General features: G+C 29.9%; 3 protein-coding genes across 3 annotated transcripts; all 3 read right to left on the bottom strand.

Annotated features, from left to right (window-relative positions):
- Positions 1-20,322: 20,322 nt before the first annotated feature.
- Positions 20,323-24,041, bottom strand: LOC113856008 (3-hydroxy-3-methylglutaryl-coenzyme A reductase 1-like). Its single transcript, XM_027487635.1, has 5 exons — positions 23,725-24,041; positions 23,032-23,589; positions 22,209-22,390; positions 20,878-21,224; positions 20,323-20,654 (listed from the first exon to the last, which is right to left on the bottom strand). The coding sequence occupies exons 1-5, from the start codon at positions 24,039-24,041 to the stop codon at positions 20,412-20,414; spliced, it is 1,647 nt and encodes a 548-aa protein (XP_027343436.1). The 3' UTR covers positions 20,323-20,411.
- Positions 24,042-52,122: 28,081 nt separating this feature from the next.
- On the bottom strand, positions 52,123-57,630 carry LOC113857277. Its single transcript, XM_027489084.1, has 5 exons — positions 57,266-57,630; positions 53,981-54,045; positions 53,841-53,901; positions 53,345-53,491; positions 52,123-52,412 (listed from the first exon to the last, which is right to left on the bottom strand). Exons 1-5 carry the CDS (start codon positions 57,546-57,548, stop codon positions 52,288-52,290), a joined length of 681 nt encoding a protein of 226 aa, XP_027344885.1. The 5' UTR covers positions 57,549-57,630; the 3' UTR covers positions 52,123-52,287.
- A 9,544-nt stretch (positions 57,631-67,174) lies between these two features.
- Positions 67,175-68,783, bottom strand: LOC113854906 (putative pectinesterase 63). The gene is given in 5 exon segments (XM_027486232.1): positions 67,175-67,340; positions 67,618-67,859; positions 67,957-68,025; positions 68,027-68,164; positions 68,289-68,783. Coding segments are annotated over 5 exon segments (1,110 nt in total).
- Positions 68,784-72,089: the final 3,306 nt, after the last annotated feature.

The following is a 72,089-nucleotide window of genomic DNA, read 5'->3' as shown; positions in this document are numbered from 1 at the left end:
CTTGTTTAAATGTAACAAATATGATAATTTATTATTAAATTGATTATTATTTAATAAGTGTAATGGTGTATAAATATTTTTGATTTTTAATAGAATATAATTTTTATTTATTATAACATAATATATTAATTTAATGATAACAGAATTAAGAATATAAAAAATATATTATTAAATAAATTTATTATTTAAATATATTTTGACAGCTCTATTTTTAAATTATATATATCTAGGTTGACCTGTCAGGTTTTGTAAACAGCTCAGGCCAAACTTATTTACTTAAATAGGCCTTAAAAAATGCCTAAGCCTAAACCGGGTCAAGCTGCAGGCCTTTGTCAGGCGGCCTGACCTATTTCCATCCCTAGCACGAGTATAGACATGTATTGAAAGAACAAGAAACAAAAGAAAAAATAAAAGCAGGGTGAACAACAAAACAAAACCAGAAAAGAAAGAAAAAAGAAAAAAATCTTCAGTTGCTTGATTATATTTAAGTAGAACATGCAGATGAAACATAGATAATAAATAGTTAAGATGCTGGACAAATTGATAAAAGAAAGGAAAGATATGGTACCTTTAAGTTTTAGACTAATGCAATTCTTTAACAATGTCAAGAATATTGGAAAATCCAATTGTCGACGAAGAAAGTCTAGTGCAATTGAGGTCTTTTTCAGAAAGAAGAAACCACTTGATTATCTTTTACCATCTTTGTCTCCAAATGTTTATAGCTTTTTGTGATGTGTGCTCTGTGAAGAAACATGCGACAGCGGAAATCAGAAATGTCTAATAAGTGGAGTCCCTAAGAGTGGGGAGAGGGAATTTGGTAGAATGTGTGCAGGGGTAGAGCCCTAAAAGCGGGTTAGTTTGAGTCCGACTTGTTTAAAAAATAAGCCAAATTTTTTAGCCGGGCCTTTAAGAATCTAGAAACTAAAAGTTAAAAAAAAAAAAAACTAAAAAATAGGAATTTAGTTTGTAATACTCTCAATTTTATTGTCCTTAAATGAAAAATAGGGATTTTGTGCATGATTTTTCGCTCAAGCGAGATAGGTCTCGCCTAAGCGAGATAAGATTTTCTAAAAGAGAGCGTTCAGGAGTATTTTTGCTCAAGTAAGATAAGATAGAGTTGCCCCAACTGTCCTCTCGTCTAGGCGAGAAGCAGTTCACCCAGGCAAGGAGTCGCAGAAAAAACATGGTGCTCTCTGGATCCATTCTCGCTCAGATGAGATGAAGCTTGCTCATGTGAGATTGCCTCTCGCCCAGGTGAGGATGTTCTCACTCAGGCAAGAATAGCAGAAAAATAAGTTGTCTCATTGTCTAGTTTTCTTGCTCAGGCGGGGAAGGGTTTGCTTAAGCGAGAGTAGGGCTCGCTTAAGTGAGAGCGCACAAATTTGGAGTGGTATTTAAGGAACCCTATTCCTAAAAACATTCATTTCTCACCAAACAGCCTTCTCTCCTCATTCTCTTTGTTCTCCCACCTTCTCTTAAAAAAAACTTTTCTGAACTCTAAATCTCTTCCAAATTTGAACTTGAACGTCTATTATAGCTAGATCCAAGTAAGTTTCTTGGAGCTTAGTTCTCCAACTTCACTTCTATTTCTCAGTTTTCTTTGATCTAAAGTCTTATGCTTTATGATACTCAAGGAAACCTTAAACCGTAAGACGATATCTTCCCTTGGAATGTTGTACCTCTCCTTTGGATCTCTAGGAAATCTGACCTGAGAGACTCATTTACAGGTAAGCGGAGTTGATCCCAAACTCTAACTTCTTTTTAGTATTTTGGTTGAAAAATACTAAGTTTTTCTATTAGAACCATAGAATACTAATGTTTTTCTTAAAATTTCAAGTGTAAGAAATAGTGATTTTTGACATGAAAACCCTTGATTATTTTCTGAACTAGCTAAAAGTAATTTGTAGCAAAATCTCTAGAAAGAACTATTTTTGAGAAATATTACAATTTTACTAATAAACAGTGTTCAGAGATAGTTAAGATTGCTCTTTAATATTTTTGGAATAATAGACATACTGTGAATATTGAATAATGTCTAACTCTAGGATAGACAACTTTATTAATGTTGAGAAGTGTGTATATTAAATTGTACGATTGATCTGAGTCCAAAGGTTTTTGACCTTTGACACATTTTATTGATATGTGTGGTGTGATGATCTCTGTACTGGATGATATAGCAAATATATAGATGTGGTATGATAGTTAAACTATGTTAAAATTGGTATATTTATATTATTGATGAAAAAAGGTTTGAATGTTCTTGGACAGAGAGAGGATTATGTATAGGAGTGAATAATGTAACATGATCAGAAAATTATGATATGCGTGATTATAGTATGTAAGTCAAAACATATTAAGAGGTGCAATTATGATACAGGTAATGTGGTACATTAAAAGGTGTATTACAATACATGTATTGTAATACATGAATTTATATAAATCATAACTCACGTATTATGACATACTAATCGATGAAAAGGATGTGAAAATTAAATGAGAAATATTGAGAAAGAGAATAATATAAGAAATGTTGTGAATGAGTATAGATAGTCACAGAGACACTGTAACATCCCTTATTTATTTGCATAATTTTCCCTTTTAAGTATAGAAATATCAATATGATGTGATTAAAATGAGTAAAAGATAAATAAATAAAATAAAAGTTTTCATGTATGTAAAATCTGAATCACTAAAAATGGACAAGATTTAAAACTGTATACATATGGAGCCGGCAAAATGGGCCGACCCGATGGATTGGGCCAAAAAAACCTGTTAAATGGGCGGGTTTGAGTATAAAAAATAAGACCCGAAATTACCTTGAGCTATTTTGGCCTGGTCCAAATAAGCCCATACCCGATAGGGCTTTAACCTGGTTGGCCCATGCGGGTTCGGGCAGCCCCGTATATATATATTGAGATTAAATTCTGAGTTTTATAGAGTTTGGAAGGGAATATATTTTTATTTCAAAACCCTAAAATATATGTTAATGGAAAAGAGACCATTACTCTTGATGATTCTAAGATTTCTCAAGAAGTTTCATGTTCTTATATTTTGATATTTAAATCTTTAATGGACTTTTTTAATTTTTGTGAACTTGTTTTATATTTTTGTGGACTTTTTATGTGTATGGACTTTTTATCGTAAGAAATTTGTTTAATTATGAACCTATTTATATTTTTGTGGACTTATTATGTGTGTAAAAATAAAAAATTGGTTGTTACAAAAGCAATAAAAAAAAAGAAACTAGTGGCTTTTCACATTTAAGAAAAAAAAACAAATAACAGGTCTAATATAAAAATTGGACAAAAAAAAAATGAGTGGTTTATTAAGCTCTTGCAAAAATAGCTTAAAATGGCCTTTTACAAACACTAAAAACAGCAATAAAAATAATGATTTGTTGTTATAAAAACAGTAAAAAAAATAACATGTTATAAAATAAGAAAAGGAAAAAAAATTATTCAAGTTGTTTGGCCAACCCATAAAAGCCCGTAACCTGCATAGGGTAAGGCTTAGGTAATAAAAATATAAGCTCATTTTTACCTTGAGCTAATTAAGCCCGACCCGTTTGAGCCCGTTATTCGTATCGAGCCGGACTGGGCCGGACTGCCCATTTTGACAGCTCTATATACATATAAATTTTGTTCGTAATAGAACTGAAAATACAATTTCAGGATTATAAATTCACAATTAAAGAAAAGCTAAAAATTTTATATTAACGATCTATCTCAAAATATTACACATGTACTTTGAATCATCATTTAAGATAGTTACGTACTGTAAATAACTGAATATAAATGTCGTCAATGATATTATTACAACTTTTCCCAAATAAACTAAATTACTAAATCATATAGAACAGTTTCATTTCTATCATTCCTTGTGAGTATGATCCTAGAATGGATCAATCCCCTTTTTTTTCTCTTCATTACTTGAAAAACTTTGTAAGGGTGAGTATCCCTAACCAACTAAAATCTTATTTTGTAAAATCATGAAAATTGTGCACACATATTTTCTAGTATAACATGTAAATAAATAGAAATATTATATTCTTAACAAATTCAACCAGGCTATATTCTTTATATACATCTTTCTTTATTTACTCATATTCTACTTCTTATTTAATCAATCCAATCAAATTCAATACCTGAACCTACACCATTGACTTATTTATACAGTTTTCAATCAAACAAAAGTTGTCCACACATATTACTTAATATTATAGCAAACATCCATTCATCTCTCAATCAAATAACGTCCATTTCTTCTTTAATCAACGTAATCGATTTCTCACTTTATCAACATGATCATTCACTTTCTCAACTCATGCCACTTTATGATAAGATCCATATTATTACGACGTGGAATATCGTTACGACGTGAAGTTTAACTTGCTGCTATAACTTAGGAGTTTCAGTTTTATTGTTTAAATATCTAAATTTCTGTTTTAGTTTAAACGTTCGTGTATCACGTTATAGCTATTTCTTAGCTTTCCGTTAAGTTGTAAAGGCTATATATTGGCCACTTTGAATTCAATAACAGCAGTCAATTTGCAAGTTATTTCATTCTCTTTAAACTGGTATTAGAGCCCCCACTGGGCCTGATACATATAACTAAGCTGCAACTTAGCTATAAGGAACATAAAGTTCAAAGATGAGCGATGAAAAGTTTTCAGCAAAAATTCCTCATTTTGATGGTCTTCATTATGATCATTGGAGTGAGTTGATGGAGAATCTCCTTCGTGCCAAGGGTCTATGGAGCTTGATTGAAGATAGTTTCGAGGAGCCTAGTGATGTGGCTGCATTGACTGATGCAGAATTGGAGCAGTTGAAAACAACCAAAACAAAGGATCACAAAGTCAAGCATTATCTTTTCAGGGCCATTGATAGATCAATCTTCGAACAAGTCTTGGATAGACGCACTTCCAAGATTGTTTGGGATTCCCTAAGCGAAAATTTGGGGGTAATGATCGTGTGAAAAGGTCGCTACTTAATTCTTTGAGAAGGGAGTTCGGGGTGCTTGAAATGAAAGAAACAGAAACCATTATTGAATACTTTGCCAGAGTGATGGCAGTGGCTAACAAAATGAGAAGCAATGGAGAGGATATACCTGACTCAAAGGTAGTGCAAAAAATTCTTCGAACATTGACGAAGAGATTCACCTATTTAGTGGTTTCAATCGAAGAGTCAAATGACACAGGAAAATTGTCCATTGATGAGCTTCAAAGCTCTTTAGTGGTTCATGAACAAAAGTTTAAAAGAGTCAGCTGAGATAGTGAACAAGCCCTCAAGGTGGAAAGCAACTGAGGACGAGGAAGAGGAGCATATCGAGGTAGAGGATGTGGAAGAGGGAGGCAGTCCTTCTCAAAGTCCACTGTGGATTGTTTTAAGTGTCATAATTTAGGGCATTTTCAGTACTAATGTCCAAAATGGAACAAAGAATCCAATTATGCAGAATTGGAAGAAGAAGAAGAGCTCCTTTTAATGGCTTTTGGAGAAGAAACTGAAGTAAAAAGGAATGACGCATGGTTCTCAGACTCAGGATGTTCTAATCATATGTGCGGAGACAAGGGACTTTTCTTACACATGGAAGAAGGATATAAGCATTCTGTTAAGTGTGGAAATAACTCTCGAATGTCTGTAGCAGGAAAAGGTAGTGTTAGATTAATGTTTAATGGCACGGCCTTTCTTGTTCAAGATGTATATTATGTGCCTGAGCTTTGAAATAATTTGTTGAGTGTGGGGCAGTTACAGGAAAAGGGTCTTGCCATTCTCACAAAAAATGGGATATGCAATATCTACCATCCATGCAAAGGCCTGATTGCTCATACAAAGATGAGTGTTAATCGTATGTTTATCCTTCTGAACGAAAGCGCCAACACCACTATTTTCGTTGAAGAATGTTTGCATACTTCCCCTGATCTCACTTACCTTTGGCATCAAAGGTATGGTCACTTAAGCTACAAAGGATTGAAGACACTACAAACAAAGAAAATGGTACGTGGACTACCTCAACTAGAAGCCTCCAATGTCCCTTGTGAACATTGTTTTACTGGTAAACAACATTGTAATCCTATCCCTAAGAAAAGTGAATGGCGTGCTAGTGAAGTCTTAGAACTCATACATGCAGACATTTGCGGACCAATAGAGCCAATCTCAAATAGCAGAAAAAAATATCTCTTATGCTTTATTGATGATTACAGTCGCAAAAGTTGGGTCTATTTGCTCTTTGAAAAATCAGAAGCTTTGGAGTGTTTCAAAACTTACAAGAAATTGGTGGAAAAGGAAGCAGATGCACCCATCAAGTGTCTGCGGACAGACAGGGGAGGAGAGTTCAACTCTCTTAATTTCAAATTATTTTGTGAAAAAGAAGGAATAAAGAGGCAACTTACCACAACATACACGCCACACCAAAACGGAGTAGCAGAACGGAAAAATAGAACAATGATGAACATGGTATGCTGCATGCTTTCTGCTAAAAAGGTTCCCAAAATTTTTTGGGTTGAAGCTGTGAATTGGACATTCTACTTACTGAATTGATGTCCAACACTTGCTGTGAAAAACATCACTCCTCAAGAACCCTGGAGTGGCGTCAAACCGTCAGTTGAACATCTTTGAGTTTGGGGTTGCATAGCACATGTGCACATACTAGAGGCAAAGTGAGGTAAACTTGATGATAAGAGCTTTCCTTGTATTTTGTTGGGCATGAGTAATGAGTCAAAGGGTTATTGTCTATTCGACCCTAAGACAAAGAGGATTGTAATTAGTAAGGATGTAATATTTGAAGAAGAAAAAAGTTGGGAGTGAGGACCTAATTATAAAGAACAAATAAAAGCAGATCTAGTGTGGGATGATGATGGCTTCAGTAGTAGTGATGAGGAACATAGAGGTGAGATAAATAGTGATGGATTAGAGGAAGAAATGGAGTTCAATAATGGCGTTAAGGATAATGGGAACAGTGTAAGGGGTAGTGCAGCTAGGAATGAAGTAGAGAGTTCACAAGAAAATTTGATTGAAACGAGAGAGACAAGGACACCATTTTGGATGGAAGGTTTTGTGAGTGGTGAGGGGCTGAGTGAAGAAGAAGCGGAGTCCTACATGTTACAAGACAATATAAGTAATGATCCAACCCTGTTTGAGGAAGCTGTCAAGCATGAGAAATGGAGAAAGGCTATGGACAGCGAAATAAACTCAATTGAAAAAAAACCAAACCTGGGAGCTCATGAACTTGCCAACTGGAGTAAAAACAATTGGAGTGAAATGGATTTTTAAGACAAATTGAATGAGCTGGGTGAAGTTGATAAATATAAAGCACGACTAGTGGCTAAGGAGTATTCTTAAAAACACGGAGTTGATTTTTATGAGGTATTTGCCCCAGTTGCGCGAATGGATATAGTAAGGATGATTGTGGCACTTGCAACATGCAGAGAATGGAAAATTTTTCAACTGGATGTCAAATCTGCGTTCCTTCATGGAGAATTGAGCGAAGACGTGTACATTGAGCAACCAAGAAGATATGTAAAGAAAGGAAAGGAGCACAAGGTTTACAAACTGCACAAAGCCTTGTACGGCCTAAGGCAAGCACCAAGGGTGTGGTTTAGCCGCATAGAGTCCCATTTCATGAAAGAAGGATTCCAAAAATGTCCAAATGAACAAACCTTATTCATCAAGAGAAGCATTAGAGGCAACATATTAATTGTTAACATTTATGTTGACGATTTGATTTATACTAGTGATGATATGGGCATGATGATTGAGTTCAAGAAGTCTATGATGCAAGCTTTTGACATGACTGACTTAGGGAAGATGAGATTCTTTCTTGGCATAGAAGTGCTGCAAAAACCAGAAGGGATTTTCATGTGTCAAAGAAAATATGCCACTGATATCTTGAAGAAGTTTGACATGTCTGAGAGCAAACCTGTGAGAAGTCAAATTGTTCCAGGTTTTAAGATTAACAAAGATGTTAATGGTATAGCTGTGGATGATACTTATTTTAAGCAAATTATTGGAAGTTTAATGTACCTTACTGCTACAAGGCCTGATATAATGTTTAGTGTAAGCTTAATTAGTAGGTATATGTCAAAACCAACTCAATTACACTTACAAGCTGCCAAAAGAATATTAAGTTACTTAAATGGAACTGCTGGCTTTGGAATTTTCTATAAGAAGGGAGGGAAAAAAGACTTGCTTGCTTTCACAGATTCTGATTATGCAGGAGATGAAGAAGATTCTAAAAGTACATCCAGTTATGTTTTTTTATTGAGTTTGGGAGCAGTGTCGTGGATGTCTAAGAAACAACCAATTGTTGCTCTCTCAACCACTGAAGCAGAGTTTATTGCTGCTGCTACTTGTGCATGTCAAGCTGTGTGGATGAAAAGGATATTAAAAAACTTAAATCATGTTCAAGAAACCAGCACTGTTATCATGTGTGATAATAGCTCAACAATCAAACTTTCAAAAAATCCAGTAATGCACGAAAGGAGCAAGCTATTAGAGTACGTTTTCATTTTTTAAGAGATCTTGCAAAAGATGGAGAAGTCAAATTGGTGTATTGTGGAACTAAGGAGCAGATTGCAGATTTGATGACTAAGGCTTTGAAACTTGAGGCATTCGAGAAGCTGAGGAAGATGATGAGAATGTTTGACCTCAACGAAGTAAACTAACTGCATAGTGCATACTGCAGTTAGTTTAAGGGAGGGAATGATAAGATCCATATTATTACGACATGAAGTTCAACTTGCTGCTATTGCTGCTATAACTTAGGAGTTTCAGTTTTATTGTTTAAATATCTAAATTTCTGTTTTAGTTTAAACGTTCGTGTATCACGTTATAGCTATTTCTTAGCTTTCTGTTAAGTTGTAAAGGCTATATATTGGCCACTTTGAATTCAATAACAGTAGTCAATTTGCAAGTTATTTCATTCTCTTCACTTTAATCATTTCAATTCCAAACTATTCATTAAATAAGAGTACTTCTTGGTAATCATGGGCCTCCAAATCGCTATTAACGCACTCTCCCTAGCTATGAAGAACTTACACAACATGGATAGTCAATGGTCAGCTAAATCACACACAGATACAACGTGTGCGTTTACAGACTTCCAAGCAAAGGTATAGTTAAGAGTTCGGTTAAGAAATGAGTGTGACGCCTGTAAATACATCCCACTTTTACATCGTGTGCACATCAGTGAACTACATTTACTAATCTTATTTCCCCCAGATCTCCACAATCAACTACAAACCCTATACCCCCGTGTATCCCTGAACTATCCATACCATGTTTCAACTATGGAACATTAAATCACACTCTTCTAATACATATGTTACAATCACACTAATCAATGTAATATAACATATGTGTTATAATTTCACCCGTCAGTGTATTACAATGCATATATCATAATCGCACTAATTGGTATTTTTGTGACACATATATTAGTTATCCCCTTTTTATTTATATTTTCTCAACACTTTCACATAATTCCATCAATTTCATTCATTTCTATTAACTATCATATTTTCCAACCTCTTTCTCATCATTTTATTAAGAAAAACATATATAATGTTTCATATATTTGTACTTAGTCCAATTCACATATTTATAACGGAGCACATTTCTTCATTCAAAATAGCTAAATGATTTTAGTCAATCTCATACAAAATCAAGTTTTTCACTTCAGCACACAGTCATAAAACAAAACATATTATCATACAAATCAACATAATACGCCGAGGGTTGGACACCCTCAAACTCAGCCCAAATTGCGCAATCTAGAATATATTGCTAGAAATCACATTCTCTTCTAACCTAAAGTTTAGCATATTCCACTTTTTCACCATTCAGCACATATATTGTTTAAAATGATAGTAATTTATTCATAAAACTACTTAATTCATTCTTACTCGTGACTGTATATGGTAAACTTTGTCTCAAGTGACTTTAAACGAATCAAAACCTCTTTTATACCAAAAATCCATTTTAAACTTACATAGTTTTAAGAAAACTTTATGGATTTGTTATTTAGAATAAGATAGTCCCCTCCTCTCAAGATTAATAAACATATTTAGGTAGAACCTAGGATTCAGGAGTAACTCCCCTTATCTGAAAATGGATCTCAAGAACTAAGTTCTTCGTGGGTTCTAGAGAGATACTCCACATCTTGACCAAAAATACTACCCAAGGGCTAGAGTTCTTCCTAATATCACAGGGTAGATTATTATTATGAAAAAAAAGAACAGAGAACTAAGAACGAGATTCAAGGGATGAGCTCTAGCAACTTACTTAGATTCGAGCAAAATGGACTTATGAGCTCAAATCCGAAGGAGATCCTGTAACAACTTAATTTGATTTTCTAAATAAATAAACTTTGCAAAATTGAGAATAATAAAATTTCATTCAAATAATTTCTTAGTGCATAAGTTTAGTAAAGTCTTTCAAAATAAGAATGGATTACAATTTATATCAAATCAATGCTACAGGACCAATCGAAATACATCAAAGTTTTCAAAATAAATTCTTAAGTTCTATAGCAATTTCATCTATCTCTTCAATGAGCCCGGTACTGATCGTCTTGGTCACCTGAAAAATAAATGTAAGGGTGAGTACTCTACACTATAAATACATACACAAGCATAGAGACTCACCTAACATACTTCTACACACTTCCAACATAACTCAATTCACGCATCAAACAATCACAACATGACACATTTCAGCATTTCATTCCAACTCACATATTGGTGCGTTCATTGCACGCTAGCCACGCTCACTGTGGCACTGTGATCACAATTTTCTGATGCCCTCAACCTCAAGGACTTACTCAGTCCATACCATGGATGGTAACCGGATAGTCCCCGCCTCACAGATACAACGTGTGCGATTACGAGCCCTTTGGCAAAAGTGTTAGTCAAAGGCCGAGTTAGGAGGAGAGTGTGTGGCATGTGGTGCACTCACGCTCACTGTTGGTGTCACCACCACCCTCTCTTTCCCAAGGTATTTCCACCACCCCCATCTTCCATACTCTCAATGTATCGCTGAACCATTCATAGCATTCCACATATTCAAACACAATTACAATCAATACCAATATGCTATTTCTACACACGTTTGACCATTTCATACCATTCATTATCACAATGACATTTCCATACCTATTTGGTCATATTACACTCAACCACACCATATGTTCATCACAACTCCATTGTAATCAAGTCATTCCATCATATATAATATTTACTATTCATCACACACATTTCTCAGTATCAAGCACATTATGTTATACATCAAATTTCCATCAAAATCCAGTCACAACTAAACCATTCTCATCGAATACACATCACCCCACATTTTATTCTAATCATATCACAATACCCAACACAATAAACGAATTTTAAGTAAAACGAGATAGTGTAGAGTTCCCCTTTAACTCGGATAAAAGACCAAAACATGAAATCTACAATAGAATAGCCCCCCACACGAATTTTCATCCCTAAAACATGTAAATTCTCATGAGAAACTGAGAATACAAGGAAGAGAGACAAAAAACTGAAAACTCTAACTCATAAACATACCTCCAAGCGCCCCAAACTCGATTTCAACCTTTAATCTAACTTCCAAACGGCTTTGGAGGCAATTTAATCAGTGAAATAGGACTAGGGATCGAGAGAATAAAAAAAGATATGAAGAGAGAAAAGTGAGAATGCATTTCTCGAATTCTAAGCCCTTCAAATACCCTTCTGATCGCGACACTCTCGCTATAATGAGATATTCTCGCTGCAGCGAGACCCCTTCTCGCTACAGCAAAAATCTCAAACAATTATGCACTCTAGTTTTTGCAGAATCTCACACTCTTGCTCTAGTGAGACTGTAACCCAGAATGTACCCTCTTCTATTGCCTTTTCGCTACAGCAATGACCCTTTTGCTACAGCAAGAACGCAATAGTTGCGCTCCTTACTCCTAGGACACTCTCGTTACAGCGAGAATGCCTCTGCAATTTACACTCAGCCTGTTTTCAATCCAAATCCAATCATATTCATACAAGTCCACGTCATCACATATATATTCACATCATCATCATATAAATCAACACACCAACATATAGTAATCCACATACATTAATATATATATATATATATATATATATCATTACAATATTTGGAGCGTTATAGATCCAGAGTTATTGGAGGCTTTCTTTGGGAAGGGAAAGGGAGAGAACGACGAGAATGGAGAGGTAAAGATGATTTGGTTAAAATGAAGTTTTTAAAATGAAAGTTCTTTAAATATTTCTCAAACTCGCGACTTTCTCGATACAGTGAGCAACTCTCGTTACAATGAAAAAATTAGATAGAATTCTTTCTTTGCTGTCGAACATTCTAGCTATAGTGAGAAATCTTCGCTACAACGAGAATGTTGTTAGGTCATCCTTATCTACTTCTCGCTACAACGTGACTCTCTTGCTACAACGAGATATCATGTAGTTCACATCAATTAAACACTTATAATTTCAAACAACATGCACAAATAACTAACATAAATTGCAATAATGATAAATAACAAAATGAAGGTGTTATAGATATACTGGGAGTGTGAAAGACAAGGGTGATTGTGAAAATCTGAGAAAAATAAAGGTGATGGATGCTTTTTTATGAAATACACATAATTAATGAAAATAGAGAGAAAAGACACCACAGGCCTTACACTCATTTCCTAACCTAAACTCCTGACCACACTTTTGCTAAGAGGGGCTGGTTGGTACACATTGTATCTGTATCCTATGGCTATCCAACAACTATCTATGCTATGAAATCCTCAAGGGTTTTCAGGGGCAATGATTATGAAAGTGTAACATCCTAAAATTTTTATTCAAAAATATTTTTTCATTTTGAATAAATTGAGATAAAATATCATTTATTGTATATTTTAAATTTTATTATTACAATTTAAATAAAGTCCCTTTTTAATAGGTTTGTTTATATGAAATTTTCAAACTTTACAATGGTAATGAAACAACAATACATTTAAAAATACAATAAACCAGAAATTAATTCTTCTCAGTACTAAATTTGAATATACATTATATAAGTCAAATATGAGAATTTACAAGCTGTTTGTCAAAATATATGAGATTTAAAATAATATTTACATAACCAAAATAATTACATCACATAAGCAAATTTAAGTCCTAGAGCAGTCCCCAAAATATATTTCCAACACTGAGAACCCGGTACTAGTCAATTCCATGCCAGCTTTCTATTTATACCAGATCTTCAGAATTAAGGTCATCATTTAATTTAAGGTAACAATCACCTGAATCAGTTATGACCTCTGTGCTAGTAATTGGCTCAAAGGTCCATCTGGACGGTCTTTCGAGATGGTCATGGTCATGATATGTAAATAAATAGGTGAGCGCTGCTGGAGTTCTACCACTATAGATATAGATACATAGAGTCTAATGTATGCTACTCCTAGGAGAATAAAAAAGAATACTATAAAAGAAATTCATCACTAATATAATAAAGGTCCTAGGTACATCTTCAACAAGAACAACAAACTTAAAATAACATAATCTTTTATATTCATTAAATACATAATTAAGCCTATTATGTACTGAGCTATCTATTAACCTAACTCTTTTCTGAGGCTCTGTCATCCTATTTCCCTGAAAATATTAGTGAGTCCTTCATATCAATATCACACTTTATCATAGCATTTCATCAAGACATATTCCATGAAATAACTTCATAATCACTTAGCAAATTTAATAATATTCCACATTGAATACTCATCATATAATGCATATAAAGAGAGAAAAACAGATAATAGTGGGGTTAGTGTGAAAGGAAATTCAAGTGATGGTGACTGTGATTGGTATGAAAAACTTAATGAAATAGTTGAGCTTGAATATGCTGGTGAAACCATAAAAAAGATTGTCTTATTCAAGTGTGAATGGTTTGATCCAACATGTCCAACAGGGACACGTAAACATTACTATTACAATATAATTGAGATTAAATATACCAAAAGATACAAAGGCTTTGACCCCTTCATCATTGCACAAAATGCAGGACAAGTATATTTCTTATCTTACCCTGGAAAATGTAATCAAAGTTGGAGGATTGTAATAAAAACCAAGGGGTCGAATTGAAAGTGATGAAGTAGATGATGAAGATGCATATCAAATTGATGAGTTAATCCCTTCACGTGTTGTAATAGACATTGTTGTCCCTCCAACTTTATCTTCTTCTTTGATTGAAATTGAAATAATTGACCCTTCTACCCAAGTTTTATGAAATAATGAAATGGATGACATGCCTAAAAATGAGGAGGAAGGATTTATGGATGATATTTCATCGAGTGATAATGAAGGTAGTCTTGAACTATAAGAGTAATTGAGGTAAATTAAGTAGGTTTGTCAATTTACTATGTTTCTATGATTATTTAATTTGAGTTATCACCATTACTATCCCAGCTGTAAGTGGGCAGCAGTCAACACAGACCCAAACATCATCAAGATCGTTAGAAACTTTGAGATGGGATGGGTCCACTTGGTAAGTTTCCTTCAAAGTATGCCTAACATTGTGTACTTTATGTGAATGTTATAATAATTGTTTTATTTTATTGTGTTATCAGTTAGATACCACCACAGAAAGGTCTCCACAAGGTCATAGATACCATTAAGAAGAAGTTTGATGCGCCTTACACAAGTTTTGCAAAAGTGCCAAAGGATACAAAGATGGAATGGTTTAAAGATTGGAAGGTAATAATAATGTATTAATTTTAACTAAGTATAATTACATATGACTGTTTGTACCTCTTCTAATTAAATTGTGTTTATGTAGAGCAACTTCTCCATTCCCCTCTAGGACAAAAAGATGATTTTCAAGGCTTGGAAGAGTTGCACTACTAAGCGACTAAGACAAATGTACACAGAGGCTCATCAAGACCCTTCTAGTTCTGATTGGATAGCACCCAACTTTCTTCATACCTTGCAGGAGTATTGGGGTACGGATGAGTTTAAAAATCTCTCCGTAAAAAACAAGACAAATAGGGTATCTAATAAAGGGGGATCACTGCATACTGGTGGCTCAACGACTTTGGCTGGCACTAAGGCGAACTTGGTATGTGATTTTAAAATTCATTTTACTTTATCTATAATTTTATATTTGAGATGTGATTTAATTGGAATTACAGGAGAAGTCGTTGAATAGGCCACCTACGCATGGAGAGTTGTTCAAGGAGACACACACTCGCAGGGGAGACAAAAACTTGTGGCTTGATACACGATCTCAGGCCACATATGTAAGTCATTCTTATTGATACTATATGTTATTATTAGTGATTTATTAAATAGTTCTCCAAACTAATATCTAATTATCTGGACTAAACTGTAGGATGACTATGTTCAAAGGCTTGAGGAGGCATCTTCTCAGGATCCAGAGTTAGTTGATGAGGATGCTATGTGGTCACAGACAGTGGGTGACCTTTATAAAGGTCAGATTCATGGCATGGGGGGAGCTTTGCAGACTCCATGTCCCCTGCATCTGTCACCGGAGATGCTCCTTTTCTTGCACCTGAAGAAGTGAAGGACATGGTTCGCACTCAAGTCCATGCCCTTAATGAAGAACTCCACAAGCAGAATGAGGAGATGTGGAAGAGCAAGAAAAGTGCATGGAAGAAGAAGTGAGCAAAGAAAATGGAGAAAAAGATAGAGAAGAAGGTAGCATCGAGGATGCAAAGGGAGGTCCAGTAGCAGATAGAGCAACAGCATATGCATATGCAGCAGATGCATGCATATTTTGAGCTCATGAGAGCAAGCAGCTCTACACCTCTTCCTCCTCCACCAGCTCCAGCACCACTAGTTTTCAGCTTCATGCATCATTCCTCTTCTGACTCCTCAACCACTGATATGATGTTCCTTCAGATGATGATCATACAAATTATTCGTGGTTAACACTTATATTTTATTTTTAACATTATTTATTTGGATGTTTTTGTCTTCATTTGTAATGACATTTAAATTTTACATTTTATAAATTATTTTTGAATTTTTAAATTTAATTTTGTAATTTTTATTATATTTATAAATTGTGATAATCAGGAACAAGCAGGAATAATTATGTATATAAACAAAAAATAACAAAAATAGTAAAATATATCATAGACGAATTACAGATAGATTTTTCTGTCTAGAAATTACAGACGGATTTTTTCGTCTGTAACTTACAGACAGATAAATCCGTTTGTAATTTTTTATCGACGAGAATATTATAGACGGTTTATGTCCGTCTGTAAATCCGTCTATAATTTCAAAATCCATCTGTAATGGTTCAAAAATCCGTCTATATATGCAGATTTTGTAATAGTGAACATAGAATGAGATAAATTATCCAATCATATCGTCTTATCCTAATTATTAAACGAGACTTTTAGGTGGTGCATCTTTGTCTTATATGTTGCTCAATTTCTCTATTTCTATTTAATATGAGACTTCTTCACTCATATTTCTGATCTCAATAATGTCCTTGCACAAAATCTTCTTTAAAAGTCTCATAAAAAACTTCAAAAAAAAAAATTTAGTATGATTTAATTTGATTTTTTAAACAAGTAATTAAAAATAATAAATGATAGCCATATAAAAACAACGTTTATCTTAAACGAAGAGACAACGAAAAAGGAAGTATCATAGAGATGCAATACCAATTGAAATTGACTTATTACAGTTTCATCTAAGTTATAAATCATAATCCTTTTAAGCTACAAATACTGTGAAAGTTTGACAGTGTGTTTTGATTTTTAATATATTGAGAGCTAAAACAAATTTAATAGTGCCTGTATTAATTTGATACTTACCTGGATCGACACCTCAGGCAACTACAACCTCAACAGTAGCACCATGCATTGTTAATTCTTTGTTAATTTTGTTTCTATATTTATAATGAATGTATGCCAATAATCATGTTTCCACTATTATTTTTATGGCTGTTGCAAGTGGCATCTCAACCTATTAGTAGTAGTGTTCAGCCCACTCATTTGGTCCTAATCATTTAAGAATTTTGCATAAGACTTCTTAAATAAATGTATGTCACTCTTTCTTAAATGCAAATTATATATTTTCCTTTATTGATCATTCAATTAATTATTCACCTTTGGAGGCCAACCCTTTGAGAGGTATTATTCAATTTAGTGCATTGCCATTTAGATGATTAGGCTACTGTGTTGAGGGCTCCATCATAGAGCTGCAAAAGTCCAATTCCACTGCAAATGTCAATTTCATTGTTACCATATCAAGACTCAAGTTCTGCGGAGGTTCATATACTCAACCAAAGAAGATCTGAAGACTCATTTTCTATTCTTTATCAGTATCTAGTTTTTCTATAAAATCTAAATTTTTCACAAATTTGGTGTTGTTTTCTTTCTGAAAAACAATATATGATACATATAGTGTTCAATAAATGGTCTTGATAGAGATGTGCTACATACTTCTGAGACTAACAAATGGTTACTTTTCTTTAGAAATAGTAGATTATGTATGCAGTATTTATGAGAGTTCAGTTACGTTCCATTTATTAGTTCCCATTATACGAATGTTGTTTTTTGTTACTATGCGCAATAAGTCTGTACTTTGTTCACGGATTTTGTCTAGAGTATTTGTGTTATCTTACAAGTTCATTGTGTGTTCATTCCTTTTGGTTTTGGTGTAGTCTAGTGCTGTTGTGTAGAATCTTTTTTTTTTTTTCGTCATCCATGTGTTTTTTATGCATAAATGTTAAACTAATGAAACTTAAATGGCTTTGATTTATTACAATAATAGATAACAAAATATAAAAAGAAGATGAGGATTATGTGATGAAAATTAAAATTAGAAATGACATCATGTACTTGGGATCGATTTTATATGGAGAAATCAATAAAAATGTTACCTATAGAAGGTGATTAAAGTAGAATAAGACAATGATGTTTATGTGAATGTAACTTACTTATTTAAATGAGGGAAAAATTTTATGGTATTACAATATAATTAATTATCTTACATAATAGTGAATGTTAGACTTTAAAAGAACAGTATGAGAAAAAAATAAAAATGACAAAAAATAAAATATTAAAACAAAAGAGTAGTCACATGAAAAAATATATGATAAAAATGATTATATATGCGAAAATATTATAATACTACCTATAATGAAAAGAATGATAGAAAATTGTTTAAAGTGTTTTAGTCACGTACAAACAATATAGGATATTGTTAAGGATAGTAGATGATAACTTTTAATCTGATAAAAAAACTATAGAGAGAAACTCAAAAAAATTTAAAAAATATCTAATAATAAATAATATTTTTAAAAATTTATTTTTTAACTAATTTCATCAGTGTTTAATGATTCATATACCTCATTTGACATTTGACACTTAAAGATTTAGTAGTTGTTGTAATATCATTTCAAAAGGTATAAGAACGATGACCAAATCCATTACAAAAGCAATTACCATCCCAAACACCTTCAAAGTTCTTTGACAAATGTCTTGGAGGTTCACACAATAACTTTATATTTCACAATAACATAACCTACGCCCACTTCCTTCATTATTAGCATAACGAAGACGTTATTTTTATGTTGCCAACAATGAAGATCTTTAAAACTACCACCATTACCTACATTAATTATTTCCCAACCCTTTTTCTTCTTACTTTTACAAGTAATTTTGTCCTAATAATAATAAAATGATAGGGGAAATGGACAAGGGAAATGAAAATTATTTTTTCCTATCAATAATTTATTTGTTATGAAAAGTTTCAATAGAATTTAGACATTCATTCCCTTCCTTAGATTAAATTTTAGAGTTTTTATGGGAGCATTTCCCCAAATTTTTTCGTTTTGTAGAAATATGGAAGGGATATAACTCATGAGAGAGACATTTCATTTGTTGAAGAAAGGACATAACTCCATCGTGACTTTCAAAGGACAAATCCATGCATCGCATGTTTTTGGTACATAATATGCCATATAAGCATTTTTGTTAGTGATAAAACAATGCTATGTAAGTATTATATGACTTATGAATTGAAGATTTAAAGATCTTAAGAGTAATTTTATTGTTAAGAAAACTAAAAGCATGTTTGATTTCTTTTTTAAAAAATAATTTTCTGTTTTTAAAAGTACTTTTAGATACAGGAAACTGTTTTTTAAAAAGAAAATTAAACATGCTCTTATATTAACACTTATATGAGCTAAAACTATTCACTCTATGGTTAAGTCATTTTTTAAAACGTTAGTGTCCAATGACATAGAAGTTTCAAAAATGATTTTAATATTATGAAGATGATTACGTATGATAGAGTCAACCACCATAGCTGTTGGCTATGGATTGCAAGAGTATCCTTGAATTTTATTTCTTTGAATAAATATTTATAGGAATGAGATGAAAGCCGCGATTCTATCTAGGGACACTATTGACACACTAGGACCAACGAAACCAGAGGCAAGAAATTACTAGCAAGCCTAATTAGTGTTGGGGGATCTCTCTAGAAAGAGATGACTCTCAAGTAAATTTATTTTGGATGGCTTTCAAAAGATCTTTATCAATTTAGTAACGGAAAGAAAAATAAGAATATAAATTTTACTTTAATTAAATTTCCATATCCATTTATGATCGTTGTTTGAAGCAAATATAGATACCAGTGGCTGCAAAAACCCATATCAACTGTTGACATTACTTAGAAGCATTTGCTTGGAAGGGTTACTATAGATTATATTCTTATTTTCTTTCTGCTGATAAATGGAAAGAGAGATGTCAACCAGCAATTATATTATTACCGTAAGCAGATGATTCCAAGGATAAAAGTAAAACTAATGAAACATGTTATAAAAACCATTAACCCTTCTGCGAACTTCAGAATAGCATCGAAGTAACATCAACAGCAATCAGAGAATACAAAATCTGTAACATCAACCAAGAAAAATGGTTTCATGTGAAAGAAATGGTCCAATTCGATTCATATGTTCTACTGAACAATAAGACAGGAGAAAAATCACCAAACAACAGGGCTATCTGGTCCCAACTACAAAGAAACGAACATATATGTCAGGGAACATAATACACATGTTGAACATGTTTGGGATTATAATTACAAAATATAAAAATAAAAAATCTAAGTTTATGGAGAATGTCAAGATTCATCCAACGGGTTGCCAACTAAGCTATCAAACTTGTACAGTGAATGGTCCAGAGGGGTCACCAAAAGAGGAATACCTCAGCTTTCAACAGTACAAAAGACAGCGATACAAGCCACGAAACCTCACATGGGTGCCAACAACCTATTGTCTTCCTTTTTCCTCTAAAATTTACTGTCACATCGCAACCCTTTATCTACTCTGGCATCATTAGAAGAGGCTGGAAGTCCTAACACCACAAACTCCTCAGGATGACACCTTGGACATATCTTTGGTTGATCTGTTGTATTTCATGTGACTCTTGACTAACTGCCCTGCAGCAATAGCAGACATCAGAGACAGCTCCCCTGCCAGAACAGATCCTGCAACAATGGTGGCCAAAAGTCTTGAGTTTGATCCTGGTGAATCCTTGCTTGCACCCTTCACACCAAGCAGATTCAAGCAAGCAGACTGAGAAGCTAATTGAGTTCCACCCCCAACTGTGCCCACCTGAGGGGACCACCACAAGTCATATACAATCTTAGCACATGCATTGGAAAACAAAAATGTTGCTCCAAGATCACAATTTTTTAGTACAACCTTCACACCTTTCCCTTTATGATAAAATCTTTTAACCATAAAAGGGTGGGTGTGAAGGTAGTGGTCAAAATTGCAATGTGAAAAATCAAAGTTGATTGGAAAATTAACTAACTAGAGACAGGTGCTAAATCACCTCAATGGAAGGCATGGTCACTGAGATATGAAGGTCTCTTCCATCATTCACAGCTTCCATCATGGTTATGCAATGGGAACTCTCAACATTCTGGGCTGGATCTTGACCAGTGGCTATAAAAATGGCAGAAACAATGTTGCCAGCATGGGCATTGTATCCACCTAGGGCACCAGCAACAGCAGAACCAGTAAGGTTTTTGAGCATGTTCAGCTCAACCAAGGCAGCCACATTGGTCTTCAACACCTTCTTCACCACATCCTCTTTGATAGTTGCTTCACAAACTACCGACTTCCCACGTCCCTCAATCCAATTTACTGCGGCAGGTTTCTTATCCGAACAATAATTTCCTATAGAATTGAGTCAATAAATTACCATCACATTTCAAGTTTAAATTCCCAGAAAAAAGTAATTCCAGCATCCAAGATAATTATTATAGGCATCAAAATAACCAAACAAAGAAAAATCCATGGGGCCCACTTAAATATTCCATTTATAAAAACGAATTGATGTACTAACTTCAAAATTAGAATAGAGTAAAATATAAAAAAAGAAAAATTATAATAGAGTAATGAAACTTACTTTTATACTCAGTTAATATTACTTAGCATGTCACATTTAACATGAAAGTGTAATGTCTGAAAAGATTATACAGTACTTCTTTTGAAGGGAGATCCCGCAATTAAGTGAAACACTAATTGCATGCAAGCAAACTGAGAAACCCAATACCTGAGTTTGAATTGATGAACGAAAATAATAGTAGAACACAGGAGGAATCCAACGTGATATAAAGGCAGGTGATGAATCTGAGAGTGCGTCACGGTTCCCATTTTTTACATCAAATTCACAGCTCAGGAACATATAAAATGAAAGAATTAACCAATTCTTTTCTTATTGAAAACCAGCTAATGAGAAAGTTAATGGAGACTGGTCAGATTAGCATAAGTAGATGGAACAGACAAATCAAGCTCAAATAAGTATCCAAACAATTTCTACATGCATAAGTACTATGACAACCTTCCATGATACAGGCCATCGGTTAAAATAATTGAAGAAAACACCCATAATGACATAATGATAAGAACTAAAGATACGTATCATATAATTTCAAAGAAATTACCTAAATAAATGACATAAAATTGGAGTATAGAGGACCACTTTCATATAAGAAAAGCGCATAATTGAAGGGACACTAAAAATAAGATCCTTTATAAATACACAATTATTTATCAGCATTGAACAGTATCACTTGGCATCAAAGCAAATTTGCAAAATAATATTAGGGGGTTGGGGGGGTTCAAACCCAATAAAGCTAAAAAGGGCATAAGAATTACCAGAGATGCCGATAACATCCATGTCAGGGAAATCATTTTGTAGGAAATCAAGGACATTCTGGACCCCTTTGGAAATCATATTCATCCCCATGGCATCACCTGTGCTACAGGTAAATCTAGCATAAACATTCTTCCCAGCAATAGAGCATTTAATATTTTGAAGCCTGGCAAATCTGCTTGACCTGTAGCACCAGAAACCAACCTCAATTTTCAATATAAATTGAAATCTCCCACTAATAAAAATTAAAAAACTGCAAAAAATTGTTCCTTATTCTCACCCATCCACTCAAAAAAGGTTTCCCAGCCCAGAAAATCATTCAACTACAGTATGGAAACTTGACAAAGAAAATAACATAAATCCAAATTTCAAACAACTACAAGTATTGAAACTCACCGAAAACAACAAAGGAAAAAAAATGAAATATAGGACCTTGTCTCCATGGAGGATAAATCCAGCAACATAAAAAATAGCATGGCATGAATAAATACAAATAAGAAAAAAAAATTAAAAAATGAATGAAATTCTGAGACACTAAATTTCTCAACCCATCCATCAGAAGAAGAACGAAAGCAACCTTCCCTCTCAAAAATACATCATGAAGCAAGACTTTTGTCACTTATCATTTGAAAATCACTTTAAATTCCGATTAGTTCAAATCAAGCTAAATGATTCCATGTTCAGAAACTCCCTATACTTTCCATTTAGACCGACTTTACCAACAAACTCTAATAAGGCATAAACCAAAATCATAATCAGGGAAAAATTAGAAACAACAATTCCCTTTTCGCCACCAACAACATTAATTGAAAACAAGTGACCAACCTATTGAAAACGACAGCCAAGGTATCAAAATTGAGAGGATCTTCAAGGAAGAGCTTCAATTCTGCAGCTCTAGTCGCCGTTGCAAACCTCACAACAGGTGCTCTGCTCATCCCATCCCTCAACACCACACTACTGGCCCCACCAGACACATAGATCGCCTTGCACCCTCTATTGGTGCTGGCCACCAGGCACCCCTCCGTAGTGGCCATTGGCACCGTGTACTCCACCCCGTCCAGCAGCAGCGGCCCGGCCACGCCCACCGGCAGCTGGACGTACCCCACAGGCATTTCGCAGCACTGCCCCAGAATAGCCTCATAGTCGAAGCCATCCAGCGGCAGGCCAGCAAGAGAATGTCCCGTCATCCTTTGCAGCGCTTCACGCCGGATAGCCGCCGCACGACGGCAGTCCCCAAGACGCGCTTCAAGGGAGTATGACGCGACAGTTCCGTCAATGACAGAGTCGACAATGCGGTTATCATCATCCACTCCATCTACCGAGGAAACCAACAACAACTTTTGTTTCTTATCAGTGACAGAGTGGACAATGTCAGCATTGTCAGTTTTTAAAGACACCAATGGAGTCACTGGTTTTAGGTAACAGTCCCCGAGACATGACTCTGGCACCGTGCCTTTAATGACGGATTCTACGATGTCAGTATTCTCGGTTCCGTCAATCGAGGTTGGTTCGGTGAATTTGGAGGGGTCCTCGTCGGAGGGACGGGCGACGAAGGACTGAACGAAGTGGATACCAAAAAATCCAAGGAGGTAAATGAAGGAGGCGATGAGGGCGAAAATGGCGGCGATGTCGGAGAGAGTGAGGAGGTGGAGAGGGGAAGAGGTGCGGATCTTGTCGCGCCAGCGGTTGAGGAGGTAGTAGGCGAGGGAGAAGAAGAGGGTGAAGAAGACGGCGTTGGTGAGGTGAAGGGGGAGAGGGAGGGCGTCGGAGGCTTTGGCGGCGGCGGTGGTGGTGGTGGTGGCTGTGGCAGCGGAGGAACGGCGACGGAGGTCCATGGTGGAGAGGGAGGGAATGACACAAGAAGGGAAGAAAGTGTGTTGTGTGGTGTATTTATAGGAGAAATAGAGGGGTGGGGTGAATGGTGTGAATGGGGAATGATGCAGATGATGATGGATCCAGACACTGAGTGCAAAGCGCGGGACGACTCTCCTCTCCCCCCACACAGGCTTTTCGTTTCCCCCACGTGCTCCCTCGTCCCTACCCTCTCTTTTTCATCTTCCCTTCTTTTATCCCTCTCTTTTTTAACTTTTTTAAATTATAATACCATAACTTCTTAATTCATAAATGTAATAAAAATTATAAAATATTAATTCCAATATTTAAGATTAAATTACTTATAATTAAATTTCATTAAAGATGCTTATTTATTATGCTTTTATCATTTAAAGATGAGTTTAATGAAAACTCAGAAAGAGTTACTACTTGTGCGTATATTTAAGAATGCATGCTAAGAGTAATTAAATATACTTTGTAAACTGTTTCAAAATATAATAAAAATTACATATTAATTAATTATAGTGACGTTATTTATTTTTTATTTAATATACATTAAATATAAGATAAGTATTTATTATTCTTTCATTATATTATATTTTCATTTAATTTTTATATCCTATTATTTTTTATCATATTATGTGTACTAAATAAGTTTAAAGATTATAATGTATTTAAAATTTAATTAAAAGAGATTAAAAAGATTAATACTTTTTTTTGCTAATATTAATAATTATTTTTTTAAAATTTAATAAAATAAAAATTAGTAGGCAACAAACTAAAAAATATTCTATTTTACCTTATAATTTTTTAACTTTAACATCTCATAAATAAAATCTATATTAAATAAATAGATAAAATAAATGTATAAAATAGACACCAATTTAAAAGAGTTTTATTAATTTACATATTGTATTATAAAAGTATTAATTTTAATACAAAATGTATCTTTCTTTTCCTTACAAAATTTTTCTTTTTCACATAAAAAATTATAATTTATTAAAATATACATTATTTTTAACTTATAGGAATAAAATTATAATTATAATATATAGTATAATAAAAACTTGTTAAAGAAGTAATTTGATTAACTGGAACTGAAAAACATCTGAATTCCGTAATCATTACAGAGAGGAATATTGGTTTTCACTCTTTTACATGCAGTCACGCTTAGAACGTGTGAGACAGAAACGTTATATTCTTTGAAGGGAGTGAACTTTGTTTTAACTCCACTGATTATAATTTATTGTGGGTGCGTTAAACTCAACAGAAAAGATTCCTTCTTCTACATGCACTCACGCTTAGTGCGTGCAAGACTCAACAATAATGCTTTAAACTTTAACGCTTGTGAACCCAGCTCGTTTCAACTTCAATAAAATACATAGAACCCAGATCATCTCACGTTCAAATATTTATATTATTTAATATTTTTTAGAAAAGATATAATTAATTAATTTAACTGTTGATTTCAATGTTCTTATTAAATATATTAATTTTATAAAATTTCATAAAAATAAAATTAATAATTGTTTTTTCGTGTTATTTTATTTTAATTAGTAATATATTTTTAAAATATAAATAAATATTAAATTTTAAATATTTTACTTACATATGTCAAAATCATGTAAAGTTCCATATACATTATTATAAGAATAATATTATAATAATTTAATAGTTAGATTAATTAATATTATATTTTATAAAAATTAAAAAATGATGTAAAGAGTGAACGGATTGAATTTAAAATATATATTAAAAATTATTTTAAGTTTTTTATTTTTTATTTAATAGAATATATGTTTATATTAGTAATCATAACATTTACTCATTTTTAAAGTTATTAAATTGAGAAACTTCTTTGTTTAATTTGTGAATATTAACGCTTATTTGATTATAAAATTACTGTACAGTTCAATTTTTATTGGTTTAAAAAAAGTTAAATTCAATCCAATTCAGTTTAAAAAGGCTTGCATTGAATTCAACAATTCAATTTTTATAATTTTATTTTTAATTTGAAAGAAATAAATAAATTATTTTATCTTTTTTACACCATTTTAAAATAAATTTATATTAAAATATGATATACAAGAATAATTTTAAACTATTCTGAAAAATATATTTATATAATCAATCATAAAGAATAATAAAATTTTTTCCTAAAAAATAATAATGTGGTATAAATTTAAAATAAAATTATGAAAAATAGTTAAGTAACATAATTTTATTTATAATCTTAAAAGTATGAGTGAAATGTTATTTTTATATAAATAAAAATATACACATAAATTTGGTTTCAACTGGATTGAATTTTCAAAGTGGTACCTGAAATCCAATTTAAACAACAACAAAAAATTAGGGCTTGTTTGTTTCTATTTTAGTTTTAAATTTTTAAAAATTATATCTTAAAAAAAAATAATTATTTTTAAGAAGAAAAAAATAATAAAACTTATGTTATTTTAAAAGAAAAAATATTTTAAAAATGGAAAATAAATGAACTCTTTTTACAATTTTTAATTAATTTGATTTTTTAGTTTTTGTTCAATATTTATGGTTTACATTTGATTGGATCGGTTGATGAGATTCTTTCGAGTGCTAGATCTCGTTTTCATCATGGAAGTGTTTGTTTTATTACATTAAGTGTTTATTTTTTAAATTCAATGTTAATTTAAAATTTATAATTTTTACTTTTAAAAAATTAAAAATGAATGTCTTTATTTATTTTATTTAAAATAATAAAATTTTTATTACTAATAATTATAATGTTTACTCTTTTTTAAATTTATAAAATTAATATTGAGTACTAATTCTTGAATAAGGGCATTTTAATAGTTTTCTCAAGTAGGAACACTTTTAAAATTTGTTTTCCTTTCATTCTGTCATGCCCTTTGTCTAGATTGAGCATCTATTATTTTAAACTAATATTAATTTAAATTTTTATATTTTATTTTTTATTTTTATTTTTATTTAAATTTGTTGAATTTAGAAATACTTAATTAGATCATGTATTTTTATTTAATTCTTTAAAAATTTAATTATACACATATAATGGACAAGAAAATTACTAGTATATCTATGTTCATATAGAAACATGTTTCACTCTTATATTGGACCAATTATAAACCAATAGCCCAATAAATATTATATATGCACATATAACATTTTGTATATATAAAGGATTATAGCCATGAGAAATGCAATCAATTGTGAAAGGCAATAGAATTCTCAATAATTATAGAACAATATACTGCAAATCATGCAACTATCAACCTCACTATCATATCATATAATGACTATTAGAAAAGTGACCAGTGCAATGCACGGATAAATTATTATGTTATAGTATAATATTATAATTAATAATTATAAAATAAAAATAATTGTATAAAATATTTATAATAATATTTAAATTATTTTAAAATTTAAAATTAATTAGTATATATTAATATTATTCCTAATAAAATGATTTCATATGTTATATAAAGATTTATAATATATTTTTAAATATTTATAAATTAACTTTAAAAGTAAAAACTTTAAACTCAAATATAATTTAAATTTATAAATTATAAATTATAAATTTAATTCTATAAAATTTAAAAATATTCTTATAATTAATTTGTAATAATTTAACATGTATATATACATACCACAACATAAGGATTTTTAATAAAAAAAATAAATTTTAATATATTTAAAATATTTTAAGGCAAAAATTATTGAAGAAATAAAATTATATATTTTATTTTATCTTATAAAATTATATAGCACATAATTTAAGGATAAAAATAAATAATTTTTTTTTATTAAATAAGCCTATTTTATGTTTCTAAAATCATTGTTATGTATTAAATATCATAATTTAATCTCTTATTATTAAATCATATATTTATTAATTATATATATATATAATTTAGTTTTAAAAAAATTATAATTTAAATATTAAATTAATTATTTTTAATATAATAGAGAGATAAAAATTATTAAATGAAAATTTTGATTATTTTTAAAATAAATTATCTATAAAAAATAAATATAACAGTTAAAAATAATTTATATGTGACTTTAAATATTATAAATATTATTATAAAAAATTTAATTATAGATTAGTAAATATATTTATATGTCACAGAAATTTGTTTATATTGTAATTAGTATATATTAATATTATAAAATTATAATTTAAATATAAAAAATATAATAATAAAACTATATTATATTAAATAATATCAAATATAAATAGATTGAAAAATAAGATAAATAAATTTTCATATGTAAATTTTAGATACTTTATATATTTTAAAAATTTAATTAAGATTTATAGGTGATCCGTGCAATGCACGGATAAATTATTATGTTATAGTATAATATTATAATTAATAATTATAAAATAAAAAATAATTCTATAAAATATTTATGATAATATTTAATTTATTTTGAAATTTAAAATTAATTAGTATATATTAATATTATTAATAATAAAATGATTTCATATATTATATAAAGATTTATAATATACTTTTAAATATTTTTAAATTAATTTTAAAAGTAAAAGGATTAACCTCAAATAAAATTTAAATTTATAAGATTATAGATTTAATTCTATAAAGTTTAAAAATAATTTTAAATTATTTTAAATTTTAAAATTAATTAATATATATTAATATTATTACTAATAAAATGATTTCATATGTTATATAAAGATTTATAATATACTTTTAAATATTTATAAATTAAATTTAAAAGTAAAAGATTTAAACTCAAATATAATTTGAATTTATAAATTATAAATTTAATTCTATAAAATTTAAAAATACTCTTATAATTAATTTGTAATAATTTAACATGTATATACATATCACAACATAAGGATTCTTAATAAAAAATAAATAAATTTTAATATATTTAAAATATTTTAAGGCAAAAATTATTGAAGGAGTAAAATTATATATTTTATTTTATCTTATAAAATTATATAGCACACAATTTAAGGATAAAAATAAATAATTTTTTTTATTAAATAAGTCTATTTTGTGTTTTTGAAACTATTGTTATGTATCAAGTATCATAGAATCGTATATTTATTAATTAAATATATATAATTTAATTTTAAAATAATTATACTTTAAATATTAAATTAATTATTTTTAATACAATAGAAAGATAAAAAATATTAAATGAAAATTTTGATTATTTTTAAAATAAATTATCTATAAAAAATAAATATAACAGTTAAAAATAATTCATATGTGACTTTAAATATTATAAAGATTATTATAAAAAATTTAATTATATATTAATAAATATATTTATATGTCACAGAAATTTGTTTATATTGTAATTAGTATATATTAATATAAAATTATAATTTAAATATAAAAAATATAATAATAAAATTATATTATATTGAATAATATCAAATATAAATAGATTAAAAAATAAGATAAATAAATTTTCATATCCAAATTTTATATACTTTATATATTTTAAAATTTTTAATTAAGATTTAAATAGAAAGTAAAAGAGAAGAATAATTTTATTGAAAAAAAATGAATCTTTATATTAATTAAAATTACACATGTTGATATAATATAAAATTTATGAGTCACATATAAAATATAGACAAATATTATGATAAGAAAACTTTATAATAATATTTAAACTATTTGAAAGTTTAAAATTAATTAGTATATGTTAATATTATTATTAATAAAAATATTAGTTATTTGAAAGAAAGAAAAATAATATAGAATTTTATAAAGTATTTTTCTTTTTTATTGACATTAATTAAAAAGGAAAGTTATAATTTTTATAATAAATCTAATTTATATTTTGACAGATTTTCTTGTATACCAACTTTTTAACAATTTTTGTACTTTTTTCATATAATATTTAAATTAAAAATACTAAATTAATATTAATTCTTATTATTCTGTTGTTGTATGACCTTTTAAATATATAAATTAATTAATTATAATTTATTCATTTTACTATTTTTCATGAATGATCATATATGTTAATATTAAGGTTAAAAAGAAAGTACAAATATATTAATATATATACATACTAAATAAAATATAATTTTTTTATCTTTATTAAATATTTTATGTTTGTCCATATAGCTCTCATTTGATTATTTATAACAGATTCAAATGTAACATAAATGACATTTAGAATATATATATATATATATATATATATATATATATATACTCATCAATTCTTATTTATTTATTCCATTATTTTTCATTAATTATATACAAATTATCAGTTTTCAAGAATAAAATTTAAAGTAAATCATTTATATTAAAATTTAAAATTGTATTTAACTGCTAATTATATGCATTTTACTTCATTATTTCAATACAAAACATACATAATTTGTCTCAATTATTTCATGTATATATGGTCATGGTTTGAGTTTTGAGCAAATCATCTTCCATTGAAATAGGAGAGTACTCATTAGACTTAATACTTGACTTATACCTGCATCATTCATATTCATTCTATACCACAAATTGGATAGCTTATAAGTTAACAAAAACATAAAACATTATGCAAAACATAATGATGTCTTTATAAATAAAAAATAATTAAAATACTTACTTATTCTTGTAATCAATAGTCTTTTTTATGTTAAGATTGATATACAATTTTGTCTCATTATAAGCATTTGATATGTCTAAAGTTCATGGAACAACTATAAAATATAATTTGTTAATAATAATAACTATCACACAATTAAAAAGAGTTCAATATAGATAAAAAATCATACCACCAAGTGTTTTCACTTTACATAATTGAATAATCATAATAGATAAAGTATTAGAATTTTCATTCTTTAAAAAATAATCATTTGATCATCAAACTCCTCCCATAAAGTGCAAACAATTCTCTGATTCTTACGAAACAAATTCAATATAATATAATCTTAATTAGTATAAAGTAATGAAAGAGAAAAAATATTAAACAAATATTTTAGCCATTAAAATATGTTATAAAATAATACTCACTCTAAGTCATTGAGAATCAAATCAATATATTTAATTTTCTTTTCACTTTTTTCTATGTCTTTTTTTTACTTATTTTTTTGATTTTATAATAAACTTAATTTAAAGTTCAAGAGTTTTATTTAATTTTATCAATTATTAATTTCTAATAATAAAATTTAAAATAAACATTAATATTAAGGTTCAAATCTGCGACAAAGGATGCACATTTTGAATATATAAAGACTACTAATTAGAAATAAATACATTTAACTGATTTAAATTAAATCATTCAAGACGGCAAAGATATATCAAAACTGCTAATTAAAAATGAATGGATTTAATTGATTTGAATTAAAGCATTTAAGATGGCCTTAAATAGTAATTATTAATTATTATATAAAGATTATTGTATTAAAAAGTGAAGGCAAATTCCCCTCCAAAACTCATTGCAACTTTCCTTCTAAAACTCATATACTTTTATATATATAAAGATACCTAGTTATATTCAAATATTATACAATTAGATACATATTTTATTTCAAGGTATATGATCTACTATTAATTATTGTTATTCTATTTGTGCAAACACTTATTTGAACGTTGGAGTATCTATTGCATGTAAACCTCTTTGTTCCATCATTGACCACATGTACTAGTTTTTTAATGACTTTCTTTGCATTATTTAGGCTTGTTTCTATCAATTTATTCAAAGATTTATCATGTGATCATGAATTTGATTTATCATGAATCAGTTGACTTAGACGATTCGGCTTCATCACTACATTCTCTAAAGTGAGTCTCTACTTCTTCATTTATCCCACTCGGTCTTGAAGAAAATTCCACCCCCTTCGGTTCCCTCAGCATTCTGACCATCGATACTAGTCAGCCTAGATGAGTCTGACAACGAGTCCTCCCATTCCAAGGATTCGGCCATGGTAAAATAAGGAAGGGAAAGAAAAGAAAACTAAACGTATCTTACTGATAGTCGGTTCAGAAGAAAGAGAGAAAATTTGAATACCCTTCAGTTTGAAGCAACAGTGTGTACTTCTCGGCTCAGAGAAAAAGTGGAGAACAAAAGACCTAGACCACCATGTATTTATAGGGTTTAGGGCCCTCAGACATATGAAGGGTCGCATCCCTTCCAAACCGACAGATCTCTTCTAGATCAAACGCTTGAGATCGAACACCCTTTCATTTCGTACACACACATCGAGGAAATCCTAAAAATTCCTAAAACTCTAAAAAACTGAAGTTCTAGAATGATCTTTTTTATTATTTATTTTATTTTTTATGGTTTTATATTTTTACCTCCTCGGTATACACCACTTTTTTGATAAACTGAATACCCCTTCAGTGCATACACCCTCTTGTTTTACTATAATTGAACCGAATACCCTATTCAGCTTACTTATGTTGCTTAAACCGAACACCCCCCTCGGTATTTCCATCCATCCTACCAAACCGAGTACCCCCTCGTCTATATGTTCTTCCACCTGTATATTATTAAGCCATTGCCTTGTACCTCTTCGAGCTTGGGGGACTAGTATACTGGATAGGGAACTGCTCGGTCCTACATATAGAAAAAGGAAACTAAGTACCTATTCGACCCAGTTTGACCGAATACCTTTTGTCAGGATTATAAGGTAATTAACCCAATTAAGGGTAATAATTAAGGCATTATCTACTTTAAATTAAAGGGCCAAAACTCAAGGCTGACTCAACAGGCCCATTAGTCCATAACAATACCTATAAAAGGAAGGTAGGAAGTATAAGTAAAGAGTTGACTTTTCATTATTAAATAGCATTTATTGCTCAGAACCGAATCTTGACTTTAGCATCAAAGTGTCTTTTGCAGGTACCCTCCTCACATCAGGGACAGTCAGAAGGACGTCACTGTTTCAGAGCAGAGACTTGAAAGCTAGTGTTTTTCTAACAGGAACAAATCTCATTATAGAGACTAATCAAATTATTCCAGTTACTAGTGCATGTCCTAAGTATTAGTGGTTCGACAAATCACTAATATGCAAAAAATATTTTCACACTCATAAATGCCAATTTAAATTAGAATTTAGATTAAAAACCTATGACTCTAATTCCTTAGCATTCTAAAATTTTAATTTTTTTTTTCCAAGAATAGAACCCAAGTAACCGCACACGTGAATCTCACTCCCCTGCCATGCAAGATTTCATGTGGCTACATCCGAAAACATCACGAACAATAAACATAAAAATCTTGCACCTTACTCATTTTCCACTTGCCAATTGGATCCAAGACAAGGTGATCTTTCTTTTCTTCGGATGATGCATGCAAGACATGGCAAAGCCAAATATTGCATGGCTTCAAGAACACACTCATTTGCCGAGATCCAAGGGACAAGAACCTGCAGCCCCACCTACCAAAATGCATCTCCATTCTCGGTGCAGCCATCATAACTTAAGAGACCCAAAAGCTTCCTCCAATTCACGTGAAATTTGCAACTGCACATCCCTTCCACATATGTCAAGACCGAGGTTCAAGCTGCATAAGACAAAATTTGCATTCCACTTTCTTAGTACAGCCGAAATCAGAGGGAGATATGGAAACTTCATAGCGTGATAAAGCCAAGCTTTAGTGCACTTTATGTCCACTAATTGCCGATAGTTTACACCTGCATGCATGAAAGACAAATTTCATGTCAACCTTCCCTCGCTGCAATATGTGATAAAATACCAATGAGACAGAATTGCACTCAAGTATTGTCGCAGCCAGCCGTGACGCGGAAAACATTAAAAATGGTGAGTTTGACGTGAAAAAGAAGAAACCATAGATTATAGGAGTCGCTAACAGGGTTTTTCAAAAACTAAAAATAAAAGGTCTGTTGAACTAGATCTGAATGAATTTGAGAGTTTAATTATACATTAAGGAGATATTTGGATCGTAAAATTAGTGACCCTAAATTATATGAAAATTAATGTCTTATTTTATTTTTAAATTTAATATTTTATTTGTTAAAAAATAAAAGGAAGAGAGTAAATTTTTAAATAATTGAGTCTCATGGATTTTTATTTTATTTTTTTTCTTATGTATGTCTCTGTACAATGAAAAAATTAAAGCTATATAGTTTTAAAAGAAAATTATTGAAATGTTTATGAAAATAAAACATAAGAGTGTTAAAAAGACTAAGATGTATATATATGTATATAGGGACAAGATTTTCTTATATCAGTATAAATCTAAAATTTCTTAAATTTTATAATATTTTAAATTTTATCTAAATAAAGGATAAAAAAATTAATTTTATGATTGTATAATTTATGACTAATAACGTAATATATGCATTACTATTTTAATTGTTATGTGAATTTAAAAATATATTTTTAAGAAAAAATAAAAAGCAACTAATAAAAAAAATAAAATTTAAAATAATTCACATATATAGAGATACTAGATAGTATAACTAAACTAATATCTATATTATTTTATAATATAAGAATGGTAGAGTAATTTATATATCACTATTATAAATTATTATGTAAATTAAAAATAAAAATTTATTTATTTATTTTATTTCAAGACAACAAAATATTAAAGAATTTATAATTGAGGATTTTATTTGAACTTTACTTTTAAAATAAATTTATTTATTTTATGATAAAACTGAGAAAATTTTTTATATATATGATTTCTTAACATAAGAAAGATAAAGTAATCTATATATTACTATTATAAGTTTTTTCTGAAAAAAAATTGATTTTAAAATATGAAAATTCAAAAAATATTTATTTATTTTAAATAAAATGAAAGATAATTCACATTATACTAAGTAGTAGATAATATAGCTAAATTGGTATGATTATTATAAATCATTCCATAAATTAAAACAAATTAATTAAATAAAATAATAATAAAAAGAAATTTAAAGAATTTTATTTAATACTTGATTTTAACAATCAACTTTTTATTTCATTTTATTATTAAAAAATATGATAAAAGTATACATGTCCAAGTTTATAACAAGTAAATGATAAAATAATTTATATATTACTGTTTTAATTTGTTACACATGTATTTTTTTAATTTATTTCTTTTTAATAAAATTTAAGAAAGTAACTTTTTATTCTTAATGAATTATTCTTTAGAGTGGATAATTTCATACTTGTATAATACCTAAAAATTTAAAATAATAATAATTATCTAAAGTAAACTAAGCACATTTAATATGCCACATTCATTAATCCTACTATTATTATTATTATTTGCTACGTACTACAATTATTACTGAAATGATGAACTAAGAAAATACAAAAATATATCTAAATATCCAAAAGTAATTATATAGATTTTATCTTAGCTTTTAAAATTTTAATTTTAATTTCTTCATGTTTTGAAAAAAGTTACCAACCTATAAATTTTTAGTTATATCATGACTTAATTTCAAAACACAAAAAGTTAATATTTAATTTATTTAATTTACAATTTTTGTAATTAAAATTACAATTTTTGTGATCCTATCTTACCCAACTCAGCTGGCATGAAAGGGAACCTAATTTGTCAATAATTAAGCAAGGGATCAGCTGAAGTGAAGTAGACCAATAAGAAAGGAAGCTTGATATACTAAAATTTATTTAAAATGACCTTGAGTCAATGATCTAATCCCTAATCAAGAGGCTTAACTAAAAGTCAACCAAACCAAATCAAACTCAGTCAAAAAATAGTGTTTTGTGAGGAGAAAATTCTGGAGTGAATAAACAATAATTAAAGGCAAAATTTAATTAATTCCTTTTGCTAGCCAAATATAATACGTGAAATTATAAAATATTTCATTTATTTTGCTCAAACTTATAAAAATTTAAATGACAAAGTAGTAGGAATCAAAACTAATTAAAAAGAAAATGTGAAATAACATTAATATACATTGTTTTAATGAGTTTACAAGAGATTGATATTAGCAAAATAAGCATCAAAATACATTAAGACTCATTTATATCATTTATAAAATATTTTTTTATATTACATTAATGTTATAGTGTAGCTAATTTTACGTTTATTTGTTAATTTAAAACAACAAATTAATGAAACAAATAAAATTAAATATTTTGTAATTATTTTTTTTAATTTAATAGTTATTATTGTTGTCATTATATATATATATATATATATATATTACATTAAGTTTAAATTTTTATATTAAGTTTTATCAAATATTTTTTAATTAAGATAAAAATTTAGAAATATAAGTTATTTTAATTTAAATATAAATTTTAGTAATTCTTCCTATGCTCATATGTTATTTTTCTGCATCTATGAATTTTATAATATAAATATTTTTTATCTACAATTTTTATAATGATAATATTTATTTACTTTTTAAAATATAATAATTTTTTTAGCTGATTCAATAAATTTTGTAAGTGTTATTTTTTGTTATCAATTTTATGTGTTTACTGTGATTTTATTTATTGAATATAAGATGTCTTTATACAAATAAAATATAATTATCGTAAAAAATTATTAAAGTATTTAATAATTTAATAATTTTATAAAATTAAATTGAGAAAAATAAAAATATAAAAATTTTATAATATGAAAATATTTATAATTAATGCTTAAATAATATTTTAAAAATTATTTATAAAATTGTATAAAAATTATTACAATTATTTAATAATTATCAATAACACAAATAAAAATTTGAATATATGTAAACTAATTTGATAATAAATCTTTTCTTAAGCAATTTTATTGGTATAAAATTTATAATAAAAAATTTCATTGATTGTATTCACTACATTACAAACCTAGCACAACTAGGGATGGCAATGGGTAAAGTACCCGATGGGCACCCGCAAAATTTATTCACAATGGATAGGGTATTTACCCGTTATACGGGTACGGGTATGGATGTGGGTAAAAACCTGCAAATTTTAATGGGGATGGGTGCGGGTATGGGTATCTAAGTACCCAGCCCGCCCCATACCTGCATATATATATATATATATATATATATATATATATATATAATATAACAGTTATATTTATATCCGCAAATATAAATATCATTAGAATTAAAACTTTGAATAAAATCTTGTTTTTCTTCTAAAATAAGATCAGGAGCAGTAGCTCTATTATAATAAAGCTTGGAGGAATTTTTCCAATTATTGATTGGATTAATGGCTAAGACAGAGTCTGTTTCAGAACAATGTTCTGAATCAGCCTTAGAAATGGCATTGATAGTTTTGGCAAGAGACCTAGTCCTGGGTTTAGCACTAGATTCTTCAGAGGGCTGAGGAGTGTCAGGAATGGTAGTGAGGAGGCTAGTAATTTTACTAAGCAACTCGTTTTGGTTTTCCTCATTTATTTTGGTTTTCTCTTTTTGCCTGAGTTCTAAGATTTTCTGCTTAGCTTTGGCGCTGATCTTAAAAGGTTTAAATAGAGGTTTTTCTAATTGTGGTTGGGAGGATGAAGAAGCAGTTTCTTCAATTTTCGGTTTGACAGGATTAACAGAGATTTTCTCACCTAAAACCTGAAGGTATTTATTGGTATAATTGGCCTGTTCCATAAGGCCTTGGATATCATGAGGAGTGATAGACTCATCAGGATTTTTAGACTTAAAAGGAGTAGCAGTAACAGGGTTACCGCCTTTGTCTTTCAAATTGGGTAATTGGTATGGAGATGTGGGTGGTAAATCACTTTGGACAATTTGTCCGTCTTTGATTTGCCAGGATATAACATTAGCAGAAGAGGTACTAATAACATCCTCTTGCCAAGGATAATCAATATTATTACGAATGGTATAAGCATGATACCAATCAAAGAATGGAATATTTTGTTTGACTTTTTCGAGAAATTGATAGAATTTCTCTTGGATGGCAGACCTATCTTTTCCCCTATAATTTTGAAAGAACCACTCTCTTTGAGGTTTCCATTCCTCAGAGTAGAAATCTTTCCTAAGGGTTTCCTTATCTATAATGAATTTATGAGATAACATCATAAGACTCATTAAGGGAAGAGTAGGTTGGAGATTGGATACTCTGATTTTCGTCTTCTTTTTCAGAAGTCTGATAAACATTTCTAGGAATCCTAGAAGAAGTGTCTAAACCTTGAAGATTTAGAGAGGGGTCATGATTAACAGACCTAGGAATGTCAGGTCTAATATAAGATCTAGAAGAGAAAGATCTTCTAGCAGAGACAAAATCAGATCGATTGCTATAAGCATCGATCCTTGAGGAGAAAGAGTTTCTCCTATCAAAGGTTATTTCAACCTTTTCGGAATTGTCCTGTGAGATGTCCTGTATTTGAGGAGCAGGACGAGGAACACTGGGTGAGGCTTTATCCATCACCCATTTTTCTGGGAGAGTAACCTCATCCCATTTAATAATTCTAGGTAGAGAAACATTAGCCTTTGTCATATCAGTGATAAACAAAGTAGTTTCTCCCTTTTGAGGTTTGAGAAGGACTCTAGAAGCACAAGAATTCATGACCTTATACTGAATCCTATAAATCAAGGCTGCGGGAATAGATCCCTCTTTCATGTCTAACCCATGAAAGCAAATATTGAGAAACAAGGAGTCTAGGATGTGTTCATCCATAAGACTCACAGTTTTGTTGGGAAAACAGTTAAAATAAATCGGACCTTGACCGAGACTAGTTTCAACTGTTCCTATAAGAGAATCATCAAACTTATTATGACGAATATCTCTTAAACAGATTAAGACAGCAGCATCTATGCCTATGTCTATTAATGGTTTGATTGCTACCTGAACACATCCTATGTGAAGGTACTTGTACTTTCTTTTATGGTCATTAAGAGAGGATTTGGACAGGAGATGAAATTCTTCCCCTATACCTTTCCCTAAAGGAATATTATTTTCAACAGTCTTGATAATATAATCAGAACTGTTTTTCTTAGGTTGGTCTTCAGGAACATATAATGTGTCCTGAGGAATGACTGGGATGGTCCAGTCATCCATACTTTGATTGATCTCTTCAAAATGAACTTCTTCGTCGAAGAGGTTGTGTTTGGGTGTGATTTCAGGAGAATGTTTCTCCTGGTCATCAAAGAGATTGGTTTTAGTTGGAGAGGAGGAGGAGGAACTGGAGCCAGAACGAAAGGAAATGCGAGAGAAAGAGCGTAAGAGTCTAGACATTATATAAAAACATCTGGCTCATCACCTTCATTTGATTCCGTAACAATACATCTGTTAATTATTTATAACTTATTCAACTGGATCTGGTTATTTGTGGACTTTTTTTTTTTTACTTTTACTTACAAAATTCTGAAAATTCTTTTACTATAGCCACCAGCTTCTTATGTTCTTTGTTTCTTTTGAATACAGCATCGTCAAATTAGCCTTTCTGCCCTTTCAACCATACGGGACTTACTGCTACAGCCCTATTCAAAAGAACGAAGAACTGCTGTACTTCCAGTAAAGGATTTTCTTAAAATCAAAGAACTATACAAAAGCAATATTTCAGCACCATTAGTTCGTGGCGTTGTTACAGACAGGGACGACCATTACTGGTCTCACCCGAAGGGCCTGTCAGCTGTCCAGCCGATAAACCATGGTTACAGAAATTTCATAAAGGAATTTAAAGTCCAGATCCAGAAGAACATAGTTACAGACAATTAACAGTTATATTCCTACTTCCCCATCAGGCTCTGATACCAGATATCGCCCGAAGTGGATCAAGGAAACAAAAACAAGTAGATTAAAAGACTGAAAGGAAAGTAGGCAGTAGCAGGACTACTAAATGATATGCAGAAATTAAAAGTGCAGTATGTAAAACAGTTAGCACATAAAGAAACTAGATCGGTGGTATAACCAACACAGATCTAGTGAAGGGAGAAGAGAAGAAAGCCGGAGCGACGGTAGTTCGAACAGGACCGGCTAAGAGGGAGAAGAGAGGAAAATAATTTGAAACAGCAAATTTTATTGAAAGATCTCAAAGAAGAAGAAGGCTTACAAGAAGGTTTTCTCTCAGAGCTTCTCTCTCTTAGATCTCTCTTATGTTGCTAAATGAAAGGGTACCTCACAATATGGTCGAGGCCTCCTTATAAAGAAAATTTTAAAGTACTATTACTACAGTTCCGGTTCATGACTGGAACTATTCACTATAGTACTGGTTTCTAAAGATCATGGATGTCAATACCGAAACAATCATCTTCATTTTGATTTTCTTCAATATTGGCATCTTGGTTAGAAGATTCTCCTTCTTCTTGGTTTTGCAATAGCAGGAGAACATCTTGAAGATTTTTCTTCATTTTTTCTTTGGTATCGCACCCTGATAAGAATGCTGCAATTTTGGATTTCTGATTAAGAAATTGAAATGTTGCTGGGTCTGCTAGATTTAATAGTTTGGGATTTTTCCCAAAATATTCAGCAACTCCTTCTGGTCCGGCATGTTCCGCATTGAATTGGTTCCACCATTTTACAAAGGAATACCTGTGCAACAGAGGGAGAATGTCTTCATTTTCTGTCTTGCCATATCTGTATTGCCATGAGAATACCCATGCTAGGGCAAAGTCAGAGAAGTATTTAAGATCTGCTGGAATTCTTGATTCTCGCAGATACCTGCCTTTGTAAATTTTGTATCCTTCTTTGACAGGTGTGGGAAGGATTTCTTCAATTGGCCTAAAATAATCCCACCATTGTAGGAACCAATTTGGAAAGTCATAATTCTGGTTCTTTTTAAAATATATTAACCAAAAATGTCGGTTAAGTTTATTTTGAAACCAGAAAGTTCTTGTCCATGCGTCAATGTAATCCCAATAATTATTTGTAACTGACGGATCTTTGTGGTCTTTGTAGTGTTTAATGGAAACAGAATCTGAATCCACTAAGATAAACTCATAAAACTGCCTGGTTTTATTAGCCTGATATGGTCTGAAATGAAATCCTGGTGGGAAAACTTTGGTAATTGCCTTGTATGGGTTTTTGTCCCAAAATTCAGGTTCCATTTGTATGACTGAGGAGAATTTTCCTTTGGCTACATAATGGCTTGGATTTGAAGTTTTTTGTTTTCCCTTTTGAAGGTCAAGGGTCCCTTCTGTTTTATTGGTTATTGTTTTTTGGGTTTGGTTGAAGGACTGGAGTATAGTGTTTAGGCTAGCTAAATCTAATTCCATATCTTCTTCAGAGGCAATGTCTGCCCAAGATTTATTTGGTAGGCTACTCAAGCTTCCTTGTTGGACAGCTAAAAGCGTACTAATTGGGAGAGCATAGTCTGCTTTGGTTTGTTTGGTGGTTTTGACAACAGAATCAGTCTTTTTGGAGGATTCTTTTGGAGTTCCAGATTGCTGAGTTGATGACTCAACAATTTGGATTGCCTTTTGAGTCGATGACTCAATGGGGGTAGATGACCCAGAAGAAGAGGTTTTTGAATCTGCTGAAGCAGATTGTGGTTTTGATTTGTTTAGAGTCAGAGCTAATCTGACTTTGCCGCCTCTGGTGGTTCCTCCCCTAGAAGGGGTAACTGCCTTTCTAGGCATCTTACTTATCTTGTAAATATTCACGGGTAAGATAATCAGGAAGGGAGTTTGAAGTGCCTTTGAGATATTCTATGTCAAAATCAAAAAACACTTAAAATTGCTTGCCATCTCGCAAAAATTTGTTTTGAGGCAAGATTTTTAACATCCTTTTGTAAAATTTCTTTGGCAGACTTGCAGTCTACCCTAATTAAAAATTTTTGGTTTAATAAATCAGATTGAAATTTTGAAACGCATAAAACAATTGCCAAAACTTCCTTTTTAACAGTAGAATAATTCTGTTGTGCAGAATTCCAATGTTTTGAAGTGTATGCAATGATATGCTCATGAGACTCGATTTTTTGTTTAAGAATACCTCCATAACCTATGTCTGAGGCATCAGTTTCAACGATTTTGAAGGCTTGGGGGATGGGAAGATATAGGCAATTTATCTTCCTGACTTTGTTTTTGATTTCTTTAACGACATTAGTGTGGACATCAGTCCAAGGGGGAGGATTCTTCCTAAGCCTATCATGTAAAGGCTTGATGATGTTATTAAGGTGGGGGATGAAATCCCCTACGTAATTGAGACATCCCAAAAATCTCTGTAATTGGGTTTTATCAAGAATCCTGTCAGGAAATTTATCAGCAAATTCAATGGACCTATTGATAGGGATAATGGTACTTTGGTGGATATTATGTCCAAGGAATCTAATATTGGTTTGAAAGAGACTAATTTTTGATTTTGAAACGGCAAGACCGTTTTGTTTAATAACATTGATAAAAACATTTATATGTTTAAAATGTTGATCAATGGATTGGGAAAAAATTAAAACATCGTCAATGTAGACAATGACAAATTTTGAATAAGGATTGAAAATGTCATTCATGATTTTTTGAAATTCAGAAGGAGCATTTTTTAGACCAAAGGGCATAACATTCCATTCGTAATGCCCAAAGGGAACAGTAAAGGCAGTTTTGTACCTATCATTTTCGCAAATTTGGATTTGCCAAAATCCAGATTTCATATCGAATTTTGAAAAGATCTTAGCAGAATTAAGTCTGTTAAGAAGATCTTTTTTATTGGGGATAGGATGCCTAATCCATTGAAGGGCTTGATTGAGGGGTTTGTAATTGATGACAAGTCTGGGAGTACCTCTCTCAATCTCAGCAGGTTTATTAACATAAAAGGCAGAGCAAGACCAAGGACTCTTGCTTTTCCTAATAAGATTTTTGTCTAAGAGATCTGTAATCTCTTTCTGACAATAATGAAGGAGTTCTTCATTCATCTGAATTGGTCTGGCCTTAGTGGGAATCTGGGTATCTTTGAACCCTAATTCATAAGGGAGACTGACAATATGTTTTTTCCTATTCCAGAAAGCGCTGGGTTTTTTGGGAATATTGGTGGGGATGACATTATCCCCTTGTTTCTTAGGACTGGGTTTTCTATTGTACCTGCGCTTATAGGGCTTTTTGTAAGGTTCTACAGCCTCTTTCTTAGGGGCATATTTCTTCTTTTTGGGAGAGCAGGATGGAAGACCAAACTGTTCGCAGAATGAACCTAATTCTTTCTTGCTCAAAGCTTTTTCTTTAGCAAGTTGTTTTTGGAGTTTATCTTTCTGGCAGGCTTTAATACCGCTATGGATAATGATAGCAGTAAGCTGACCATAATCATAATTATCATAATTGATTTCTCCAGTGGGAGAACGACTTCGGAGTTTACTTCTAATAAGATCTCCGAATGCTTTAGGAAGACCATCAAGATATTTTTCTTTCCAATAGGCTTGGTTGCAATCTTCCCTAGTAAGGACCCTAGACATAAAGGTATCTTTATACCACTTGAAATGTTCTAAGGAATCACATTTGAGTTTTGAAAGTAACTCACCAGATCTCTCCCTCCAAAGAGAAGGATCACCTAGGAAATGTTGGGATATTGTGTATAATAACGTATACACAGCATCAGGGAGATGCTCATTGTCACTGACAAGGGGATAATGTCATCCCCACCAATATTCCCAAAAAACCCAGAACAGGCATAACCTGTTACAATTGTGGTAAACCTAGCCATATTAGTAAGTATTGCAGGCTAAAGAAAAAGATTAGTAGCCTCAATCTAGAGCCTTCTTTAGAGGACCAAATCAGAAGAACATAGTTACAGACAATTAACAGTTATATTCCTACTTCCTCATCAGGCTCTGATACCAGATATCGCCCGAAGTGGATCAAGGAAACAAAAACAAGTAGATTAAAAGACTGAAAGGAAAGTAGGCAGTAGCAGGACTAGAAGGAGTTGCTGAATATTTTGGGAAAAATCCCAAACTATTAAATCTAGCAGACCCAGCAACATTTCAATTTCTTAATCAGAAATCCAAAATTGCAGCATTCTTATCAGGGTGCGATACCAAAGAAAAAATGAAGAAAAATCTTCAAGATGTTCTCCTGCTATTGCAAAACCAAGAAGAAGGAGAATCTTCTAACCAAGATGCCAATATTGAAGAAAATCAAAATGAAGATGATTGTTTCGGTATTGACATCCATGATCTTTAGAAACCAGTACTATAGTGAATAGTTCCAGTCATGAACCGGAACTGTAGTAATAGTACTTTAAAATTTTCTTTATAAGGAGGCCTCGACCATATTGTGAGGTACCCTTTCATTTAGCAACATAAGAGAGATCTAAGAGAGAGAAGCTCTGAGAGAAAACCTTCTTGTAAGCCTTCTTCTTCTTTGAGATCTTTCAATAAAATTTGCTGTTTCAAATTATTTTCCTCTCTTCTCCCTCTTAGCCGGTCCTGTTCGAACTACCGTCGCTCCGGCTTTCTTCTCTTCTCCCTTCACTAGATCTGTGTTGGTTATACCACCGATCTTGTTTCTTTATGTGCTAACTGTTTTACATACTGCACTTTTAATTTCTGCATATCATTTAGTAGTCCTGCTACTGCCTACTTTCCTTTCAGTCTTTTAATCTACTTGTTTTTGTTTCCTTGATCCACTTCGGGCGATATATATATATATATATATATATGCTTAAACTTTATTCTACAATTATGAATTGAATTTTTGTATTATTATATTACTTATGCGAAGTTATATAAGATTAATATAAAAATATATTTAATAATAAAGTAAACCAAAAAATTTATTTTGGTTTATATTTTTAATAGAAAAATTTATTTACTATTTTATATCATTTAATTAGGCTAACACAATTTAATTATTACATAATTAATATGAGATTGACTTTTTTTTAAAATATTATTTATATATTACACACATAAAATATTTTTTACACAAATATTTTTGTTAATAAAATCATATTGATGTTTAAATCATAAAGTGAATGATAAATAATAAATATATTATAAATATTTTATAAATTTTACAATCACCTACTATTATCGTAAACTTATTATTTATTAATAATATTTAAATTTTATTTTTATATTTTAATTTAAAATAATATTTTTCTATACAACATATGTATTACAAGCACAACTATAATCTATTGAATCTAAATAATATTATTCTTACTATTTATTCACATTCAAAGAAGTTTTTGAAAAGATATAAATATAAAAAATTATTGTTAATTTTTATTTGTTAATTTTTTTAAGATAAAAAAGTATAATTTTTTTAATATACACGTATATTTCTTTATTATAAAATTTTATTGTAACTATTTATCTTTTATTCAATTTTTTTAAATTTATATACATTATAAATATTTAATTCACTAAAATAATTTTTTAAAAATTTATATTTTTGATAAAATACTTTCATATAGTATATGAGTTAAAAAAATACTAGTATTAATATATATATATATATATATATTAATTATATTATATTATTTTAATTAAATCTATTATTTTTCTTACAATTTCAAATTCAAAAGTTAAAAAAAATATTTTATGTATCAACTTTCTATCGTTAGTATTGAACTTTTCTACTCTAACTCTATTCTCATTCTCAATGTCTGTCTTACTAAAACTTAATAACTATAAAATGTTACTCATTAGAGTTAGTTGTTAATGGCGTCACAAGAGGTTACTAAGTGATCTCACACGAAGGGACAACCATTGTACAGATCTATTTCGTTGTCGTTCTGACATTACCAATCAATCAAATCTCACACAAGATAGGATTATCACTGACAAATAACTTGTGTGTTTAGTTTTGCTTATTATTTCTAAGAATTTTAGTCTAGAAAATTATTATATTAAGATACATTTAACATTTATGATCTTTAAATATTTGTTTTTTATCTATATTTGTACCTTGTTCGACAATTACATATTGAATTTTTGTATTATTATACTACTTATGTGAAATTATATAAACATATTTTTCTTTATAAATATTTTTTTTTCAAACAGAAATTCCATATCAGAGAGATTGATTGCGCCCAAACCAAAGGGCTTCTTCTTTCTTTCCCAAGGCCATGAAAAAAGCTGCATCCGCTTCGGTCGCATTAGAATAGATTGAAGAGTAGGTCCCATTGGCTCTCGCCTAGGAGTAGTACCTCCCTTCCCTTTCCCTCGCCCACGCCCCATTTCATCTTTTCTTTTGAAACTCGCTACCCATCGCTAGGAAGTCAAATTCTTTTTTAATTAGTTCGCCGGAGTAGCCTCTCTCGAGGGAGTTTGTCCCTAGATTTCCTGATTCAGAAAGGTGAGCACAGCACATGGCCTTCTTTATAGATTCGTTTGTCCCATGCATCGCTAAAGCGTGGGTAATGGGTACAAGACGAGTATGCGGGTACCCAAAGGGTACGGGTACGGGGATTAATGTTCATACCCACGCGGGTATGGGGATGGGTACTGTAGTACCCTACCCATTGTCATCCCTAAGCACAATCACATACTTCTGAGTCAAACTTTTTTTTTTATTCTTATTTTATTATTATCTATAGTTACTTTGAATATAAATATAAGATAAATTATTATATTTGTTTGAACAAGTTAAACAGTAGTAAAGTCTTCGAATAACATTAGAATGCAATCAAAATTAAAAAAATTAATATTTAAAAAAAATCATATATTAATATATTTTTTATCTTCTTAATTTTATTATTATTAATATTTAATTATTATATTAATATATTATGTTATAATTTTTTATTTATAATAAATAATAATTATATTATATTCGAAACTAAAAATATTTATACACGATTACACTTGTTTAAAAAATAAATTTATTTAATTATAAATTATTATATTTGTTATATTTAAACAAGCTGAAGAAGAATAAGACACGATTAAAACTAAACGAATTAAAATTTAAAAATAAAATATTAATATTCTTTGAATAAATTTTTCATATTTTTAATTTTATTATTATTAATATTTAATTATTATATTAATATCTGATGTTATAATTTTTTATATTTATAATAAATAGAAATTACTTGAATTTAAATTATATTTTATTTGAAAGAAAAAATTTATAAAAAATGATAAGAAAATAAATTTTTTTATTATAATATATATTAATATATATATATATATATATATATATAATTAGACCATGTAGCAGATAATATAAATAATATAATTATAAATAAATTATATAATAGTATATATTTTTGTAACTTGCACGTGTTTTAATTAAATTATTAGTTAATTTATCAATTTATATGTAATATATAAGTATATGTTTTAATGTATTGTATCAGTAATATTTTCTATATTATATTAATGTTATAATATAGTTAATTTTATGTTTATTTATTAATTTAAAATAACAAATTAATGAAACAAATAAAATTAAATATTTTGTAATTATTTTTTAATTTAATATTTATTATTATTGTCATTATATATATATATTGCATTAAGTTTAAATTTATTTAATTTTTTAAACATAATAATTTTCTTTTAATTGATTCAACAAATTGTGTGAATGTTATTTTTTTTAATCAATTTTACGTGTTTACTATAACTTTCTTTGTTGAATATAAGATGTCTTTAAACAAACAAAATATGTTTCTAAAATAAAACAAAAATATTTACTATTTATATAATTTTTAAAAAATAAATCAAGAAAAATATAAATATAAATTTTATTAATATAAAATATTTATAATTAGTACTTAAATAATATTTTAAAAATTATTTATAAAATTATATAAATATTATTATAATTATTTAATAATTATTAATAATATAGATAGAAATTAGAAAAATATTTAAACTAATTTGATAATAAAATATTTATATTTTTATTAATATTTTTTTTGTAATAAACTTTGTTAACAGGCTTTAAGCCAGGTCAGACCACTTAAACAGATCAGACCGGGCCTAAAATAAAGCCTTTAACAGGTCTTGTTTCTATTTCTAACTGTAGTGTAGATGTCAGCTCTCATATTATTTTGTAAAAAATAATTAAAGAGTGGCAACTGTGAATACCCAATTTTATCCGGGTCCTTGTCAAAAATAAATTTTAAAATAAAAAAATAAATATAATAATTTCTTTTTTATGAGATTAAGAAAATAGATAAAAAAAACTAATTTAAAATTTAAATTTAAAATTTTAATTTTTAAATGTAAAATCAGATTTAGAAATAGTCAAAGTAGTTAGTGGATTTTTAGGAAAATGGATAAAAAAGAAAAAAAACTGATTACTGGTCATCGGAAAATAAGAGAGCCTTTATTAAAATCTAGGGTTTTATAAAATGTCTATAAATAGGAAGCTTAGGTCTTCAGAGGAAGAGACTTTGAAGTGGATACATTTTATTTTGTTTACGGAGATACTTTGAGAGCATAGAGAGAATTCAAGAGAGAAAGCTCAAGAAACGAAGAGAAAGAGAAGATTCAAGAGAGAGCTCGAGAAACAGAGAGAAAAATGAAAGAGTTAAAAAGAAATCAACTGAGAGTTAAAACATAGTCCTAGAGATCAATTGAAAAGAATATATCTAGAAGGTTGAAGGAAAAGTCGACTCAAAAACTCTGAGTCATAACAAATGAGTCAACAAAAATATAATTTACTTCTCTTTATTATTCAGTAAGAACTACTATTTCCTTGTTCTTTTGTTGTTCCTTTTTTCTTTTACTCATCATATCTTCATGTGTTTTTTTTTTGTCTGTATTAAAAGTTTTTTCTCTTACAAATTCTAGTGTATCTAACCTAAAAACTTTTTCTTTTCTTATAAACCTACAAAATTTTTAATTTTCCTTTTACCTCCAAAATTTTTCTTTCTGCAAATCCCAATTTTTTTTAACATGAAATATTTGTTCATTTTGTAAAAAAAAATTTTTTTTTTTCTACCCCAAAAATTATTCTTTTTGCAAAATCCTAAAGAATCTAATTTTTCTCTAACAACCTTTTTTTAATGATAAATCCTCTTTTTTTTTTTTCATAAACCTAAAAACCCTAATGTTCTTTTAACCCTAAAAATAAAATCCAAATCCATAAAATTAATTATTTTTTTTCTAACTCCGAGTATTACTTTTTTTTTGCAAACCCTAAAAACAAACTATTTTTTTTCTAACACTAAATTATTCTTTTTTGCAAACTCTAAAAATAATATTTGTTTTTATAACCCAAAATCATTCAATTTTATTGCAAGGTCTAAACAAACTATTTTTTCAACCCTAACAATTTTGTAAATTAGAAAAATTTAATTTTTTCAAATCTTAAAAATTCTTTCTTTTCATAAATTCTAAAACTCCTAATTTCTTTGCATATCCTAACCTAAAAAAAAACTTATTTCCTAAATTGAATAAGAGTTATTTACTTATCATTTTTGTTTGTTCTTGTATTTGTTTATTTGTTCTGTGTGTCTCTCGTTTGTTTTTTTTTTTTTTTGCGTGCAAAAATCTCATATTAAAAGGTATATCAATTTTACATTATTATAAAAACATGAGTCTTTTGAATCCACGCAACGGCCAAGTAATTTTGATAGAGTGGAGGATCCACCTTCAACGTTGCTTGGATCGTAAGGGTTTATTGAATATCCGTGTACTAACTTGAACCCTCTGCAAGAGTGAATTTACTTAAAAATGATAATAATAAAGAAAAATCAAGTTTTTTTTGAAAAAGAACTACGTGGTAGCTTTGATTTCTACGTTACACACGGAGGATATGTAGGAGCGGGAACCTGACTTGTCAAGTCCAATTTTTTTTTAAATGTTTTTCCAGGTTCAAAATATTATAAAAATTGTTTTAAACTAAGATTAATTTCTAGCACATTTTTTTATAAAGATTAAAAAATGAATATTTTATTTTATTTTAAAATATCGAAAATAGAAAATAAAAAATAAAGTGTTAAGATATGTTGTTTTACTATAATATTTCTTTAATACAAAAAATGAAAAAAAAGAATAATATTTTTACAAATAACTCATTCCTTTAATTCAAATAATTTTTATTGTGTTTCCTTATTTTAAAAAAATAAAATTAAAATCTCTTAAAAAATTGGTAAAAATTAGAAATAAATCTAAAAATAATAATAATAACAAATTTAAAAATAGTAAAAAATATATTAATTAGTTTCTCTTAGAGTGAAATAAATATTTTTTAAAGTTAAAGTAAAATTTTGCACAATTAATTAGAAGGTAACCGTTTTAACCAACGGACGTCGTAAGGTGCTAATACCTTCCTTACACGTAAACGACTCCCGAGCCAAAATTTGGTTTCAAAGATTTTTTTTTAATTAAAAGTTTTTCCAATGTTTTCTTTAATAAGCTTTGGTGGCGACTCCTTGTCATCGCCGTCCCGTCGTGACCCCAGTTGCGACAATTAATAATATAGATAGAAATTTAAAAAATATATAAACTAATTTGATAATAAAATATTTATATTTTTATTAATATTTTTTTTTGTAACAAGCTTTGTTAACAGGCTTCAGGACAGGTCAGGCCAGGCCTAAAATAAAGTCTTTAACAAGTAACAGGTCAGGTTCTGGCCTAATAATTATGTTACAGGTCCGGCCTGTTTAGAGTAAAACCTGGTCTGACCTGACCTGTTTCCATCTCTAACTGCAGTGCAGATGTCAGCTCTCAGCCTATTTTCAAATTGGACACACAGATCCTCCTTGCCTCCTTCATGTTGAAAGTGGGGCCAATATTTCATTAATTCATAAAATTTGGTCGCATACTCCCTTACTAATTGATATACCAGTTCATCTTAGTAGAATCTTCATTTGGAAAGTCTTAATAGATTTGATGACCTTATTTCTTTCTTTTTTTTTGTTATATTTTCGAATTGTTAAGGAGTTTGATTTTATTTTTGTTATGTAATATATTTTTTAGTATTGATAATATAAAAGTCTTGAATTCCATTGATATATGTTAAATCTCAAACCTATTTGATCCATGGTAGGAATATAACTTTTGTTGATTAATTGATAACTGATGTTTGAAAATTTGTTGATTCTAAATTAGTTATAATTTATCTCAATTTTTTTAATAATATAGCTTTTGCATTTTATGTTAAAGAATATTTTTAATAAAAAAAAGAGATGATAGGAATACAATAAAAAATGATATTGAATTTAACACTAAAGTTTTTTTACACTACTATTCAATTATAGAATGTCATAAAATACGAAAATTATACTTTTTTTAAAGATTTTTTTTAATGAAAATACATATTTGATCTGTGTTGACATTTATTTACAAAACTGTGACATTTAGACGTTGACGAGGGCAAAGAGTGATCGCCAGGGTAATATGGCACTGACAAAGAGCGACTCCTGACAAGCTTCTAGCAGTAAAGGACACATGCATAAATCAAACATATACTGGAATGAGAAGGATCCAGAGACTGTGTACATATGAGACTATACAGTAGAGGATAATTTAAAGGAATTGATTAGAACTATCTATACTAACAAAATGCATTTACTTTTTGATAACCTATTACTTAGAACTCAACAGTTAAGCATGCTTAATTTGGAGCAATTATATGATGGGTTTGTGAGTGAAGATAAAGCATACTAAAAAGTCTTGTGTTGATTTGTAAGAACAATCATCAATGTCGAACAAGTTTTTTTACAAAAACTCTTTCACTTAAGAAAAAATATTTTAATTTCCATATAAGTATGTTTTAGTCTTTACACTTATAATACTATTTAAAAAAAATATATACTAAATTCATAAATTTCTACTAACTTCTACCAACAAAACAAAACAGAAAAAAAACTCATAAAAATAAAAATATAAATTTTTGGTATATAAGTCGTAAATTAGAGTTATTTATAAGAATTAAATGTGCCTCTTGACCTAATTCTTAAAAGCTATATTTAGGATAATTTATAAGTGATTTACATTATAAAACTTTTTACATTCATCGTCTATTAAAATCAAACTCTAGGATAGGTTTTAATTAAAAATTCATATGTTAACATTTGTTATAGATTTTAAAATTTATTAAATGCTTCCAAAAGTAATAGAACAAAAGCAAAAACAACTGACTTTGTTTTGTATAAGATTGTTGATATATGAACGTGGTACTTTAAAACGTATTAGCAAAATAAACAAATAAAATCGAATTATCCAAATCAAACATCTTTTTCATGAACTATTCAAACAACTTTTCGTTAGATAGAATTGGATTGGATTGTCTTCAAATCGATCCAAGCTAAACTACATTTTATTTTTATATTTGAATTGAATGACTTCTTATCTTAAAATCAATTTAAATTGAACTACGAACATTCCTCCTAATGAGTAGGGATTATGTTTACATAGTATCTGCATTTTATGAAAAATATTGAATTATACGTTAATGGTTTTAATTAATCAAAGCCGAAAATTTCGTTTGTTTATTTTTAGCTATACAAAACATAGCATACAACTACAACTAGAAGCTCAACTTGTTTCAGCATCATCACGTTTGTTGTCAGTGTCTAGTTCACCTTCGGTTTCTTCGACTATATCTGCTGGCTCCACATCTTTGACCTTTGATACACGAAAAATAGCCAAATGGGTGTCTCCTGGCAATGATAATGTCAGAAATTAAGGACCTAAATTCATATATATCAAAACTTTAAAGATTCATCATAAAATGATCACCAAAATCAATTGATCGTATTAAAAAATAAGTAAAGTTTAGCAGGTGGCTCCAACATTCAAATTCGACAGACTTTGATTAACATATTAAAAAATTAGACCTATCTCACTCCCGAAAGCTAAATCATAGAGGTTTGTTCAAGCTTTATAAGGAGGATTCTCACTCTATCACTGAGAGACATCTTAACATTTTTTTATGATGTTAAGATGCATTTGGAGATGCATTTTTATAATACCCGCATATTTTTCTTTCAAACTAAGATATTCCATAATCTCTATCACTGTCATCACTATCATACAATAACATTGGAATTTTCAATGATACATAGATATTGGTTCCAGAAGATAATAAGCATCATGGACTTAAATGGTCTACACTGTATGACAGGAAAAGGGCAGGAATTACGATATTCGTATAGGTAAAACTCTGGCTAAACTACCCTGAAATTTCTTCCCAAGGGATTCTTTACATTTAAATCAATATCTAACAAGTCTATTAAATAATACTAGAGAAATGTGTATTTAGACAATTCTTGACTTCTGACCTACTAGCTTAAACTTTTGTCTTGAAAACTTAAAAGGGTGTCAACATTACCAAATTTAATAATCAAAATTTCAGCATATAGTTGTGTCTAGTTTCAGTGCTAGCAAGTTGAGAGTTTGTATATTGTCGACATTTCAAACTGTGCTTGAGTTTCAGTATAATTTTCTTGGGGTTTTCAAAGTAGCTTATAAGATCCTAGTATAGTTGAGAGTATTTCTAGTTGGGTACATAATGAGAAAATAAAAAGTAGCATAATTTATTCAACAAAAAAGGAAAACAACCAAAGACATAAAACTGTGATAGAGTAGGTACCAAACGTAATAAGACTCCCAGATGATACAGTGGCAATGACTCCAGGTCTCAGCCGTTTGTCATCAATGAATGTCCCATTGGTGCTATCCAAATCTGTGACAAGGAGATTCCCTTGTTTCTTCTGAATACGTGCATGCATGCCAGACACTACAAATACATGAGATGAAGTTTAAAAGTGAAAATATGGTTCCTGTTCTGGAGAAAGTCAAGAGAACCAAATAGGTTAAAATTGATAATAATTCAATTTGAAGGCTGATTCAGAGATTCTTCTAAAGAGAAACAAATTACAACTAGGAATAATGAGCTTATCTAGAATAAGAATACAGAACCAATCATAAGACAAATGTGTAATTGTAATCTTTATTTTAAGAAAACAATGGTTGTGATGGTCTTTAGACTTATGTGATTCTGCCATATTAAATTTGATGTATTTTTAATTGTAGAAAAAATAAAGTGTCAAACTACATAACAAAACGTATCAACTGGAGCAATATACCTGTTGCAACTGGGATTACCAGATCAGCTTTCTCAGGAACGCGTCCAACAGTCACCTCACTCTATATAATTCAAAATCAAGCCAACCATTCTAAAGCATACTCAGTCACACAAAATATTATTGATGCTAAAATTACTTACAGAGGCAATTTCATATGCACCTGGCAGTGCAACCTTGAAGCCTATATGCCTTGTATCACCATCTCCTATCCAATAAGAGTGATTATATTTCCAATGTTATATAGCACCTCATCAATCTCAGGACTAAAAAGAAAATCAAATTAAAACAAATAATTAAAGTGCATAACAGAAGATGTCCAATTTATAATATCAAGAAGGATTGAGCTCAGTAAGCTAGTCAGTCAAGATAAGAAAATTGGAAAAGTTTGGCGTCATGTTGAATTTTTGTATCAAGTTATCTTGCAACACAGTGAAGCATATAACGCCAGCAAAAATAGTATAGAAGAGGACAATAAAAAGGATTTCCAACATCTCCAAATTTAAGCCCCTGAACTTGAAGAAGCATGTTACATGTAATTAAAAACAGCTATACAAATAAAATGCAGAATTACTTTTCACCTATATTGTAAACCAGTCAGCATAACATGTTAACAGTTTATTCAAATGTGTAAATACTGTACTTTAGCTATTTCTTGTATAGACAGTAAGAAGCATGATCAAAGTATCATTTTATGTTCTTTATTATATGGTGGCATAATGGTGGCATCAAGTTGTTAAAATCATAAAGCTTCCAATAGCGTAGTTGTTTATTGATCAAGATTGCCTAAACTTCTGAAGGATTATATTTAAGTCATCAGTATATTTCAATCCTTATTCAGCGGAAGGGTACAAGGTTTGAAAGCCTTACAGCATAAGATTTAAAGCTCAAGGTTTACTCCAAAAAACATAAAATACTCCACAATGTTGATTAAGGACTCCATATTTGGCAGGAAGGAAGAACAAAGAACTTGAACTGAAAAATAATTGTGAAATAAGAAAGGTTCCTAACATCACAAGAGAAAATAATGCATCCACCAACACTGCCAGAGGAACTCGTAGTAAAAATTCAGTAGGATACCAGAAACAATATGCTGGTATGTTTAGTATGTTTGAATAGGGAAAGGTGTTCCACAGAGCATCTAAAATGGAAGTATACCAGACTGTGCTCTCCCGTAAAAAATCTCTGCCTAAAGCAATAGCAGAAGATTCCCTTCCAAAAGCCATAACATCCCTCTCCCATCCACATACCAGCCTAAAACCCCTCATCCATGTCAATCTCTCTAACACTTCACACCTCATAAAACTACCTCATTGCCTGTTACCATCATTCTTCCTTCTATAATATCATATTTAGGGCCCATAACTTATCTGATCCAGCATTGAACCTTTGGACCTCTTAGCTTCAACCTCACACCCTCTTTTGTATTACTGACCATATGAAAATGTTATGTTAAACCATTTCTTTCTTATTTAATGCTTGATTACATTCACTATAGATTTAATGTTTGACTTAAAAGAAGAAGCAAAGACTTCTATATTCCTAATAAGACAATCGAAGTAGAATTTACAACACTCAAGCGGAAGCCAAGGTTGCATCTCAAGATGTGTATGCAGGTTTTCTGTTGCATAAGATTGGTGAACTATATCTTAACATTCAACCAGCCCAAGAAAGCTAAAAATTTAGGGAGATTTAACATACCTGTACCAAACTAACCACTGAGTATAAGGAAGGAAAGCTAAACAAGACATATGCTAGCACTGACTAGAAGAAAAAAATTGCAAATCATATCATGCTACAACTCACTCATTTTAGGTATCTTGGACCTACCATACAAAGTGATGGTGTAATAGAGGGAGCTGTATATAATAAGATTTAAGTCAGGTGGATGATGTTGAGGAATGTTTTGGGTGTAATTTGTGATGGAACATTTTCTCTTAAGCTAAATGGAAAATTTTGCTGCACAAGTGAATACTTTATGGTAATGTTGAGCAATAAAGGGCTGGCAAGAGCATAATATAAGGATTGTAAGATGAGAATGATGAGTTGTCAAACAAGAAAAGATAAAATTCAAGATAAGTGGATGAAAGAATTCATAGGTTATTATTTATGATATAAAGGAGTCTCTTAAGCTAAAAGAAAAATTTTACTGCACAGCCACGGGACTAATGATGCCATATGGTACTTATTATTGGGAGATAAAGGGACAACAAGAGCCTAAGATAAAGTCTGCAAAGAAAAATGTTTGCTTTGAATGAGTAGCCTAACAGGAAAAGATAAGATTATGAATGAATTTATTAAAGAGAAAGTTTGAGTGGTATCTAACCAGGACAAGATTGTTGGGACGTGAGAAAAAGACCCATATAACTCATTTAGAAGAATTGATCAACAGAAGATAGCCCAATAAATTATAGGTAGAGGTCTGCGAAAAAGGACTCGGAGTGATACAATTAAAGAGGCTCTACAATTAAATTGGTTCTTTGAAGAATTAGTTTAGGACAGAACACAGTGACATCGTTTGACTTATTTAGCAAATTCCCCCAAGGGGGAAAAAGTTTTGGACTTTGGTGGTTGTTGTAACGTACATTTTCAAACTAATATCCGTTGACACGGAAGAAAAAGCATGCATAACTGTGATGGAAATACCATTTTCAAACAGTTAATTTTTGTTTAAACAAATCTCCAGTGACAGCATTACTATCCCATGAATTAAATAAATCAAAGCAAATAGAAAGCCCTCAAAAAGAAATAAAAATATGGCCAGAATGTCCTTTAGTTAATATAATGTATTCCAAAAATCAAATGTTTGCCTCATACCAAATGCTCCAGATAACTAATTCCAGTGCAAATCTAAAAGTTGTTCTGTCAAAGAATTCCTAATTCTCCACTAGCAATCTAAATCACCGTACAAATGGTGCCACCTTTACAATTTTCCAAATTCTGTTTGTCGTCTTTGACTAAATTGCATGAATTTATTGGTTTGAAACCTTTTTACATGAATTGATTGGTTCCATGTTGAAACCTTGAAGATAGTTTCTGGAATTAGTAGGAAGTGATGATTTCATCATGTTAGGTTGGTGTATGCTGCAATCTGCATCCTACATTGGATTATGTATTAAAATATGCTATATTATAGGAAGGATTTTAGATCCTTAAATAGGCTAGTACAGTTGCCACACCCCAACCTCAAAAAACAGAGAGAAAAAATGGAACAATATTTTCATATTTATATACATTCCTATCTGCATTGCATCTAAAGGGACACCTTGCATGTAAAGTTTAAGTCAGTAAAGATCCTAACTAAAGATAGGCATAACAGACATTAACAATTTTTCAAATGTTATTCAAGGCTCTAGCTATTCTTCAAATGTTATTACAAGGCTCTAGCTTCTAGAGATGATTATATTGAGTAAGATCATGTAACTAACCAACTGGTTCAAGAAGCCACCTTTCTTCATCATTGGTTGTTGGGTTTGCAGCATCTGAGGCAAGCACAACTCCCAGGTTCTGGTTCTGTCTTGCTTTGGGTCTAACACCACCAGGTAGCTGAAATAGAAAGCACTTGGGCAAATGATGATGGGATACTGAACTGAAAGCTACTGAAGTAGGATTGGAGTTGAGCAAGAGTGGTGAATTCAACAGAGAAAAAGAGCAAGTTTGAGACTTCGGAATTTTTGCAAAGGAGAGAGACTGTACAAAAATGCCCTCCATTTCAGCAAGAATTGTTAAACACTGTGACTGAAAACTAGTTGTTGTTTGCTCATATGGGTTAGCTTGGTGGGACTGGTGATCAAAGATAGTGAATATATGGGACATGGAGTGGAGTATGTGGCAGTCATTTAATGCTTGACAAGAGATTGGATAACTATATCCTGGTTGAATGTTGAATAGTGGATAAATACCACATGATGTAGTTTAACAAAATTTTACACACGGTAAGAGTATTTTCACTATTTTGTTTTGTTTCCTATCAATATTCATAGTTAAGCTCCTCTCTGGGTACTAGGTAGTTTTAAAGACCCCTAAATTTTGGTGTGTATATGATGTTATTTGAGGGAAATGATTGTCCTAAACACTAAGTCAGCGTTTAAAAAGTAAAAGTATATAAAATAAAATGTTCTTAATCAAAGAGCCAAATAAATGCATTTCGGATTATATTAATATCATCTGGGGTTTTTAAAATGTCCTTCATTTTAAAAGGAAGCAGTCTTTTTTTCTTAAATATATTTTAAGTTTAATAACAATATAATATTTTTAATTATTTATATTTATAGAAAGTGAAAATAAATAAAATTTAAATAGTAACTGAAAATTAAAACTGACAGAAATTAACTGAAAATTATTTTCTTTTCAAGAAGCAAGAATAATATATATACTGAGAAGTTGCTTCCATGTGTTAAACTACAAACTTTGAATTAACATCTAACAAATCACTCCTTTAAATTATGTTTGAGAGTTAGATTAAAAAAAATAGAACAAAAATTTTATTTTTAAATTAAAATAATTATATTATTATTATTAGATATGTATTATTTCTTTTATATAAAAATAATTATAAAATGAAATAATATTTATCAAAAAGTAAAAATTCATCTCTCTTTCTTTTCAAACTCAACTTAGAGTTTTTTATTTTTTCAAAGTAACGGTTAAAACTAAATGTGTTCTATTATGTAAAAATTAGAAGTTAAGAACTATCATAATTTATGGTATCTTTGAGAGGCATATTTTTTTAATTTTAAATTAAGAGAAATATATATTATTTATAATAATTAATATATAATTAATATATTAAGTTTAAGTTAATATATTAATTTTTTATTTTAAAAATATTAATTTTAAATATATTTATTTAAAATAAATATTTATTCCCCTTTCCCTTCTCTTTAAAATTCCTTTTTTTTTTTTACCAAACAACTCCATAAACAATAAAATTTAAAGCATTTTTATTATCTAATAAATATTGGATTAATTACCTTATTTATAAAGATGAGTAAACTTAAAGATATTATAAAAAAAAATAGCTCGTATTTGTATTGAGTTGTAAGAATGTATTTTTTTTATATTGATTACAATGATATAATTGATAATTATATAAAATATAATAAGAATAACTAACATTTAAGAGAAGTACAGCTTATTGTGCAATCTATTATATAGAAAATAACTAACTAAGAAGAAAGTAACTAATTTTGATTTTATTTAACTTGAACAATTAGTATCTAATACTCCTGCAAGTTGGAGAAAAAATGTTAATGACTTCCAAGTTGGATAAAAAGTATGAAAAAGGAGATGGATTAAGAGGTTTAGTCATGATATCAACATGCTGATTTTGTGTTGAGATAGGAACTAAAAGGAAGAGTTTGTTTTAAAGTTTTTATAAAGCAAATGATAATTAATATTCATATGTTTAGTTCTTTTATAGAACATACTATTAGAAGTAATATGTGAGCTAATTGACTATCACAGAACAAGAGTGTAGAAAAGATCACAATTGAGCGTGCAAAAAAAAGTTAGAAGAATAAAAAAGTTCCTAACTAAGAGAGTCCTTAATGTATCTCAACACACGTATTGTGGTTTATGATGAGCTTGAGTGTGGTGAGCCATAGCAAATGTCAAGTTGTGTTGTGGTTAGATAAAGTAATTTTCCAACAAGCCTGCTATAGCCAACAACATTAGTAAGTGGAGTATCATCATTTTGTTGAAACTCGATGGTTTTAACCATAGAAGTAGGAAATAGTTTGACAAAAAGATAACTAGTTTAAGATAAATCCAAATTATATTTTTGTTGATAAAGTGTATTCCTAACTATCTCTAATATAAGAAAACATTTTAAAGTTTCCTGTACTTCAATTTTGAATTGATTGTTTAAATGTGCTTGATTGAAGCAATTTTTAAAGCATTCGTACAAAAAAAATAAGATCATTCACATAAACTAAAATAATAGTGAAAAATCCATTGAAATGTTTGGTAAACTAGGAATTATCATTTAATGATTGTTTGTAATTGAGTGAAATAAAATAGTGAAATAGCTTGACAAATCAATGTTGACTAAATTGTTTCAAACCATATATAGATTTATGAAGTTTATATACTAAGTTGAGAGTAGGAGAATTAACTCCTTGTGAATTTTCATGAAAATCTCCTCATCCAAATCACTGTGTAAAAAGGCATTCTTATTGTCTATGTCAAGCAAAAACTAGTTTTGTGATGTAAACTTCAATATGATTATAACCTTTCGCAATTAAACCTAGCATTGTATCTAGCTATTGTACAATATGAATTATACTTCATTTTATAAACCCACTTGGAACCAATAAGGTGTTTATTAAGGAAACTTAAAATATAAGATTGAGGGTTTATAAACTTTCTCTCTCTATCTTGTTCAAAAACTTTTAAGTATGACTAAATATTACATAAGTCTTCTCCTTCCCTTCTCTGCCCTCCAAAAATTAACTTCCAGAATAAAGGCTAAAACAACCATCTCCTCATGCATGACTTTGTTCCAACAATCATACTGTGCTACTTGATTATAATACTTAGGCTCAATTGTATTAGAAATAAACATAACAAATTTTAAATGTGATGAAGATAAGGAATTATAAGATAGAACATGTTGGAGGAGATTGGAGAATTTTATCATATTAGAAGAATTGAAATCATGAATAAAAAATTGAATGGATCTGTGATGTTTTTCATTCATAGTACTCAATTCAAAATTGTTAGAACAAAAGGAAAATGAGTGCTAGTAAAATAAAACATTGCTAGAGACAAAGACTTCTCTATTTGATAGATCTAGAGAATATAACCTTTCATTCTATGTTTAAATTCTATAAAAAAAACATTTCTTAACCTTCGGATCTAATTTTGTTCTATTATGTAATAAAGTGGAGTCAAAGCACAAGCTACCTAAGACTTTTAAGTTAGAGAAACTTGGTAGTATGTTATGTAATTATCAAATGGTGACTTTCCTCCTAATATTGGTGTATGTAGTTTATTTTAAAGGAAAACAACATAGCTAATAGCATAAGACCAAAATAAATTTAGGCATGTGAGAATGAAAGAGTAGTGATCTAGCTACATTCAAAATGTGTTTATGTTTTCCTTTAACCATTGAATTTTATTTGAGGGAGAAGGGGAGTTTCTATACATAACAATTGATGTAAGATTCCACGTTGTGTAACAGCCCAACAACTTATTCGGGATTAACGACTGTCCCCACAAACCAACACAAGATTTTTTAGTGTGTTTTGTCCTTACTCACACTTCTTGAGAACTTCCCATAAGGTCACCCTTCTTAGAAGGTCACCCATCTCATAATTTCTCCAAGTTAAGCACACTTAACTTTGAAATTCTTAAGTGATAGGCCACCGAAAAGTAAATGCATTTTGTTGGTATAGGTAGTCCTAATCAATTTCTTTAAGCTATCCTCAACTATATACTCAGTCTCTAAATCCCTCTTTCATTCTAATGTAAATTCAATTCATTTATGTGTCTCTTACCGCTAGAAGTCTGCTAGGAGCCGCTCCTTGTCCGTGTCACACTGCACCAGCGATCACTCCCTGCCCTCGCCTAGCGCCTGAGTATCACATGTTGTAACACCCCAAATTTTATAATCATATTTTAATTACTATGTATGTGTATATATATATATTGAAATTTTCATGTGTTTGTATGATTGAATTATTGATGATGATGTGTATTGGATGGTGGTGTAAATACGTGAGATGATTACAGATGCATACATGAGTATTTGAATATGTTTGGGACTGGATTGAAGTGTATGGTACAGGGTATTCTTACTGCAGCGAGAGATATCTTGTTGTAGCGAGAGGGCCCTGGGAGGAAGGCGTGAAACTGTCACCTTCTCGCTGCAGCAAGAGGTCCTCGCTGTAGCGACAAAGCGACAGTTTAGGGTACATTTCTGGATGCAATCTCGCTGTAACAAGATTCTGCAGAAACCAAGGTGCAGTTTTCTTTGAGATTTTTGCTATAGTGACAAGGAGTGTCACTGCAGCGAGAGATGCCTCGTTGTAGCGAGCGTGTTGGGATCAGAGGGGTATTTGAAGGGTTTAGGGTTCGAGAAACCCATTTCTCCTCTCTCCCTTTGAAATCCTTTTGATTCTCTCTCCTCCCAATCCGTTTCTACCGATTAAATTACCTCCAAAGTAATTTAAGAGCTAGATTAAAGGTTGAAATCAAGTTTGAGACGCTTAGAGGTAAGTTTATAAGTTAGGGTTTTGGTTTCTCACCCTATCTTCTTGTATTCTCAGTTTCTCATGAGGATTTCCACGGTTTAGGGACGAAGGATCCATGTGGGGAGCTATTCTAACGTTGATTTCGTGGTGGGTTTCTATTCTAAGGTAAGGGGGAGTAAATCCCAAACCCTAACCCCTCTAGGGTAGCTAAAATGAGGGATTCGTAACTATTTTGTTTACTATCTAAATGTAATTTGTAATAAAGACCGTGAATAAATTTGTTCTTCAAGGAATATTACACTTTTAATCAGAAAACATCATTTGGGAGTAGTTAGAATAATGCCCAGCCTTAGGATAGATGACTCTATTATTGAGAAATGTGAGTGAGGGATTGTACGACTGGGCTGAGTCCGGAAGTGTCCAACCTTCGACTCCTTGTATTGGTTGTGTGACGTGTGAACTTGTGTGATGAATATTTAATGATGATTGAGGTATGTTGAGATTGGTTGATGATGCTTGCATGATGAATGACATGATTATTGTATATGTGTTGTTTAATAGTTGAAGTATGCCGAATGAGTGAACCGGTGACATAAATGCAAGTGTGTGTGAGCATGTCAATGATTGAATGAAGCGAATGGGTGTAGATGACATATTGAATGTTGTTGAAAATGAATATAGGCTGTGTACCGTGTGCTGTGACTGAATGTGGGCACTGTGTGTCGTATACGAATATGAATATGAATGAAATACTGGAAAGAGTAATTGTAATACGAAAGTCAGAATAGATGAATAGATGTAATTGCAATACAGGTATTGTGGTACAATCCAAAGGACATACTCATAATATATGTATTGTAATTCACCAAATTATTTGGTTAAGGCTTACGTATTATGACTCGTTGTTCTATAAAAGAGTGTGGAAAGAATGAGAAATGTGGTAGTAATTTTAGATAGCTAAAGTGATACAACTGGGGGTATAGAATTCGGAAAAGATTTGGAAAATCTTGGAAAAATGAGGGTGGTGAATGCTTGTGTGGATAGTGCACAACGATTTGCTGAAAATAAAAGCATTCACAGGCCACACACTCATTTTCTGATGAGACTCTTGACTATACCTTTGCTAGAAGGGGCTGGGTTGGCACACGTGTATCCGTGTTGCTGCGGCTAACCGGCGGCTATCTAAGCTGTGAAGTTCTTAAGGGATCCCAGGGGCATTGAATGTAAATGTGAAAAGAATGTGAAAGGGTGATGTGCAGGAGATAGTATAGAAATGGTGCAGTTGGAATATTTGCATTGTGTCATGTTGGTTGATGTTGTCGCGATACATGTGTTGTAATACATCGACGGATGTGATTGGGACACATGTGTGGTGGCATATCGATTGACGTGGTGTAAAACATGTATTGTGACGTGCATGATAGTAAGCAGATGCATGTTATGAAAGTTAGCAAATGTGATTGGTTATTTATCTTGCGTGTATTATTTTGTGATAGTAAAACGTATGATTTGAGTGTTATTGTGAATTAATCCCTGTTGATTGGTGTTATTAAGTACTGTCTATGCATGTGAGTATTTATTTATACTAAACCAGAGATTTAGTGGGGTGGGAGATACTCACCCTTACTAATATTTTCAAGTGATGGATGTCAAGAGAGAAAGGTGTCTGCCCGCCCTAGAATCATAGTCTAAGGGTATTGAAGGGAAGACTACTCTGTAGAGATTTAAAATGTTTGAGAAAATGTACTATTTTATTTAAATTGTAATTTATGATAACTAAATTGCGTAAAGGATTTTAAAGGCCAGATTTAAAATTCATGGTACTTGGGTTTGTTGAAATTATTTTCTTATCGTCCTTAGTAAAAATTCTAATTTTATATGTATTCGTAGTGAGCTACATGTTTTGTTAAAAATAAAGTTAAATTTTATCTAATCATCTTAAGTTTTCAAAATTTTACCCTTGAAATAATATGAAACTTTCATAAGAAAAAATTTGTAAATTTTGTTATTATGTTACTATAGAGTTTGAGAGTGAAACTAAGTAAATTATTTTCTATTCGCATAAAGATTTGTTTATTTAAATATAAAAAAATGAAGGTGTTACACGTTGAGCATACAAAAACTGATAACTAAAATCAACACCCTTATTTAATCTAATGATTTTAATTGTTTTGTCAAACTATGTTTTCACCGGTAAGATAAAATTATGAATTAATGGTCTAGTATCAGCTTTGTTTTTCGTGAGAAAGATCTATGAGTGCCATGAAAAATCATCAAAAATACTTAGCACATGGAGTAGTAGTATTGCTAATTATAACACCCTGAATTGTCATTATTTTATGAATATTTATTACATTTATCTTCATGGTTTAGAAATAAATAGTACATTGGGGCTTGAAAATTGAGATAACTTTAGCAAAATTAATCGAAATGGGACCAATAGATGAAAATCAAGTAATGTAAATAGAGATTAAATATCCAAAAAATTTTATTGATAATTTTAAATCATTCAAAATAGAATTATAAGAATTATATCATGTCTAGAAAGAATCAATAAAAAATAAATATAATTACAAAATTTGGTTAAAATAATTAAAATACGCAAATGGATGAGATAAAATCTGAAATTTTTTATGTTAGATAACCCATATGTAGATCTTGTTGAACATGCGAAATAGGAGCCCCAAAAGCAAGGATATATAAAAAATTCCTTGCTTTTTGGATCAATTATATTCACAATTAATGTTAAAAAGTTCTTGTTATTTAAAAAAATTCCACCACTTTTTATTAAACCAATTACTTATTAACTGATGTAAAACCATATTCTAGAAAGACTCTTTTTGACTAGTGAGTGAGGTCAACAATAAGGTAATTGGAGGTGTTTTACACCATAGACAAACTACAACCTTAGTTAATGTAAGGATCCATATCCAAATTACTTAATAATTTGAATATATTTTACTTAAATTCTACCTCAATTTTGTATTTAACTTAACTTTGTGTATTTAGTTAGGTCTTGGATATTTTTCAAGAGTTTCAATTCTCAACCTTTCCTGACAATAGAAATTTTCAAGTTCAAAAGGAGTGGTATGCATACATGTGCCATAGATATTTGAAGAATACATTAAGTACAAAAGATTCTTAGTGAGTTTTAATGAGTAAAATGTATATACTTAAGGCAATTTTCAATTGTATAGATTTTTTTCATTATTTATTGTGGTTCAAGGTAAATTGTATTAATTTTGACCTTTTTTGTACTGTTCTGGTGTTATTTAATTTTTACATATTTAATCGTTCTAAATTTATTTGATTAAAAATGTTAATTGTGATATGTACTGTATTGATCAAGATTAAAATTCTAGAGTATCAACTATATTTGGGATACTAAAATGTTCTCGTCTGTTTTTGAATTATTAATTATAGTCTATCATATGCAAGAAAATTCGTAATCATGTAAAATTATTAAAAAAAAATACCAAAATTGTCCAAAACTTTAGAGGGAAGTTCAAAAAAGAGTTCTCAAAACTTGAATTTAGAGATTCATAAGTATAGTTTGGAGAGCAGTTTAGCCATCAACTGCTCTCCAATCTTCATTTTTTAGAGTAATTCCATGTGAAATCGCTTTCTAGTTTACACTTCTGAGCGGTTATTTAGTTATTGTCTAAGATGCAATGCATTTGTATAGGCAGACATTTTAGAGCAGTTCCTTTGCACAAACATTTGTTCCAAAATTCTAACACTTTTCCTATTTTTCTAATTTTTTCCTTAGTTTCTGTATCGATTTAAAAAATAACTTATGCAAAAAGTGCTTTCTACATCGGTTATTTTCACAATTGATGTTAAAAAGTTCTTGTTATTTTTAAAGATGTCATTGCACTTTTTATTAAATCAATTACTTATTTACTTATTAACTAAGGCAAAAGTCCGTTGTAGAAAACTTTTTTTTGTACTAGTGAGTGAGACCAACAATAAAGTTATTGGAGATGCTTTGTACTATGAATAAACTACAATCTCAGCCAATGTAAGGAGCTCATATAAAAAACTAGTTAATAATTTGAATGTTTTACTTAAATTCTACCTCAATTTCTATTTAACTTGACTCTTTGTATTTAGTTATGTCTTCAATAATTTTAGAGTTTCAGTTCTCAACCTTTCCTAACAATAGAATCTAATAAGTTCAAAAAGAATAATATATGTATATGTACCATGAATATTTAAATGACACATTAAGTACAATAGATTTTTAGTGAGTTTTTAATGAGTAAAATGTCAATACTTAAGGTTGTATAGGTTGCTTTTCATTATACATTGTGGTCCAATATAATTGTATTAATTTTTACCACTTTTGTACTATTTTGGTGTTATTTAATTTTTGGATATTTAATTATTTTCAATTTATTTGATAGAAAAAATGTTAATTGTAATATATACTCTATTGATCTAGATTGAAATTATAGAATATCAGGTGTATTTGAGATATTGAAATGTCTCCAACCATTTTTAAATTATTGATTATGATTTATCAATGTTTGGAGAGTTGTTTAGCCCTTAATTGCTCTCCAATCTCCATTTTTTAGAATAGTTTCATGTGGAATGACTCTCTAATTTAAACTTCTGAGTGGTTATTTATCCTCAGTCTAGGATACAATTCACTTGCATAGCACAACAATTTAGAATAGTTTTAAATACTTTCTAAGTTGATGTGAAACAGTTCTCAAATCTTTTTTCTAGTGCAGTGATCAGCTGAGTTATATTTACTTTATATTCAATGCAATTGATTAAATAGATATCATAGAAATCAAAATACATTTTTATTTATATAAATAAATACAGACATATGGATATTTATTGACCATACTTTGTCCTTCTAAAGTTTGAAGCTACCCAAAATCATAAGCTTTGTGTCATCCTTTTCAAAGGTGTTACGAGAGTGTGTTTGAATACACCACTAGCTAATCTAAGCTTACAAGGACCTCACTTAATGTTAAAATAAAAGGTAAAAAATTGCATGACACTAAAACTACATAACATGAGCAATTTGGTGTCTAGTAGCAATTTCATTTTCCTAGTTCTCCATCACCACCATTTGTGGCACAAAACCAAAACCATTTTTCTTTCTATATCGAAAGATATGACGATCAATTAGTGTGAAGGATTTGGAGGAGGGAGCAGCCACTTGGAGCCTTGAATCATGCCAAGCGTTAGGAAAGGTTTGACCTCTGCGTTAGTTAGTTTCTTTGTGAAACTGGCACGCCCATTGGGGTTAGCACCAGGGCCCTTATTCTGATACTCTCCAAAATATACAGATCTGTAAATAATATCATGTATTAATCACTTTTTGCTCATGCAAAAGTATTGTGGTTCTCGACAATGATGAAATAAATTTAAATAAGGTTTTAGTCAACATGACAAAATCTACTTTGAAGGTGGGTAAAAATATTTAAAAATAATATGGATAATGCAATATATACAATGTGATGACACACGTTAACATATTATTAATGGAGCTACTTGTTCAATATATAGGTGTAAATGTAGAGTTGTAAAAGAGTCAATGTAGATGCAAAAGTGAATTAGCAAGTTACTTGGCATAATCAGGGTGGTTGTTCTCACTCCACCCCAATTTATTCACAATTTTGCTCATGGTGGTATAAGCAAAGATCACTTTGGGATGAGACATCCATGCTCTACCCAAGAAAGTTCCAGTCCCAGTTCCGGTAACGTCACAATGTACAAAAGAATAAACAATATCATCTGTATTACTTGTTCTTGCTTGTGCCACTATCACCGTTATCCCATTATCGCCAAGGACTCTCAATTCAGTGTTCTGCATTATAAAATAAATCCCCAAATGTTAATCACATTTTGTATACAGTGATTAATGGAAACACTTTGCACATTGCATTTCATGAAATTATATGTACCAAATATAATGATTTCCCACTTCCAAAAATAAAATCCACAGTGCCTTGAATAAAGCAATCTTTGAAAAAAATGCTTATTTCTATCATCACAAATAGTGTCTTGGAAACCCAACATCTTGCAATTATAAAACGCTGCTTTATCACCAGAAATTCTCAATGCAACCGCCTGAGCTCCTGTTCTCTTTCCATCAGGTCTTGGTGCAGAATTCTATGCCAAAAACAACAATAATAATAATAATAATAATAAATTGTAACAAGATCAACCTTAAACAATAAACCAATTTGCTTTTGTTTTAATAGAGAGCGGTTTTTAAGAAAGATAGAATACAAACCGAGATCATGATATTAGCTGCTACAAAGTAATCCGATTCAACGATCAATGTAGCACTATCAACAGTGCCATATTGGTGTGCAGTTCCACCATAGGTCAGGTTTGGCATGTTCTTTGGTACCCCATACAAGGTGACAAAAGGCTTTGTCCTATCAATTTTGATTTTTTCATGATAATTTCCAGCTCCAATGTACACAATCACACGCTTTGTATTCCCGCTAGGTATGCTGTTAATGGCATCAGTGATGGTCTTGAATTGGCCACTACCATCTTGCATTACCTTCACAACCTTAGCACCTGCTTCTGCAGTCAATAATGCAGAATCTAGAGTGGCCTTTCTTTTACCTAAGGGCGTCACATTGTCATTGAACCATTTGGTTAATTGGAGCTTGTCAGCAGGAATTGGCACAGCGTCATCACATAAAACAACATAGGCTCTAAGGAATGCTACCGCAAGAGCGACCTGAATGGTAAAGCTTTTAGATTTTGAAGCCATGTAATTTCTAGTGTTTAATATTGTTTTCGATGTTATTTCTTAGAAGTATAAATCATTGCTATTGCAATTTATATTGAAGAGGTTTCTAAATTTACGCTAATTTGTTTGGAGAGCAACTGATTTCAATCACCCATCTTTTAGTACAAAGTTAAAAATAAACTTGGGGTTGATAGCTTTCGACTTCAAACAATTTGTCTGAGGTTTTACTGCTTTCTAATTATATGAATGTCTAAACCAAAATTATTGGTTAGAGTTTTTCCGTCTAAAATAGTTTACCCCGCAGAATCATATATATATATATATATATAAAAAGACAGATCTTTATATAAGTCTAAAATCTTTTACACTCAATATAAACTAAATGAAATTTAATGGTTAGTTAGATTTATGTTAAACGAAATGTTCGAATTTGATATAAAAGTTTTTAGATTTACATTGATATAAGAAAATCTTTCTTTTACACTAGATTAAGCCTTTCATTAACTAACAAGATTGAGTATAAATTTTTTTAAATTTATATTAGTATAAGAATATCCTTTTATATATATATTCTCACTGTTAAGTAATTTTTGAAGTAGACTTGATAAATGATAAGTTACTTTATTTTCAATTCTAACGTGATAGTTATAGTGTTTGACTTTTTATTTTTTCAATTGATATTTCTTTGATTTCGAACAAGCAGTTTTTGACTAGGTGCACACGTATATGTTTTGAGGTAATGTATTTTATTTTTTGATAATTAAGGTGATGTATTTTTTTTAATCTAGTTAAATTAGACACAATTATAATTAACTATCAAAATTACATTTATGTGTTACACAAAAATTATTACGAAGAGGTCATGAAACACCTATTTTTCCATAAACAATTTGTTTTTTTATGGATTATTAGTGAAAATGCCTGTGATACAAATGTTCTGATTAACTTTATATAAATGAGTTCTACTTGATAAAATTATTTTATTAATTTAATTAATATTTAGTTTATTAAGTTTGACACGTAACTTATTTATTATTGGTATTTCATGACAAATTACAAATTAATGTTATTATTTTATAATTCACAAATTCATGGACGCACGGGTAATGTTAATTTTAAACGCAGACGTACTTAATTAAAATTTTATTTTTGTTATACTAGTTATCCTTTATGATATTATTTCTATTTATTATATAGAAAAATTTGAATAACGTTTCTTATTATAAGAAAAATTATTCTGTCTCTTACACAATTTAAGTAAATCACTATATTGTAAGTTTTTCCAATTAATAATTGAATTCAAATTCAATTCATAGGAACAAGGATATCAAATTCTTGAGTTCAAAGCTTTTATTTAAAATTCAAAATGAAATCAATTAATTTAATCTTTAACTCTGTTTTGTAAAGTTAGTTAAAAGCTTATTACAGGTATAGCTAAAAAATTATAGCTTATAATTAAAAGCTTATAAGGGCATTTGACAAGACATTTCAGTCAGTCAAACTATTTATTAAAATTAGTTAACATGTAATAAATTACTAAAAAGGACTATATTATTATATAAATATATATTAGAATTAAATGAACAGAAATTTATGATTTGTACCTATGTATAATTTGTTTAAAAGGAAAGCGGTAAAAGTAAGATATAATTATTAAGCTGAAGTTAAAACGAGTACGCAAAAGTGTTGCCTGAATAAGTTAGGATGTTTAAATTATTAGATATATTTAAAAAATAATGGTACTTAATAACACCAATTTCATATATTTACAATTTAATCTTCTATAAAAATTTATAAAATTATTCTTTGACTTTCCAAACTTGTTATTTTAGATTTTTAATAGATTGTATTGATAGTCAACTTTTTATTTTTTTTTCACGCAAATTTGTATGTATCCAATATTTACACAGTAATTTTAATAATTAAAACTTTCACATGCACTGAAACAGTTTCAATTTTTAGAAAAAATAACTTTTAAATTAATAGATCATTGAGTATCATTTTAGATCTTTAAGATTTTTTACCAGTTCCTATATATGCAGTTCACAATTTTGGTAATTAAAACTTTCATAACTACTCTCACAGTCTCAATTTATTTTGAAAACAAATTTTTGTATTGATAAATTATTTAATGTCATCATAGATCTTTCATATGTCCTCGTTATACACTGCTCACATCTGCTTAGCATAATGTCTGCAAAATTTGTTTTATTTTAACCTTGCTTAAGCGAAAGTTACAAAAAAAAATGGTTTAGTGAATGAATATTGCTTAAATAACGAATTCGCTTAAGTGAGAATATTATTAGTTAAAGTGAAATTTACCTTATTTAAGCAAATTGCACAAGCACAAGAATCCTGTAATTTTAGCTTAAGTAAAAAATAATAGCTCAAACAATAGTTGACAAAATTTTCTATGATTATCACTGTATAAAATTAATTTAAGTGAACATTGTATGTTAGAAGCAAAATTTACAAATAATAATTTTCCTATGTTTTATAGCATTCAACCACATCTCTTTAGTCATTACCCTTATTTCTATTTAGTCAAGTTGTTTATTGCCAAAAGAATTAGGATGAATATATGATATTTTCAAATTTAATTAATTCTACTTACAAATATCACAATTCAAACTATGACAATGTGATAAGTTTGTATTTTTAGCATGCTTTTGTAGCTTATTTTTATGTACTTGATGCTTATTTGACTGGATTTTGCACTTATTATTGCAATGTAGCATGTTAAAAACTCTAATGGATTATTAAGGTGTTTTTGGCATAAATTGATGAAAAATACGACTAGTACACCCATGCTTCAACAACAAGCACGCCCAAGCTTCAAGCATATACACGGCCATGCATATTTGTGTGTATGATTGTACTCCTCTGATGTATTCAACTTAGAGATTTTTAAGAAACTTGCGAAGAAAGAATTTGAATTTTAAAATTAGAAAATCATATCTTTCTTTTTATATATGTCATATCTTTATTAGAGATAAAACATATCTCTAGAAGGTGACAACTATCATCTTCAGTGGATTCTAAACCCTATTTAAAGAATCGTGAGAGCTACAATTTAGATATTTTGATTTTATCCAATCATTGACAACTCTAGGAGCTTTGGAGAGCACGTCCTGCGATCAAAAATTCTTTTCATCACTTTTTCATTTGGGACTCCTTTAGTTTGAATTTACTTCTTGAATGACTAAACATTGATTTCTTATTATTTTAGCTTTCTATTATAATATGTCTAGCTAAAGTCATAGTTAGGACTATGGTGGATCCTTTGCATTATTTTATGTATTCTTTATGATTGATAATAATTTCAGT

The sequence above is a fragment of the Abrus precatorius genome, unplaced genomic scaffold, assembly GCF_003935025.1.
Source record: "Abrus precatorius isolate BTA unplaced genomic scaffold, Abrus_2018 Scaffold1, whole genome shotgun sequence".
Taxonomy (NCBI): Eukaryota; Viridiplantae; Streptophyta; class Magnoliopsida; order Fabales; family Fabaceae; genus Abrus; species Abrus precatorius.
This window is presented reverse-complemented; position numbering and strand designations above follow the sequence as displayed.

What these genes read in the sequence shown, in the direction of transcription:
- LOC113856008 (XM_027487635.1), bottom strand. Translation starts at nt 24,041, where the DNA reads ATGGACCTCCGTCGCCGTTCCTCCGCTGCCACAGCCACCACCACCACC. An exon ending in TCCGACGAGGACCCCTCCAA is followed by an intron (nt 23,590 to 23,724) that starts ATTCACCGAACC and finishes GTCTTTAAAAAC; the next exon opens with TGACAATGCTGACATTGTCC. An exon ending in GGATGTTATCGGCATCTCTG is followed by an intron (nt 21,225 to 22,208) that starts GTAATTCTTATG and finishes TCAATTCTATAG; the next exon opens with GAAATTATTGTTCGGATAAG.
- LOC113857277 (XM_027489084.1), bottom strand. Translation starts at nt 57,548, where the DNA reads ATGGAGGGCATTTTTGTACAGTCTCTCTCCTTTGCAAAAATTCCGAAG. An exon ending in GTGCATATGAAATTGCCTCT is followed by an intron (nt 53,902 to 53,980) that starts GTAAGTAATTTT and finishes TGAATTATATAG; the next exon opens with AGTGAGGTGACTGTTGGACG. An exon ending in TGGGAGTCTTATTACGTTTG is followed by an intron (nt 52,413 to 53,344) that starts GTACCTACTCTA and finishes TATCATTGCCAG; the next exon opens with GAGACACCCATTTGGCTATT.